The sequence below is a fragment of the Acomys russatus genome, unplaced genomic scaffold, assembly GCF_903995435.1.
Source record: "Acomys russatus unplaced genomic scaffold, mAcoRus1.1, whole genome shotgun sequence".
Lineage (NCBI taxonomy): Eukaryota > Metazoa > Chordata > Mammalia > Rodentia > Muridae > Acomys > Acomys russatus.
In genome coordinates this window covers 42,324-112,481 of record NW_026131796.1, presented here as the reverse complement: position 1 = coordinate 112,481, position 70,158 = coordinate 42,324, and the positions used below count along the sequence as shown (strand labels likewise).

Here is a 70,158-nt window from a genome sequence, read left to right as displayed (position 1 = left end):
AGCCAGCAGACAGCTTTCACACTCTCTGACAGACTGAACCTAGGTCCCATGTCTAGGGCTAGAGCAAGAAGAGGCAGGTCTGAAAAAGAATGGGCAAAAGCCTAAGACAGATAGCAGCTCCGCATTCTCTGGCATACTAATCCGAGGTCCCTTGGGCCCCTGTTGCCAAGTGGAGGATCTCTAAATCCCAACCAAAGGTAGATATTACCTTCATTATCTCAGACTGAACCTTGGGCTGCAGATCACCATCACCAGCCTCTGTTGGCCCAGTACTGAACCCAGGGTGTGAGACAAAGTCCCTTGGAGCTGAAACTAAGTCACCTGCCTGATGCACTAAAGGATACCCTGATCCCCACAGGTGAGGACTATAGCACTATAGATACTTACCAATGAACTACTCTCAATGGCCAGTAAAGGACACCAAAACTACATCATAACATCAGAATCAGCAAGACAGATAAAGGCCAGAATAAAAACACAAACAACAAAACAAAAAATAATATGACATCTCAAGAACTCAATTATACCAAATAATTAAACCCTGGGACAGCAAACACACCTGAAGTACAATAAATGACCTGAAATGCATAGTAATGAAGAAGATAATGAAGGAAACAAACAAAATCCATAAACAAATAAAGGAGGATGTGGACAAACAGGTTGATGACCTTAGAGAAGAACTGACTGAAGCCTAAAGAGTGGAAATAAAGAAATCACCAGAAGAAATTCAGGAAAATGTGAACAGTCAGATAAAGAAAATCACTAAAACATTTGAAGACCTGAAGATAAAAATGGGAAAAATGATAAAACACAGACAGAAGAAAGCTGGGAAGAAGAGAAATTATAGAAGAAAACAGGAATTTCAGAGGTAAGCTTCTCTAATAAAATTCAAAAAATGGAGAAAAGAATCTCAGGTGCAGAAGATACAACAGAAGAATTTAATGCAACCATCAAAGAAAGTGTTATGTCTAAAAAATTCCTGACACAAGACATCCAAAAAATCAAGGAAACCATAAAAAGATGAAATCTAAGGATAGGGGAGACCTGGTAGCACTCAGAGGAAGGACAGCAAGTAGCCAAGAAGAGACTTGATACCCTATGAGAATATATAGGGGGATGTAATCACCCTCAGGAACAGTCATAGGGGAGGGGAATAATGGGAAAATGGGGGGGGAGGAATGGGAGGATACAAGGGATGGGATAAACATTGAGATGTAACAAGAATAAATTAATAAAAAAAAATAAATTTTAAAAAAAAGAAATAGAGGAAAAAAGAAGAATCCCTGCTCCAGCCCAGAGAATATCTTCAGCAATTTGTAGAAGATTCCCAACTTAAAGAAAGAGATGCATATAAACATAAAAGAGGTCTACAGAACACCATATAGAACAGAGCAAAAATAAATTAATCCCATTACCTAATAATCAAAACACAAAATGTATAGAACAAAGAAAAAATATTATAAGAGCAAAAGAAAAAGGCCAAATTGCAAAACTATGAGAATTATACTAAGTTTCTCAGCAGAGACTATACAATCCCAGAGGGCCTGGGCAGAGGTCCTGCCAACCCTCAGAGACCACAGATGCCAGGCCTGATTACTATAACCAGTGAAACCTTCAATTACCGTTGAGGGAGAAGACAAGATGACAAAAACAAATTCAAACAGTACCGATCCACATATCTGTCCCTACAGAAGTTACTAGAAGGAGCACTCCAACACAAAATGACAAACTGCAACCAAGATAACACAGGAAATAGATAAACTCGCCGTAGCAAAACAACCACACAAACACTCTACCACAACCAACATCAAAATCATGGGACTTAACAGTCACTGGTCATTCATATCTCTCAACATTAATGGTCTCAATTCTATAATAAAAAGATATAAACTAACAGAATGGAAGCATAAACAAGATGCAACATTCTTCTGCATTCAAGAAACGCATCTCATCCACATTGATGAACATTACCTCAGGGTCAAAGGCTAGAGAAAGGTATTCTAAGCCAACAGACACAAGAAGAAAGCTGGTGTAGCCATTTTAATACATAATGAAATAGACTTTCAGTTGAAATTAATCAAAAGAGATGAGGAAATTTCATACTCATCAAGGAAAAATTCAACCACAATAACATCACCGTTCTGAGCATTTATAAGCACAATGCAAGGGCATCCACACTTCTTTTTCTTTTTCTTTTATTCTTTTTTTCCACATTTGTAAAATAAATATTAACAAAGCTTAAGTCACACATTGATATGAACACATCAATAGTGGGAGACTTCAACACCCCACTTTCATCAAAAGATAGGTCAATGAAACAGAAACTAAACTGAGAAATAATAAGGCTAACCAATGTCATGAATCAAATGGACCTAACAGATATCTACAGAATTTTCACCCAAACAAAAATTATACCTTCCTCTCAGCACCTCACAGAACCTTCTCCAAAACTGACCATATAGTAGGTCACAAAGTGAGCCTCAATAGGTACAAGAAGATTGAAATAATACCTTGTATCCTATCCAATAACCATGGTCTAAAGCTGGACTTCAAAAACAACAGAAATAGAAAAAAAAAACCCTATACACATGGAAACTGAAAATCTCTCTACTCAACAACTGGATCAGTGAAGAAATAAAGAAATTAAAGACTTCTTAAAATTCAAAAAAAATGAAGGTAAAACATATCCAAATTTGTGGGAAACATTGAAAACAATGCTAAGAAGAAAATTCATAACACTAAGAGACTTTATAAAGAGAGTAGAAACATTTAATATAGGCAATTTAAAAATATACCTGGAAACCCTAGAGAAAAAGAAGCAGAAACACCAAAGAGGAGTAGATGGCTGGAAATAATCAAACACGTGGCTGAAATCAATAAATTGGAAACAAACAGAAAAATCAAGAACCAACATAACCAAGAACTGGTTCTTTGAGAAATCAACAAGATAGATAAACCCTTTGTCAAATTAATTAAAGACAGAGAGGCACTATACAAATCAACAATATCAGAAATGAAAAGGAAGATAAAACAACAGACACTGAAGAAATACAAAGAATCATTATGTCCTACTTCAAAAGCTTATAGTCCACAAAATTTGAAAAACTGAGGGAAATGGGCATCTTCTTGATGGAAATTATCAATGTCTGAGTCAGTATGAGATAAAGAAATTGAAAAATCCTATTTCTCTTAGAGTAATAGGAACAGTCATCAAAAGTCTCCCAAACAAACCAAAAAACAAACAAACATATATGCCCAGGGCCAGATGGTTTCAGTGCAGAAATCTACCAGACCTTCAAAGAAGACCTAATACCAATACTCTTCAAACTAGTCCACAAAGTAGAAATGTATGGAACATTACCAAATTTATTCTATGATGACACAGTCATACTAAGACATAAATCTCAGAAAAACCCAACAGACAAAGAAAATTTCAGACCTATTTTTCTTAAGAATATTGACACAAAAATACTCAATAAATACTCGTAAACCAAATCCAAGAACACATCAAAGACATCACATGACCAAGTAGGCTTCATCTCAGGCATGCAGGATGGTTCAATATATGGAAATCCATCAATTTTATCCACCATAAAATGAAAGAAAAAACACATGATCATCTCCTTAGAAGCTAAGAAAGCATTTCTCAAAATCCAACACCCATTAAAGTGTAAAGACTTGGAACATCAGGGATACAAGGCATGTACAAAAACATAATAAAAGATACATACAACAAGCCAATAGCTAAAATAAAATAAAATGGAGAGAAACTCAAGGATATTCCACTAAAATCAGGGTCTAGACAAAGCTGCTCATTCTCTCAGTACTCTTCAAATAGTACTTGATGTTTTAGTAGAGCAATAAGACAACAAAAGGAGATCAAGTTTATCCACATTGGACAGGAGGATGTCAAATTATCACTGTTTGCAGATGATATGATAGTGTACCTAAGTGACACTCAAAATTCCACCAGACAAATCCTCTAGCTAATAAACACCTTCAGCAAAGTGGCTGGATACAAAATTAACTCAAGGATCGGGAGAATAAACACAGTAAAAATGACCATCTTACCAAAAGCAATTTACAGATTCATTGCAATCCCTATCAAAATATCTACACAATTTTAAAGACATTGAAAGAACAATTCTCAAATTCATGTGGAAAAACAAAAAAACCCAGAACAGCAAAAAACTTCTGTACAATAAAGTATCTCGCAGAGGAATCTCTTTACCTGATCTCAAGCTGTACTATATAGCAACAGTAATTAAAATATTATGGTCTTGGCATAACAATAGGCTGGTTGATCAATGGAATCGAGTTGACAAAGATCTAAAAATGAATCCACACACCTATGGTCACTTGATTTTTGCCAAAGAAAGCAAATCTATTCAATGGAAAAAGGGATAGTATCTTCACAAATGGTGCTGGTCTAACTGGATGTCTACATGAAGAAAAATGCAATTAGACCCATATATATAACCATGCACAAAACTCAAGTCCAGATGGAATAAAGACCTCAACATAAAACCAGATACAATAAATTGGTTAGAAGAAAAAGTGGGAAAGAGCCTTGAGCCCATTGGCACAGGAGACAACTTCCTGAACAGAAGCCCAATAGCACAGGACTTAGGTCAAGAATTTAATAAAGGTACCTTGTGAGGTTGAGAGCTTCTGGTAGGCAGAAGACGCTGTCAAGAGAAAAAAAGCAACAGCCTACAGATCAGGAAAAGTTCTTCACCAACACTAAATCTGACAAAAGTCTAATATACAAACATATAACGACCTCAAGAAACTAAATACACCAAACAATACTCAATTAAGTTATGGGTACAGAGCTAAACAGGAGAATTCTCAACAGATGAATATAGAATGCCTAAGAACACTTAAAGAAATGCTCAATTTCCTTAGTCATCAGAGAAATGAAACTCAAATGACTTACATCTATCACAATGCTAAGGTAAAAACTCAGGTGACAGCACATGTTGCTGAGCATGTGGAGAAAGGAGAATTCTTCTTCATTGCTTGTGGGATGCAAACTTGTACAACCACTTTGAAAATCAATCTGGCCAATCTGGTACTTTCTCAAAAAACTGGGAATAGAGCTACCTCAAGACCTATTTATTCCACTCCTCAGAATACACCCGAAAGATCCTCCACCACACAAGGACATTTGCTTAACCTTGTTCGTAGCAGCTTTCTTTGTAATAACCAGAATCTGGAAACAACCTGGATGTCCCTCAGTCGAAAACTGGATGAAGAAACTGTGGTACATTTACACTGTGGAATATTACTCAGCTATTAAAAACAAGGAAATCTTGAAATTTGCAGGCAAGTGGAGTGAACTTGAAATGATCATCCTGATTGAGTTTACCCAGACCCAGAAAGATACACATGGTATATACTCACTCATAACTGGACACTAGCCCAAGAGGGATGACCTCTGAGAGTCTTCATTCAGTAGGAGATTGGGATAGATGCTGAGAATTCCTATTGGGTCCCCAGGCAATAGAGGCATGGGAGAATGGGGAAATATTAGGACTCATAGGGTACAGAAAACCCTACAAGAAGACTATCAAGGATGGCAGATTGGAACCTAATGGGGTCTTCTCAAACTACTCTACCAACCAAGGAGAATGAACGTGATAAACATAGGCTCTCTATTCAGATTAAGTCAATGAACAGCACATTCTCCTCAGTTGTGTGGAGAGTGGGACTAACTCTGACATGAACTCTGGTGCCCCCTGTTTGAGCACTTCCACCTTGGTGAAGAGGCCTGGTGGCACACAGAGGAAGGGTAAGTAGGCTATCCAGATGAGACCTGATAGGCCATGTTCATATAGTAGATGAGGAGGTTCCTTCTGTCACATGCCTAGTGGAAGATTACATGGTGAAAGAGTGAGGGAGGAAGTAATGGGAAGATACAAGCGAGGGAATAACAATTGAGATGTAATCTGAATGAATTACTTAAATAAAATTAAATATATATTATCTCTTATATTTTAAATATATACAATGTTATTTTTAACTAAATGATAAAACAGATAGATATTTAAAATTCACTTGTATATAATTCATAAATGATGGAAAACCACAGATCAAAGATGAAACTAAACAAATAGAATTATTGGGTCCATACATTTGTTGGAACTATTTGAATTCAGAGAAAAGCACATGGTAGTCTATATGTAAATAATGGATTTGACTTCAACGTGGAAAAAATGATGATTTTATTAGCAGGATTTTGGAATGGAATAGAAGGTCATTATGCTAAGCTAAATATGCAGAATTAAGAAATTCTGAATTTTCATAGATTCTAGTTTCAACAGTGTGTGTCTTGAATCTATGTGTGTAGGAGTGTTTGTTGGTGTATGTGTGTGTATGTGTTTGTGTGACACAGACAAATTTACACAAAAAGTGAGGTCAGGCATTATTTGAGAAGTTCATAGGCCTACGGGAATTAGGGATGAAATATCTTGTGAATCTAGTGGGAAGAAAATATCAGTATATGCTTATACTGGCAATTCAGATTCTACACTGCAATGAAGAAAATATTACTCTGAAATTTGTATAGGAAGAGTTTACACATTAAAATCACAGTTGTTTCCCAATTATTCGCTTCCAAGATACTCAGCACAAGTATTCTTTACAGATATTACTTGAATGGAAATGAGTATAAAACAATACTCAAAAGCAAAAAAGAAGTACAAGATTTTTTTATCACATTTTATTGATATATGAGAACTGAGGTTCTAGGATGGAGATCATGTGTTATAACTCAAATATTTGACATAGTTTATTACTAATAATGTAGGTATTGGTTGAGGGATAAGTCTCATTTAATATTTGAAATGATACACAAAGGTAATGAGTTACTTTGGATATTGTTGACCATTTAAAAATCAACTAAAGTGTACATGAGCTGCTATTTTGTGAGGAGCTGGATGGTTTTTGGTACAACAGGACTCAATAAATTTCTGGATTTCACCTGATTATTGGTTCTCCAAAACTAGAAACATAAACTTTGCGTAGATATACTTTATTTGTCACCAGTGTGACATATTTTACTGTGTGTATGTTTTGAAGTTCTCAGATGTCCCAGACAAGTGGCTACCTCTGCATCATAAAGACTTGGTGGTACAAAGCTCACCGTGTACTCATGAGCCATTTTGTATGCCCCTTCTTAATCAATAATTTATATTTCACTGTGCATAATCTAAAAAAATCTACTGACATAATTTCTATTGTTGTACACATTAACAGATATATAAGATGGTACTGAAAGACAACTTTCACTAAACAGACTCTGCTCAGGGATTTTAATATCCATAAACCTGAATTATGTCATGGAACCAGAGACAGAACTATTATCAAATATATTTCTCAACTCATGTTTACCACATGGACTGTGGACCTCTGATGACAAGTCCCAGTGAAGAATCCTCCAGTAATGAGGAAGGGCCTAAGGGAAAAAAGGAATCATGAATGTGCAAGTAAACTTTCCATTGTCCAGAAAAATAAAAGAAGATAGGAACACATGGGTGCCCATTTGTTAGGCTGATATGCATGACACTTCACAATGCACAACACCAAGGCTTATAATAGGAAAAATATGTTCACTTTGATTTTGCTCTACTTACTTCTGAACACTCCACTTCTCATGTTGAGTTTCACTCCTCCCAGGTGCTTTTGGAGAATGAAGAATGAAGAAAAGGACAGAGAGTTAATGGAAGCGTGTTTTTTCTACCTTCATGCACTGCAATGGTCTGTGGAGAAAGACTATTTTAGCAACATTCTGGATATGCTGTAAGTGCTTTGTAAATTTTCGTGTAGATGTCATCACAAGTATTTCTGGAGAGGTCTGAAGATGAAAAACAGAACAATCCTTTGAATCTTGTGTTTTTCTTCCAATGTGCACAAAAAGAAACAACATTGAATTCTTTTATAAACTCAATGCTATTTTATTAATTTATTTAGCCCATAAAGTATTTTGTTTCTTCCAGTTAGCCTCCTGATTTCAAGGCCAGTAGTTGAGTGAACAAACCAATCTCTACCATAATCATAAATATTAGCCCTCTTGATGACAGCTTCCATTACACTGTACTCAGTGCTTTATTATCAAAAGATACCCCTAGTATTTCAGTAAGTTTCATCCTGAGAAGGTAAAATTAAATGGCCATAGAGTGTGTTTCTGTCATTGTGTAACTATAAGTTCCTGTGTGGGGGCACCTAATATTTGTTGTACACCTAAGTACAGAAAGCTTTCACATAGATGTTCATGTACTCTCTAAAATTAACTGAGTGTGGTCATTCTATGACTTTTGAACCTGCATCAAAAATGCAAGTAGGATTTCTGTCTAATGTGAACTTTAAACATGCCCTTATATCTCCATCTTAACTTGTATACACACACAATCATTGGCTTTTAAGTATTACAAAGCCCAGTTCTTTATTTTCTATTTAGCATAAGAAGGAATGCTTAGACTATCAATTTTGTGTTTGAAAATTGAGGGTATCTTTAACAGTGGTGCTCATTTACTTTCCTTGTCATCTGACTGGGTTACATTTGTAGCATGTGTAGGTAGTTGACAGTACTTGAGAACATGATTGGAGGAGTTTCCTAGTACATCATCTCTTCAATTTTTTAAAATGTATGTACGTTATGATGGGCAGACCTGGGCTCAGTTATGCTGAAACTATGGCACCAAACAAGAACAAAACATGAAGTAAACATTGAACCCCTACCCAGATCTAGCTAATGGACAGGACATTTCCCAGATGAGTGACGAGAGGGGACTGACCTACACATGAACTCTGGTGACCCATACTTGACTATGTCCCCTAGATGGGAAGGCTCAATGGCACTCAGGGGAAGAATAGCAGGCTACTAAGAATAGACTTCATACCCTATAATCACATAAAAGGGGAAGAGGTCCCCTTCAGTCACAGTCATGGGGATGGGAATAGGGTGAAAGTGGGAGTGAAGAATGGGAGGATACAAGACATAAGATAATAATTGAGATGTAATATGAAAGAATAAATAAATAATAATAATAAAAAGAAATAAAGAATTATGTGTCTTCCTTTTTATGTCTAAGTTGTTTATTTTCTGACACATATATCACATTTGCCAATTATGATTCTCCTTCAGTAATTTGACTAAGTATAATTGCATATTTTACTATGTGGTTACTGTGTACATTTTGGCATTATGGATTTCTGATAGTTGTTTTTAAGAACATCACTTCATACTACTAGGCTACTCTGACAGCTCAAGTAACTGGTGTTTCTAATGTTTAACATTCATAAGTTAGTGTTTGAGTCACAGAAATTCTAGTCACAAATTCCTATCATGTGATGCTGAAATTTTCGATGGAAATTTTCAGTGTAGTAATAAAGGGCATTCTAAAATGGGCTATTTTGTCGACAAAGATAACACAAAGTTACAATTTCTAAGTGTAAAAGTAATTATGTTTTAATCTGAGTGAATCGTTCAGAATGAAGGAGTATGTCTGATGTTTGTTGTTCAGCTGACATGAAATGACTAGGAAGAGACAGGAGAGATTATTTTTCCCATAAAGAGAAACAAAAATATCTTATATTCCAACTTAATTTTTGCTCTTTTTTATTAAAATGATATCAGAAAGATTTCCCATATGCTTTACTCTTTACATTGTATTTTACAAACATGTAATATTTTCACAAACAAATCTCACTGCAATTTCTAGTTCTTCCTTATTCTCAGTAAGCTGCTAGGGTTCTGCTGGTATAACTCGAAGTGTGGTCAAAATATGTTTTACCAGAAAAAAAGAATGCTTGGATTGTAAATTTTGTGTTTGAGAAGACAGTGTATCACTAGTGGTGACTCCTTGCTTCCTTGTCAAATGACTGAGTTACATTTGTGGCATATATAGTTGATAGTGCTTGAGTACAGAAATAGAGAAGTTTCCTAGTAGCTCATCTCTGCAGTTCTTTAAGAAATATGTGACTTCTTTTTATGTCTAAGCTGTTATTTCTCTTACACTTTTACCACAGTTACTACTTACATTTCTCTTTCAGTAACTTTACTAAGTATAATTACATATTTTAACATGTGGATACTCTACACATATGTACTTTGTGGATTTCTGACTGTTGTTCCAAGCACAGCAAGCCCTTTAGACTACTAGGCCACTCTGGTAGCTCAAGTAATTGATGCTGTTTATGTTTAGTATGCAAGAGTTAGTGTTTGTGTCACACAAGTTCAAATATCAACTTTCTAATGTGTTTTACTGAAATTTCTAATGGCAAATTTTCTGTGCTGTAATAAAGGGTATTCTTAAAGGAACTATTTGTATAGACAAAGCTAACTCAAAGGTACAATTTCTAAATGGAAATCTAATTATATTTAAATATTAGTGAATCATTTTGAGTGAAGGATTATATTTGATACTTATTGTTCAGATGATAGGAAATAACTAGCAAAAGACAGGAGTGATTTTTTTCCCATAAGAGAATAAAAAAACTCTCAAGTTAATTTTTGCTCATGTCATAAAAGAGCACTGTTTAGCTCCATACATCCAGATGCAAACAGGCATACATCAATTTTAACTAATATATTTGTTTATGTATTTTACCTACTGATCATTGCCTCCTCCCTCCTCTATTCCTGGTCCCATGCTCTTTCCTTCTACTCCATCTGCATTCTCTGTTATTCAAAGAAAGGAAGCCCCTGACCAAATCACCTCAACTCATCAATCACATCAGGACTGAGTGCGTATTCTTAACATGTGGCCTGAAAATGAAACCCTACCAAGGGAAAGAGAATTTTTAAAAAGGGCAACAGAGTCCATGTCAGAGACAGTCCCAGCTCATCTTACTAGGGGACCCACACTAAGCCTGATCTACACATCACCTACACATCTGTGTAGGGGTCCTAGGTCCAGTCTTTTGAGGATCCTTTGTTGGTGATTGAGTCTCCACAATGCCCCCCCCTGCGTCCTGATAAATTGACTGTTGATTTTCTTGTGTAGTTTATGTTAGTTCTTCAACCTCCTATACTTCTCCCTACTTTTCTACAGGACTCCGAACACTTTGTCTAATATTTGGGTTTGATTCTTAGCATCTGTTTTGATTCACTGATGTCTGGAACCCTCAGGGGACATTTACGCCAGGCTCCTGTCTGAAAGCACAGGAGAGTATCAATAATAGTGTCAGAGGTTGACTCTCTCCTGTGTTCTGAGTCTCAGTTTGGGCCAGGCATTCCTTGGACATTCCCTCAATCTCTGCTCTATTTTTATCCCTGCATATCTTGTAGGAAAGGTAGATTTCGAGTCATAGTTCTTGTGGGTTGGTTGGTATTCCCCTCCCTCCACTAGGAGTTCTGCCTAGTTAGAGGGTGTCCTCTCAAGTGAGTCACCACAATATTATCCCAGAACTGTCTTATTTACCCATCTTGTCAGATATCTCCACTCATACCTTATTCTTACTGTTCAGGCCCTGACCTGCTGCATCAGCTCTCCCCAGGTCTGATATCCACCCTCATTTCAATCTGAGCTCTCTCTCCTACCTTGTTCCATATCTTCAATTTCTTCTTCTGTCTATTTATTTTCCTTTCTTAGTTAGAACAAAGCATCCTCTCTGGGTTCCTCCTTCTTACTCATTTTCTTTGGGTCAGTAAATTCTAGTATTTTTATCCTGTACTATATGGCTAAGTAAATACATCCATGTGTGTTATTGTTAGTCTGGGTTATCACACTCAGCAGATATTTTCTAGTCTACTTGCCTGAAAAAAAAACATGATTGTCTTTGTTTTTATATCTGAGTAGTATTTCATAGTTTATTCTCCATTGTTTGAGTGAAATCATTTTTCTGGATTCTAGCTATAATGAATAAAGCTGTTATGAACATAATTGAGCAAGTGTCCTAGGGTTTATGTCCAGGTATGGTATAGCTATTTCTGGAGGTTAAGCTTGTACCAGTTTTCTGATAAAGTAACAGATTGATTTCCAAAGTCAGACATACATATATTTTAATATGCATCTCCTGTGTGTGAATTTATTTGAAAATAAACCAGTAAAAAGATGCTCTCCCTGAAAAATAAACTAAACAATAACAACAATATGAAGATGGATAGAGGAGAATATGATAAATATATTTTCAACTAATTATAACTTATTATTAGTACAGGTAGCAAATATTGCCACAGAAATACTCCTGTACACTCATCAGTCATTCTTTCACTACCTTAGCCAATTCAGTTAATTTCATATGGAAATACCAGGAACTCAGAGGCTCAACCCTCATGTGTAATTTTTATATTTCTCTATAATTAATAAATGAATACATGATCAGGTTTACAGCTTGGTCAAAACCTGTGGCCTTGTCTTTACCTTCTTAGAAAGTACTCAATAACCACAGATGGGCATGCTTTTCCATGGAATATGCATGTTTTGTATAGATGAACTCACATGAAATTTTAAGGGTGTTCCAAGATTCCACAATTTTATGTTTGTAAACCTTATTACACGGGATAATTGTTGCAAACATAGGGATAAATAAAATATCTTCAAGTACAGAATAGTCATAGTATGGATTGTAAATGACTATGTGTCTACTTATGTACATAGTAAATATTGTACCATTTTACAGAACACCATCTGAAAGGCAGTTTCCTCTGGTTTTGGCTTTTTCCTTGGATGAAATAAACAGAAACTTGGACCTTCTACCAAATATGTCTTTAGTATTTCAAGTACCATACTTTATAAGTGTGTCAGAATTAAAATATCTCATTCATGTTTCTCGACCAACTCATTTGTATCCTCCTAAGTATGACTGTTTCCAAGTAGTCAGTTGTATACTACTTCTTATAAGACCAAACTGGGAAGCATCTGTACTATAACACACATTCATGTACAGCTGTGAAGCTAAGCAGGTGAGAGTTTGTTGGGTTAAAATTTAATTAATTTGTGTCTCCATTGGTGGTTTTGATAAGATGTAAAGAAGGGTGTAAAGAGGAGACTGGTCTTACTGGCCTTATGTCAATCTGTGTAGTTCAATGTTATTATTCAGACACTTGATAGGGATCTGGAATTTCTTTGTGTGAAATGGGAATAAGAGAAGAAGTAACAGGTAAGGGGGATTTCTAGACCTTTTTACAGATAAAATGTGTTTACAAGTTCTTAAAAGTACATGCTACTTCATGCTGCTCCCTGTGTCATAGGTTCTTCATCTTACTTATAGGCCTTTCCATCTTTTCCTGAAAGACTGTGTACAATTTTCCTATATTTATCAGATGGCCCACAAGGATACATAACTCCCCATGGCCCTTGTCGTCTTGTTACTTTATTTAAACTGCAACTGAGTAGGGCTGGCCATCTCTGACAATGAACAGGGTACACAATTTCGCTCAGATTTGAAGAGATTGAAAAAAATACAGTCTGCTTTGCCTTTGTGAACATGATCCCAGTGAACATGGAGGTATACATGTCAAGAGCTGAAGTGTATTACAACCAAATCATGGCATCATGCAGAAATGTTGTCATCCTTTATGGTGACACAGACAGTACTCTTGCTGTGGCCTTTAGAATGTGGGAATCTCTAGGTATACAAAGAACATGGATCACCACCTCACAGTGGGATGTTCCTACAAATAAGAGAGATCTCACACCCGGCCCATTCCAAAGGACTCTTGCTTTTTCACAGCACCATGGTAAGATTTCAGGTTTTAAAAATTTTGTCCAGACATTGCACCCTCTCCAATACTCAGATAAATATTTGGCATGACTGAAGTGGATGAAGTTTAACTGTGAAGCCTCAGCATCTAACTGTAAGACAATGAAGAACTGCTCAACCAATTCCTCATTGGAATGGCTAATGGCACAGACTGTTGACATGGCCTTCAGTGATAGCAGTTATGACATATACAATGCTGCATATGTTTTGGCCCATGTCATTCATAAGATGCTTTTTCAACAGGTAGAAAATCAGCCAATTGACAATGAGAAAAAAACATGGTCATATCTGCTCGACGGTAGGGTTTCTTCTATTGGATTATCCATGATCTTATCAATGTCATAGTTTTTAAGAGTCTCTCAGATGATTAAATGAGTGAACTAGGAAATGTTTCCCCAAAACCTAGGTTTCTACATGTTTTTTATGTTGACACAATAAATCTAGAGGTATGTATCGATCTTTAATACAGAGTTATTGGAATGAAAGACACCATTTATCAGCGAAAATCAGTGATTCTGTAATAGAGCAACTGAATATGATCATACTTGTTCTAATATTGGAGAGATGATTAGTCTTTTCTCATTAATGGTCTCCATGATGAGGAGATGAGTGTTCATTAATACTGAAATTTGCGGTAATCTGTTCAGGGGATTGTTTTCTCAACTGATTCTCCCCAAATGTAGTCTCTGTTCACCTTCCTCAAAGTCTTATTAAAATTGCACAGAAATAGTTATGTGAATCAGTTTATTACACACACACACACACACACACTCATTTTTGAATATATGTTTCTCATTGTATTTGTGTTTCTATGTGTGTTTCTGTGTGTATATCTGTGTTTAGGTGTGTGTGCACAAATATGTGTCTCCTTGTGTGTGTGTGTCTGTGTGTGTGTTTGTTTCTTTCCATCTGACTATTTGTCTGTTTGTAGAAGTGAGCATAAATTGTCTGTGTTTCAATGCTCATGTGTATTTTTGTTTCTGTTTTTGTGTATGTTTCCATTTGTATTTGTCAATGCATGTGTCTGTCTGTTCTGTGTTTCCATATATTGGATTGCACATAGGTATATCTCTTGCTCTGTGTGTGTTTGTGTGTGTTTGTTTCTGTCTGTCTCTCCTTTGATATTGTGAGCATAAATGTGTTTTTGTGTCAATTTCTTTCTGTGTGAATGTTTTTTCTCATTATGTCTCCCTGAGTGTATTTGTCTGTGCATGTGTGTGTCTATGTATGTGTTTGGTACATTACTCTACTTGTGTGTCTGTTTGGGTGTATATGTCTGTCTGTGCCTGTATGCTCATATGTGTGTCTGGGCATGTATGTTAATGTATGTGTAAAAAAATATGGGGCTATACACAGTTGAGTGGAGAGTGTGATATGACTTTCTCACGTACTATGGTGCCTCACATCGGACCATGTCCCCAGGAGGGGGAGACCTGGTGGCACTCAGAGAAAGGACAGCAGGTAGCCAAGAAGAAACTTGATACCCTATGAGAATATATAGGGGGAGGTAATCCCCCTCAGGAACAGTCATAGGGGAGGGGAATAATGGGAAAATGGGGGGGGAGGAATGGGAGGATACAACGGATGGGATAAACATTGAGATGCAACAAGAATAAATTAATAAAAAAAATAAAAATAAAAATAATAAATAAAAAATATGGGGCTATATTATGTGTGTATCTCTATATAGATGAAGGTCTCTCTGTGTGCAGATGCATGTTTGTGTGTGTGTGTGTGTGTGGTGTGGTGTGTTTGTGAGTTGTACATGTATGTTTGATGTGTAAGTGCTTGTCTATGCTTGTGTTTCTTTTTTTTTTTTAGTGCTTATCTCTATTTTTTTTCTTTTGTTTTTAATTAATTTATTCTTGTTACATCTCAATGTTTACACCATACCTTGTATCCTCCCATTCCTCCCCCCCCATTTACCCATTATTCCCCTCCCCTATGACTGTTCCTGAGGGGGATTACCTCCCCCTATATATGCTCATAGGGTATCAAGTCTCTTCTTGGCTACCTGCTGTCCTTCCTCTGAGTGCCACCAGGTTTCCCCCTCCAGGGGACATGGTCAAATGTGAGGCACCAGAGTACGTGAGAAAGTCATATCACACTCTCCACTCAACTGTGGAGAATATTCTGACCATTGGCTAGATCTGGGAAGGGGTTTAAAGTTTACCTCCTGTATTGTCCTTGGCTGGTGCCTTAGTTTGAGCAGGACCCCTGGGCCCAAATCTATCATATTGTTCTACTTGTAGAATTCTAGGACCCTCTATATCCTTTTATTTTCCTATTCTCCCATGTGTCTCTCATTTAGAGTCCCAATAGGATGCCTTCCCATCTGTCCCAGTTTCCTGGTAAGTGAAGGCTTTCGTGGGACATGCCCCTTGGGCTAGCATACAAATATAAGTGAGTATATACCATTTGATTTTTTCTGCTTTTGGGTTAACTCATTCATTATGATCATTTCTAGCTCAATCCATTTATCCACAAATTTTGGGAATTCCTTGTTTTTAATAGCTGAGTAGTATTCCATAGTGTATATGTACCACAGTTTCTTTATCCACTCTTCTACCGAGGGACACTTAGGCTGCTTCCATGTTCTGGCTATTATGAATAAGGCTGCTCTGAACATGGTAGAACAAAGTTTCTTGTTGTGTGCTGGAGCATCTTCTGGGTATATTCCAAGGAGTGGAATAGCTGGGTCTTGAGGAAGCCCTATTCCCATTTTTCTGAGATAGCACCAGATAGATTTCCAAAGTGGCTGTACTAGTTTGCATTCCCACCAGCAATGAAGGAGTGTTCCTCTCTCCCCACATCCTCGCCAGCATGTGGTGTTGCTTGAGTTTTTGATCTTAGCCATTCTGATGGGTGTAAGATGGAATCTCAGAGTTGTTTTGATTTGCATTTCCCTGATGACTAAGAAGGTTGAGCATTTCTTTAAGTGTTTCTCAGCCATTTGATACTCCTCTGTTGGGAATTCTCTGTTTAGTTCCAAGCCCAATTTCTCAATTGGGTTATTCGGTTTGGCGGTATTTAATTTCTTGGGTTCTTTATATATTTTGGATATTAGACCTTTGTCAGATGTAAGGTTGGTGAAGATTTTTTCCCAGTCTGTAAGTTGTCGCTTTGTTCTCTTGACAGTGTCTCCTGCCTTACAGAAGCTTCTCAGCCATTTATTAATGGTTGACATTAAGGCCTGGGCCATTGGTGTTCTGTTCAGGAAGTTGTCTCCTGTGCCAATATGTTCCAGGCTCTTCCCCACTTTCTCCTCTAAGTAAATTAGTGTCTCTGGTTTTATTTTGAGGTCTTTAATCCACTTGGATTTGAGTTTTGTGCAAGGTTACAATTATGGGTCCAGCTTCATTTTTTTACACGTAGGCCTCCAGGTAGACCGGGACCAATTGTTGAAGATGCTATCCTTTTTCCATTGAATGGATTTGGCTTCTTGTCAAAAATCAAGTGACCGTCTGTGTCTGCATTCATATCTGTGTGTTCAATTCGATTCCACTGATCAACCAGCCTGTTGCTGTGCCAGTACCATGCTGGTTTAATTACTATTGCTTTATAGTACAGTTTGAGATCAGGTATGGAGATTCCTCCAGAGCACCTTTTATTGTGCAAGATTGTTTTAGCTATTCTGGGTTTTTTGTTTTTCCATATGAATTTCAGAATTGACCTTTCAATGTCTTTAAAAATTATGTAGGTATTTTGATAGGGATTGCATTGAATCTGTAGATTGCTTTTAGTAGGATGGCCATTTTTACTATGTTAATTCTCCCGATCCATGAGCAAGAAATATCGTTCCATCTTCTCCGGTCATCTTCAATCTGTTACTTCAGAGTTTTGAAATTTTTTTCAAACAAGTCCTTCACTTGCTTAGTTAGAGTAACTCCTAGATATTTTATATTGCTTGTGGCTAATGTCAAGGGTGTGGTTTTCCTAATTTCTTCCTCTGCAAGCTTGTCATTTGTGTATAGGAAGGCTACAAATTTTTTGAGTTAATTTTGTATCCAGCCAATTTGCTGAAGGTGTTTATCAGCTGTAGGAGTTCTCTGGTGGAATTTTGAGGGTTACTTATGTACACTATCATATCATCTGCAAATAGGGATAATTTGACTTCCTCCTTTCCCATTTTGATATCCTTGATCTCCTTTTGTTGTCTTATTGCTCTGGCTAGAACTTCGAGTACTATATTGAAGAGATATGGAGAGAGTGGGCAGCCTTGCCTTGTTCCCGATTTTAGAGGAATTTCCTTGAGTATCTCACCATTTACTTTGATTTTGGCTATTGGCTTGCTGTATATAGCCTTTATTATGTTGAGGAAAGTGCCTTGTATCCCCGATCGCTCTAAAACTTTAAACATGAATGGGTGTTGAATTTTATCAAATGCTTTCTCTGCATCCAAGGAGATGATCATGTGGTTTTTTATTTTCAGTTTGTTTATATGGTGGATTACATTGATGGATTTCCATATATTAAGCCATCCCTGCATGCCTGGAATGAAGCCTACTTGGTCATGATGAATGATATCTTTGATGTGTTCCTGTATTCGCTTTGTAAGTATTTTATTTAGTATTTTTGCATCTATGTTCATAAGAGAAATTGGTCTGAAATTCTCTCTTCGTTGAGTCTTTGTGAGGTTTAGGTATCAATGAGACTATGGTCTCATAGAATGAATTTGGTAATTTTCCATCCATTTCTATCTTTTGGAGTACCTTGAATAGTATCTGTATTAGCTTGCCCTTGAAGGTCTGGTAGAATTCTGCACTGAAACCATCTGGCCCTGGGCTTTTTTTGGTTGGGAGACCATCGATGATTGCTCCTGTTTCTGTAGGGGAAATGGGACTATTTAGCTTGTTTATCTGTTCTTCATTCAACTTTGGGAAGTGAAATTGATCAAGAAAATCGTCCATTTCCCCTAGATTTTCAAATTTTGTGTCGTATATGCCTTCAAAGTAGGATCTTATGATTCTTTGAATTTCTTCAGTGTCTATTGTTATGTCTCCCTTTACATTTCTGATTTTGTTGATTTCAATATTGTCTCTCTGTTTTTTAGTTAGTTTGGCTAATGGTCTGTCTATCTTGTTGATTTTCTCAAAGAACCAACTCTTGGTTTTGTTGATTCTTTGGACTGTTTTCTTAGTTTCTAATTTGTTAATTTCAGCCCTGAGTTTGATTATTTCCAGGCGTCTACTCCTCTTAGGTGTTTCTGCTTTTTTTCATCCAGGGCTTCCAGATGTGTTGTTAAGATGCTTATGTGCGATGTTTCCAATTTCTTTTTAAAGGCACTTAGTGCTATGAATTTTCCTCTTAGCACTGCTTTCAATGTATCCCACAAATTTGGGTATGTTGTTTCTTCATTTTCATTGAATTTCAGAAACCCCTTGATTTCTTTCTTTATTTCTTCCCTGACCCAGGTGTCATTTAGCAGAGTTGTTTAGTTTCCACGTACGTGTAGGCTTTTTGTTATTTCTGTTGTTCTTGAATTGCAGCCGAAGACCATGGTGATCTGATAGGATACAAGGTATTATTTCAATCCTCTTGTATCTATTGAGGCTTGCTTTGTGACCTACGATGTGATCAATTTTGGAGAACATTCCATGGGGTGCAGAGAAGAAGGTGTATTCTTTCTTGTTTGGGTGAAAGGTTCTATAGATATCTGTTAGATCCATTTGACGCATGGCATTGGTTAATGATGTTATTTTTCGGCTTAGTTTCTGTTTCAATGACTTATCCTTCAGTGAGAGTGGGGTGTTGAAGTCTCCCACTATTATTGTGTGGGGATCGATATGTCGTTTAAGCTTTTTTAGGAGATCTTTTACAAATGCGGGTGCCTTTGAATTGGGAGCATAGATGTTCAGAATTGTGATGTCATCTTGGTTGACTTTACCTTTGATGAGTATGAAGTTTCCTTCCTCATTTCTTTTGATTAATTTTGGTTGAAAGTCTATTTTGTTCGATACTAAAATGGCTACGCCTGCTTGCTTCTTGTGACCATTTGCTTGGAATATTTTCTTCCAACCTTTTACCCTGAGGTAATGCCTTTCATTATGAGTGAGATGTGTTTCTTGAATGCAGAAGAATGTTGGATCTTGTTTATGTACCCACTCAGTTAGTCTGTGTCTTTTTATTGGAGAATTGAGGCCAATGATGTTGAGAGATATTAATGACCAGTGACTGTTAAGAGTCTTAATTTTGATGTTGTTTCCAGTTCAGCATTTGTGTAGTTGTGTTTTTGCCATGGGATAGTTATCTATTTCCTGGGTAGTTTTGGTTGTAGCTTAACCTTTTGGGATGGAGTTTTCCTTCTAGTACCCTCTGTAAAGCTGGATTTGTGGATAGGTGCTGTTTGAATTTGTTTTTGTCATGGAATATTTTGTTTTCTCCATCAATGGTTATTGATAATTTTGCTGGGTAAAGTAGTCTGGCCTGGCATCTGTTGTCTCTTAGGGTTTGCAGGATCTCTGTCCAGGCCCTTCTGGCTTTTGTGATCTCTGCTGAGAGGTCGGGTGTAATTCTGGTAGGTTTACAATTAAATGTTATTTGGCCTTTACCCTTGCAGCTTTTAATATTATTTCTTTGTTCTGCATGTTTTGTGTTTTGATTATTATGTGGCGGGCAGTTTTTCTTTTCTGGTCAATTCTATTTGGTGTTCTGTAGGCCTCTTGTATGTTTATAGGCATTTCTTTCTTTAGTTTGGGGAAATTTTCTTCTATGATTTTGTTGAGAATAGTTTCAGGGCCCTGGAGTCTGATGTCTTCTCTTTCTTCAATGCCTATTATCCTCAGATTTCTTGTTTTCATGGTGTCCTTAATTTCTTGGATGTTTTGTGTCAGGAGTTTTCCAGATTTGGCATTTTCTTTAATGGTTGATTCAATATCTGTGATTGTATCTTCTAGACCTGAGATTCGTTCTTCCATCTCTTCGATTCTGTTAGAAAAGCTCACCTCTGTATTGCTTGCCTTCTTCTCTGAGGTCTCATGCTCTCGTTTTTCTTCTGTCTGTGTGTTTATCATTGAATCCATTTTAATTTTCAGATCTTGAACTGATTTTTTGATTTCTTTCATCTGATTTTTTGTATATTCCTGAGTTTCTTCCATTGCCTCTTTATAGGTCTTCAGAGCTTGAACCGTTTTATTTATTTCTTTCATCTGGTTGTTTCCATTTTCCTGCAATTTTTCCGGTTCCACTCTATGTGCTTCTTTTATGTCTCTCACCTGTTTGTCTGCGTCTTCCTGCATTTGATTACGAATTTTATTTGTTTCCTCCATTATCATCCTCATTACTAAGGATTTGAGGTCATTTTCTTGTATTTCCGTTGTATTTGAGTTCTCTGGGTTGTTTTCTTTGGGATAGCTGGAAAATGGAGACACCATGTTGTTTTGGGGTTTTTTGCGTGTGCTTTTTCATTGTCCTTTAGACATCTTGCCGTCTTTGTTTTTGTTGGGAGGCTTCCAGAGTTGGATGGAGGGTGTCTGACGATAGATTCACTTGTTTTCTCACGATTTCCCTAGGCTGGGAGCTCAAAGCTTCACTGGTTTGGATGCTAGGAGGTTAGCCCTGTTGTTCTGGTCTCTCACAGCCAGTGATCTTCAGTCCCCCTGTGCTGTGGATCCTGCAATTGTTCTGGGTCTCTGAATGAGCGTTGAGTCAGGCCACGGTATCCACAGCCTTCTGTGTTCCCTGCCAAGTCCAGCCAGGAGAACTGGGCCTGAACCACGGGCTGAACTCAGCTAGATTCTCAGGGTTTGAACCGTTTGCCAAGCTCAGCTAGGGATTCTGGGCCCAAAAATGCACACAGGGTCCAGCCAGAATTTTGGGCTGGTACTACCCACCAAGCTCAGCTAGGGCCTTTTGGCCCAAAGTGCGTGCTGTGGTCTGTTATTGACTCAGGGCCCGAACTGACCACCAACCTCACTCAGGAATTCTGGATTCAAACTGCACACTGTGTGAACCAGAGTCTTAGAGCTGGTGGAACCTAGCACTCTGTACAGCCTGCGCCACAGCAGCAGAACTGAGGCTGCTCTGAGTTAGCACCAGTGGTGGAACCAAGTGCTCCACCCAGACTGTGTCACCACAGGGGAGCTGCCGCTGAGCTGAGGTGGTACCTAGGATGGATCTGAGCATGCCACCAAGCCTGCGCAACAGCAGGAGAACTGCGGCTGCTCTGAGTTAGAGCCAATGGTGGAACCAAGTGCTCCGCCCAGACTGTGTCACTGCAGGGTAGCTGCCGCTGAGCTCAGGTGGCGCCTAGGTTGGAACTGAGTGCTCAGCCAAGCCTGCGCCACAGCAGGACAACTGCGGCTGCTCTGAGTTAGTGCCTGTGGGGGAACCAAGTGCTCCACCCAGACTGTGTCACCGCAGGGGAGCTGCCACTGAGCTGAGGTGCTGCCTAGTGTGGAACACTAAGTTCCACCACCTGTGCTAATTCAGCGGAGCCGCAGTTCTCCTGCTGTGACGCAGGCTGGGCGGAGTGCTCAGTTGCACCACCGGCACTAATTCAGCACAAGCTCAGTTCTCTTGCTGTGACGCAGGCTGGGCGGAGGACTCAGCTCCACCAGAGGCTCTAGCTCAGCCCAGACACAGTTCTCTTGCTGTAACACAGGCTGGGCGGAGCGCTCAGTTCCACCGGCTCTAAGACTCTGGTTGGACACAGTGTGCAATTTGAATCTAGACTTCCTGGCTGAGATTGGCAGACAGTTCAGGCCCTGAGTCAATAACTGACCACAACACGGACTTTGGGCCAAAAGCCCCTAGCTGAGCTTGGTGCGCAGTCCCAGCCCAAAAATTCTGGCTGGACCCTGTGTGCATTTTTGGGCCCAGAATCCCTAGCTGAGCTCGGCAGATGACTCAGGCACTGAGAATCTAGCTGTGTTCGGCCCCTGGTTCAGGCCCAGTGTTCCTGGCTGAACTTGGCAGGGGACACAGAAGGCTGTGGAGCTGAGGATCACTGGCGGTGAGAGTCCAATGACAGGCCTAACCTCCTAACATCCACACCAGTGAAGCATTAGAGCTCCCAGCCTAGGGAAATCGTGAGAAAACAAGTGAATCTTTTCATCAAACTCCCTACATCCAACTCTGGAATTTACCCAACAACAACAAAGACCCCAAGATGTCTAAAGAGCAGCGAAAAAGCATACACAAAAAAAAAACCAAAACAACATGGCATCTCCAGTTTGCAGCTATCCCAAAGAAAACAACTCAGAGAAATCAAATACAACAGAAATACAAGAAAATAACCTCAAATCCTTAGTAATGGGGATGATAATGGAGGAAACAAATAAAATTCGTAATCAAATGCAGGAAGACGCAGACAAAAAGGTGAGAGACATAAAAGAAGCACATAGAGTGGAAGTGGAAAATGGCAGAAAAATGCAAACAACCAGATGACAGAAATAAATAAAACGGTTCAAGCTCTGACGACCTATAAAGAGGCAAGGGAAGAAACTCAGGAATATACAAACAATCAGATGAAAGAAATCAAATAGTCAGTCCAAGATCTGAAAAATGAAAATGGATTCAATGATAAACGCACAGACAGAAGGAAAACGAGAGCCTGAGACCTCAGAGAAGAAGGCGAGCAACACAGAGGTAGATTTTTCTAACAGAATCCAAGAGATGGAAGAACGAATTTCAGGTCTAGAAGATACAATCACAGCTCTTGAAGCAACCATTAAAGAAAATGCCAAATCTGGAAAACTCCTGACACAAAACATTCAAGAGATTTAGTACACCTAGAAAAGAAGAAATTTGAGCATAATAGGCATTGAAGAAAGAGAAGCTATCAGACTCCAAGGCCCAGAAACTATTCTCAACAAAATCATAGAAGAAAATTTCCCCAATCTAAAAAAAGAGATGCCTATAAACATACAACAGGTCTACAAAACACCAAATAGAATTGACAAGAAAAGAAAAACTTCCCATCACATAATAATTAAAACACAAAACATGCAGAACAAAGAAAAATAGTAAAAGCTGCAAGGGAAAAGGGCCAAATAACATTTAATAGCAAACCTACCAGGATTACACCCAACTTCTCAGCAGAGACCATAAAAGCCAGAAGGGCCTGCAAACGCTAAGAAACCACAGATGCCAGGCCAGACTACTTTACCCAGCAAAACTCTCAATAACCATTGATGGAGAAAAAAAAATATTCCATGACAAAAATAAATTCAAACAGTACCTATCCACAAATCCAGCTTTACAGAAGGTACTAGAAGGAAAACCCCATCACAAAGGGTCAAGCTACAACCAAAACTACTGAGGAAATAGATAACTATACCATGGCAAAAACACAACTACACAAACGCTCAACTGGAAACAACATCAAAATTAAGGCTCTTAACAGTCACTGGTCATTACTATCTCTCAACTTCAATGGTCTCAATTCTCCAATAAAAAGACATAGACTAACTGAATGGGTGCATAAACAAGATCCAACATTCTTCTGCATTCAAGAAACACATCTCACCCATAATGATAGGCATTACCTCAGGGAAAAAAGGTGGGAAAAATATTCCAAGCAAATGGTCACAAGAAGCAAGCAGGCATAGCCATTTTAGTATCGAGCAATAGAGACTATCAACCAAAATTAATCAAAAGGGATGAGGAAGTGCACTTCATACTCATCAAAGGTAAAGTCAACCAGGATAACATCAAAATTCTGATCATCTATGCTCCCAATACAAAAGCACCACCATTTGTAAAAGATCTGCTAAAAAAGCTTAAAGCACACATCGATCTCCACACAATAATAGTGGGAAACTTCAACAACCCACTCTCACTGAAAGATAAGTCATTGAAACAGAAACTAAGCTGAGAAATAACATCATAAACCAATGCCATGCGTCAAATGGATCTAACAGATATCTATAGAACCTTTCACCCAAACAAGAAAAAATATACCTTCTTCTCTCCACTCCATGGAACCTTCACCAAAATTGAACACATCGTAGGTCACAAAACAAGCCTCAATAGATACAAGAGGATTGAAATAATACCTTGTATCCTATCAGATCACCATGCTCTTAGGCTGCAATTCAACAACAACAGAAATAACAAAGAGCCTACACGTACGTGGAAACTAAACAACTCTCTGCTAAATGACACCTGGGTCAGGGAAGAAATAAAGAAAGAAATCAAGGAGTTTCTAAAATTCAATGAAAATGAAGAAACAACATACCCAAATTTGTGGGATACATTGAAAGCAGTGCTAAGAGGAAAATTCATAGCACTAAGTGCCTTCAAAAAGAAATTGGAAACATCGCACATAAGCATTTTAACGACACAACGGGAAGCCCTAGGAAAAAAAGAAGCAGAAACACCCAAGAGGAAAACATGTGTGGAAATAATCAAACTCGGGGCTGAAATTAACAAATTAGAAACTAAGAAAACAGTCCAAAGAAACAACAAACCAAGAGCTGGTTCTTTGAGAAAATCAACAAGATAGACAGACCATTAGCCGAAGTAACTAAAAGGCAGAGAGACAGTATTGAAATCAACAAAATCAGAAATGTAAAGGGAGACATAACAACAGTCACTGAAGAATTACAAAGAATCATAAGATCCTACTTTGAAGGCATATACGACACAAAATTTGAAAATCTAGGAGAAATGGACGATTTTTTTGATCAAGTTCACTTGCCAAAGTTGAGTGAAGAACATATAAACAAGCCAAATAGTCCCATTTCCTCTACAGAAATAGAAGCAATAATCGATAGTCTCCCAACCAAAAAAAGCACAGGGCCAGATGGTTTCAGTGCAGAATTCTACCAGACCTTTAAAGGCGAGCTAATACCGATACTCTTCAAGCTACTACAAAAGATAGAAATGGATGGAAAATTACCAAATTCATTCTATGGAACCATAGTCTCGTTGATACCTAAACCTCAAAAAGACTCAACAAAGAAAGAGAATTTCAGACAAATTTCTCTTATGTACATCAATGCAAAAATACTAAATAAAATACTTGCAAAACGAATATAAGAACACATCAAAGATATCATTCATCATGACCAAGTAGGCTTCATTCCAGGCATGCAGGGTTGGTTTTATATATGGAAATCCATCAATGTAATCCACCATATGAACAAACTGAAAATAAAAAAACCACATGATCATCACTTTGGATGCAGAGAAAGCATTTGATAAAATCCAACAGCCATTCATGTTTAAAGTTTTAGAGAGATCGGGGATACAAGGCATTTTCCTCAACATAATAAAGGCTATATACAGCAAGCCAATAGCCAATATCAAAGTAAATGGTAAGATACTCAAGGAAATACCTCTAAAATCGGCAACAAGGCAAGGCTGCCCACTCTCTCCACATCTCTTCAATATAGTACTCAAAGTTCTAGCCAGAACAATAAGACAACAAAAGGAGATCAAGGATATCCAAATGGGAAAGAAGGAAGTCAAATTATCCCTATTTGCAGATGATATGATAGTGTACATAAGTGACCCTCAAAATTCCACAAGAGAACTCCTACAGCTGATAAACACCTTCAGCAAATTGGCTGGATACAAAATTAACTCAAAAAAGTCTGTAGCCTTCCTATACACAAATGACAAGCTTGCAGAGGAAGAAATTAGGAAAACCACAACCTTCACATTAGCCACAAACAATATTAAATATCCAGGAGTTACTCTAACTAAGCAAGTGAAGGACTTGTTTGAAAAAAATTTCAAAGCTCTGAGGAAGCGGATTGAAGATGACCTGAGAAGATGGAATGATCTTCCTTTCTAATGGATCAGGAGAATTAACATAGTAAAAATAGCCATCCTACCAAAAGCAATCTACAGATTCAATGCAATCCCTATTAAAATATCTAGACAATTTTTTAAAGACATTGAAAGGTCAATTTTGAACTTCATATGAAAAAACAAAAAACCCAGAATAGCTAAAACAATCTTGTGCAATAAAAGGTGCTCTGGAGGAATCTCCATACCTGATCTCAAACTGTACTGTAAAGCAAAAGTAATTAAAACAGCATGGTACTGTCACAACAACAGGCTGGTTGATCAGTGGAATCGAATTGAAGACCAGATATGAATCCACACACATATGGTCATTTGATTTTTGACAAAGAAGCCAAATCCATTCAATGGAAAAAGGATAGCTTCTTCAACAAATGGTGCTGGTCTAACTGGAGGTCTATGTGTATAAAAATGCAACTGGACCAATATTTGTCACCTTGCACAAAACTCAAATCCAAGTGGATTAAAGACCTCAACATAAAACCAGAGACACTAAGTCACTTAGAGGAAAAAGTGGGGAAGAGCCTGGAACATATTGGCACAGGAGACAACTTCCTGAACAGAACACCAACTGCCCAGGCCTTAATGTCAACCATTAATAAATGGGACCTCATGAGGCTGAGAGGCTTCTGTAAGGTAGGAGACACTCTCAAGAGAAAAAAAGCAACAGCCTACAGACTGGGAAAAGATCTTCACCAACCCTACATTTGACAAAGGTCTAATATCCAAAATATATAAAGAACTCAAGAAATTAAACACCACCAAAACAAATAACCCAATTGAGAAATGAGGCTTGGAACTAAACAGAAAGTTCTCAACAGAGGAATAGCAAACGGCTGAAAACATTTAAAGAAATGCTCAGCCTCCTTAGTGGTCAGGGAAATGCAAATCAAAACAACTCTGAGATTCCATCTTACACCCATCAGAATGGATAAGATCAAAAATTCAAGTGACACCACATGCTTGCAATGATGTGGAGAGAGAGGAACAATCCTTCATTGCTGGTGGGAATGCAAACTAGTACAGCCACTTTGGAAATCTATCTGGTGCTATCTCAAAAAATGGGAATAGGGCTTCCTCAAGACCCAGCTATTCCACTCCTTGGAATATACCCAGAAGATGCTCCAGCACCCAACAAGAAAATTTGCTCAACCATGTACATAGCAGCCTTATTCATAATAGCCCGAACATTGAAGCAGTCTAAGGGTCCATCTGTAGAAGAATGGATAAAAAAAAAACTGTGGTACATATACACTATGGAATACTACTCAGCTATTAAAAACAAGAAATTCCTGAAATTTGTGGATAAATGGATTGAGCTAGAAATTATCATAATGAGTGAGTTAACCCAGAAGCAGGAAGAATCAAATGCATACTAACCCAAGGGGCATGTCCAACGAAAGCCTTCACTTACCAGAAAACTGGTACAGAGGGGAGAACATTCTATTGGGACTCTAAATGAAAGAAGCATGGGAGAATAGCAAAGTAGATTGATCCAGCGGGTCCTAGAAACCTAGAAGTAGAACATTATGATAGGCAGATTTGGGCCCAGGGGTCCCGCTCAAACTAAGGCACCAGCCAAGGACAATATAGGCGGTAAACTTTAAGCCCTTACTCAGATCCAGCCAATGATCATAACATTCTCCACAGTTTAGTGGAGACTGGGATACGACTTTCTCACATACTCTGGTGCCTCACATTTGACCATGCCCCCTGGAGGGGGAGACCTGGTGGCACTCAGAGGAAGGACAGCAGGTTACAAAGAAGAGACTTGATACTCTATGAGCATATATAGGGGGAGGTAATCCCCCTCAGGAACAGCCATAGGGGAGGGGAATAATGGGAAAATGGGGGGAGGGAAGAATGGGAGGATATAAGGGATGGGATAAACATTGAGATGTATCAAGAATAAATTAATAAAAAAATTTAAAAAAGAACTCATGGTAATTACATAAATAAATGTAAAAAGAGTAATATTATTATAGGTGTGTATTCATGTTGTGAGTGTATGTGTACATAAGGGCAGATGAAGGTGAGAGACAACTAATACCTCTATAGGGAATTTGAAGGCAGTTGTGAAATACCTCACATGGGTTCTGGGAACTGGACTCAGGTTTTCTGCAAGAGCAGGACATTCTCTTTATAGTTCAGCTAACTTTCCAACACTTTAGACAAAGTAACTAGTAACAGTTGCCCATCAATAAATTGTTCTACATGAAAGAATTAAAAAACAGGACCAACTTATAACTCTGTGCAACTATCTAATTAATCATTTCAATTCCAATAAAATTTCCTACCATTGCCATTTCAGAAGAGGATATTATGAGTGAAGTAGTTTGTTGTACACAAAAAATCTGGGTCACTGGCCAGGTGTGGTGGCACATGCCTTTAATCTCAGCACTTGGGAGGGAGAGGCAGGTGGATCACTGTGAGTTCAAGGCCAGGCTGGTCTACAAAGTGAGTCCAGTACAGCCAAGGCTACACAGAGAAACCCTATCTTGAAAAAAAATCTAGATCACTTTTGAGTTTTGTTTTTATTTCTTCCATGCTGCTTATTGATATATAAATTTACCTCAGAGTATATTCACAGAGTTTGGTTCTCATAGAGTTTGAAATTAGGGAAGCAAGAAGATGCTGAATGCTTCCCATGAAGGTAAAATAAAGATGAAGGGCTTTGTAGTGATCAGTCTGTAGAGAGGTTTCTACCTTCAGTGATAGAATTAGTGCTTTTCATTATCAAGAGTCAGGAATTGTTTTTCTTTACTGCCATATGAGAACATAAATAAGGGCATAGTAATAAATCTTTCTTATTTTTTTACAGTTTTCAAGCCTTTATATTACTTTTATATACCGAGAAACTTTACTTCTTGTACTCACGTTCCTACTTCTCCCAAATGATTATCAAATTTATGAACACATCTGTTACACTTTTTTGGTCACATAAATATAAATACACACACACACACACACACACACACACACACACACACACACACACACACACACACTCCCAAACCTAATGATTTCTTTTACTGTTCCTTAGATATCATTATGCTCGGGATAGGATTTAGAAAAGCAGTTACTATTCTTCCCCAAGCAGAAGACAGTCTCTGTCTCTGATAAAGAAAGCATTAATTAAACAATCAGTGAACTCAGGCGGCACTGAGTGGATTGAAAAGGAGATTTTCAAAGACACTCAATCATGCTGTGGTTAATGAGTTTTGGTTTTGTGAATTTACCAGAATGAGTCATTTCATGACAGCATCCAGAATGATTTAAGAAGTCTAGTTTCTGAAAACCTTGTAAATGATATCAGCAACACTGTTAAATAGACAAAAGTTGCTTTGGTTTTCTTCTCTAAAAAGATAATAAGAATTAATAAATAGAAGCATTGTTGTATAGCAATGTTGTTCAATCATATTATCAGCAGTAAGATGGAGATATTGCAAAGCTTTGCCAACAAACTTATTGAAATATCTTGTAAATAAACTGCTGAAGCTATATTAACAAATATTTCCTTTCTGATTCAGACATGGACCATTGTGTGAAGTGTCCAGAGGACCAGTATGCCAACACAGAACAGAATCACTGCATCCACACAGCTGTGATCTTTCTGAGCTATGAAGACCCCTTGGGGATGACTATGGCCTTCATGGCCTTGTGCTTCTTTGCCTTCACAGCTTTGGTTCTTGGGAAATTTTTGAAGCACAATGACACAGCCATTGTGAAAGCCAATAACCGCACTCTCAGCTACACCTTACTCCTGTCACTCATGTTCTGTTTCCTCTGCTCCTTGCTCTTCATTGGCCATCCAAACTCAGCCACTTGCATTTTGCAGCAAATCACATTTGGAATTGTATTCACTGTGGCTGTTTCCACTGTGTTGCTCAAAGCAATCACAGTGCTTCTGGCTTTCAAACTCATAGCTTGTGGAAAAATAATGAGGTACATTCTGGTTTCAGGAACACTTAACTACATTATTCCTCTCTGTGCACTCATCCAAATTATTCTCTGTTCAATCTGGCTTGCAGCTTCTCCACCAACTGTGGATATTGATGCAGACTCTGAGAATGGCCACATCATCACTGTGTACAACAAGGGTTCAGTCATTGCATTTTACTGTGTAATTGGATATTTGGCATGTCTTGCCTTGGGAAGCTTCACTGAGGCTTTCTTGGTCAGGAACCTGCCTGACACATTCAATGAAGCCAAGTTCTTGACATTCAGCATGCTGTTGTTTTGTACTGTGTGGATTACTTTCCTCCTTGTCTACCATAGCACCAAGGGCAAGGTCATGGTGGCCTTGGAGATTTTTTCCTTCTTGGCTTCCAGTGTGGGGATGCTGGGGTGCATTTTTGTTCCAAAATGCTACATACTTTTATTAAGACCAGACAAAAATTCTCTTCAATAGATTGGGAGATAATCATATTCCTAAAGGCATATTTCATGAGTGCTTTTTGTTAATTTAATTTATTTATTCAAGTTTACATGCTGATTATAGACCTACTCCTTTATCTTCTTACAGTGCCACCCTTCCTCCCTCTCTCCATCCCTTCTTCTCTATGTCTCAGATTAATGGAGAACCACTTCCTATGCATGTCAGCTCTCCATGTTGTGTCAGGACTAATCATGTCCTCTTCTCGTGGCACCTAGAATGATAGTCCCACAAAGAGGAAATGATAAAAAATATGGCATCACAATTCATGTCAGTAACTACCCTGAAATTTCTTACTAGAGGATCCACAGGATGCCTGAGCTGCCTATCATCTACCTCTGTGTAGGGGGCATAGGTCCAGTTCATGCCTGGTCCTTGGTTTTTGCCTCAGTCCCAGCAAGCTACTAAGTGCCTTGGTTAGCTGGCTCTTTTGGTCTTTTTGTGGATCTTGTGTCACCTCCAGGTCTCTTTCTCCTTCCTCCCACTATTCCACAAGACTTCTTATTATCGCTCATTGTTTGGATGTGACTCTCAGCATTTGTTTTAAACCTGTGTTTAGCAGAGCCTCTCAGAGGATAACACAGTTAGGCTTCTGTCTACAAGAATAGCAGAGTATCATTAATAATCTAAGTGGTTAGCTCTGTCCATGGACTGTGTCTTGGTTTGTGCCAGGTAATCTGAATGGTAAATGAATTCTAACTGACAAATATAAAATTGTTACATAACCAACAAATATTGGGCTACAGTGCATGATCTGTCTCTTAGAATGATGCTCACTGTTTCCTCTAATGATATTGCTTAGCAGTATCATGGCTACTAGAGTTGTCTATGTTGTCTTTATAATCTTGCCCTGATCTACTTATTTCACAAATTATAAAAATTGGGGCACAGTGTAGAGTGTAAATGTTCTTTTCTTATTTAGAATAAAAAAACTTTCAAAATAAAATCAAACTTCTTTTAATATCTGGGTGAATGACATTGAAGCCAGTGGAATGGTGATTAAAAAATTTAGGAAGTTTGTGGGAGAGTGAATTCATGTTTGTTCATGAATTTAAAACAATTTTCCTTCTTACAGGGGGATGGTAAGGGAATCTTGATGTAATCCAAGGAAGTAGATTATTTAAACTTGGAAGAGTGATTGTTTGATAAACATAAAGAATACTAAACTATATGGATTTGTGTCTTATCTTTAGTATCTCATATCATGTCCTGCTTTTTAATAAGGCCTGATTCACTGCTCAACCCTGAAAATTATGTTATTAACCCTATGATAGAATAGTTCCAAAGTATAAGATGTCCTCTTCTGATTTATATGATTACCTGGACTCACCTGTGCACAAAACAAGACATGAAAACACACACACACACACACACACAAACATACACAAAGACACACATGCATACATATACTGACATATATATGTATATATATATGAAAATATATAATCTTTAAGAATATTATAGGAAGATATTTTAAATATTCTGCATAAGGATGCTGCTTTTCATGAAGATTAAAAATGGTGGTGCCAAACACTTCCGGATGGAGACTAGGGACCATTCTTGGATGTACAGACCACAAGACCTGAAGAGCCCTAGGTCAAATGGGTCCACAATGTCCAGACCACAGGTGTGTCTGACCTCATTCCTTCCATGTGGCCCAGGGAGGACAGGTTTCCAGTCCCCAGAATATGCACCTGTACCTACTCTGGTGATCCGCAGCCATGCTCTATAGCAGGGACTTGGTATCTGAGACTGAACTGTGGGTGGTAAAGTGCCGAACTCCAGACCTGCTTGCCCAGGTAAATCTCAGGAAAACAGGTTAACCTGACCTCAGACCTAGCCATAAGTCCACAAAAAGCCCCAGGTACTGGCGATCACACAGGCACAAAATTCAAAGCCCAAAGGAGCCAAGAGTGCATACCTCATCTGTACACTTACTCTCCCTCTCTGACTGATCTTTAGAACACACAATAGTATCAGAACCAGTGGGTGCAGGGGCACCTGAGTGTGTGGATATAGGATAGATCTGATCTCATATATCTCTGCCCATCTGCAGAGGGACGATGGGCCCACAGGGTGGCCCATGTGGCTGTGGACACGCACTTCAGCTACAGCTTCATAGCCACACATTCAAATTGAATCTTCTAAGGAGTCCTGGTCTGAATGGAGCAGGCAAAAGCCAAGCCAGCCATCCCATCAGACTGTTTATTCTCAATTGGGCAGAACTGATCTGGCCTGAACAGATGCCTAGCTAGCCAACACAGTTCAGCAGGGCCTCCCATGCTCTAGTGAGGATCTGAACCTAGCCACCTGCACCCCAACACAGGGATCCATTCCTGCAAGCTATGGGGGAGCCTGACCAGCTGCCATAAGATGGCAGGAGTGCCTGTGCACACCCAGGTAGGACTGAACCAGCATGAAGGGATCTGGTTGAAGCCCAGCTAACAACCACAACCCAGAGGGCAGTATATGCTCTCTCAAGCAGGAATCAAGTTAGGCAACATGGCCTGGATGGATCATGCAAAATCTTATCCAAACATTACAACCCAGCAGGGGTTCCAGTACTCTAAGGTACATTGAGCATTGGCTGCCAAAGACTCAGTGGCTGAGAGCAGAGTTTTCAAATCCCAGCCAAAGGCAGGATAATTAGCTTTATCTACACTACCTCTAACAGATCCTTAGGGTATAGAGCAACAGCACCAGTCTCTTCTGAACCAGTGGGGAATCCTCGGTGTGGAGTAACATACCCTGGAGCTGCAATCAGGTCGCCTGCCTGATCCAGAGAAGGACAAGAGAAACTACCTCCCAATGTCGGAGACATCAAGATGACTAAAGTCCAGTGTAAAAATATAAATAATGAAACCCAAAACAATATGGCATCTCCAGATAATAGCTATCTCTAAGAAATCAACCCTGACAACTCAAATACAAATGAAACAGAAGAAAATGACCACAAATACTTGGTAATGAAGATGATAATGGAGAAAATGAATAAAATACATAAACAGATACAGGAAGATGGAGCCAAAAAGATTGAAGACCTTAAAGAGGCCCATAGAGAGGCAGTGGAAAAAGTTCACGAAAATGAAAATAATCAGATGAAGGAAATCAAAAATATAGTTCAAGACCTGAAGATGATAATGGAAATGATCATAAAAGCACAGACAGAAGAAAGGCAGGAACAAGAGAACTTATATAAGAAAGCAAGCATCATAGAGGCAAGCTTCTCTAAGAGAATTCAAGAGATGGAGTAAAGAATCTTGGACTAGAAGATTCAATCATAGAACTTGAAGCAGGTATCAAAAAAAATCCATATCCTTTCATAAGGCCTCTAAATCAACTGAGAAAATATCATATGCATTCAAAAAGGCTTAAGCTTAAAACTCAGGTCCTACATGGTCTGATTCATATCATTTGCATATATAGCATAGCTTTCAGGTTAATAGGGGTTAAAATACCTGTCTTTATGTGAATGGGTGTACATCTGATTCTTGTGCCTTCTTTTGGGTGTTTTTTCTTCTGTTATTTTGCCTTGTCCATCTTTGAAGTGACATATTTTGTTTTGTGCTTTTATATTAATTTTGTTAAAAATAACTCTGTGAGAAAATATAAATAAAAGCCTTTGATAGGTTTAAATAGAGAGTACTACATACTTCTGTATTAAAAAGAATTTATTCATCTCATGCTTATGAGTGAACAGTTTAGAATAGGTAAGCAAATCCTCTAGAACTGAATTTATAAATGGTTATAGGCTCTATATGGATACTTGGAATAGAACCCTAGATCTCTGTAAGAAAAGTCTCTACGGGCGGATCCAAGATGGCGGCAAGCAGTGTGGACCGCGTTTGGAGGCTCCAGTGAACAACTCAGAGAATTGCACAGATTTCTGAGCCAGGAACACCGAGGTCCGAACATCACAGCAGCGGGAGTGCTCCACGGTTCGGAGGGACCAGGGTGCGGAGGACCTGCGTGCCCCTGCACACGGGAGGAGTGTGGTTTTTCTCTGATCGGAGCGGCAGCAGCAGAGGCAGCAGCACCAGCGGCACCAGCAGCGGCGGCTGAGGTTTGCAGCTCATAGCCTTCCGGTGGAGGCGATTGGTGTGGTGGCTGGTGGGAGTTGCTGTGGGAGAGGGGACTCGGGGCAGGATTTGGGTCGCGTGGAGCCTTTGGACCCAGACAGGACTCGGCAGACAGTTCGGCCCCAGAGTCCCGGGTACTGGCCCGGCCCAGCAAGCAATTCTGGCTGAGGCACTAACTCAGCTCCAGCCACAGCTCCCCTGCTGTGGCGCAGGGTTAGTTGAGCACGCTGCTCCACACTAGGCAGCACCTCAGCTCAGTGGCAGCTCCCCTGTGGTGACACAGTCTGGGCGGAGCACTTGGTTTCACCACAGGCGCTAACTCAGAGCAGCTGCAGTTCTCCTGCTGCAGTTCTCCTGCTGTGGCGCAGGCCTGGCCGAGCACTCAGCTCCACCCTAGGCGCCACCTCAGCTCAGTGGCAGCTCCCCAGCAGTGACACAGTCTGGGCAGAGCACTTGGTTCCACCATTGGCGCTAACTCAGAGCAGCCGCAGTTCTCCTGCTGTGGCGCAGGCTTGGTGACGTGCTCAGTTCCATCCTAGGCACCACCTCAGCTCAGCAGCAGCTCCCCTGCGGTGACACAGTCTGGGTGGAGCACTTGTTCCACCACTGGCGCTAACTCAAAGCAGCCGCAGTTCTCCTGCTGTGGCGCAGGCTGGACAGAGCTCTCGGTTCCACCAGCTCTAAGACTCTGGTTGGACACAGTGTGCAGTTTGAATCCAGAATTCCTGGCTGAGATTGGTGGTCAGTTCGGGCCCTGAGTCAATAACTGACCACAGCACTCACTTTGGGCCAAAAGGCCCTAGCTGAGCTTGGTGCGTAGTCCCAGCCCAAAAATTCTGGCTGGACCCTGTGTGTATTTTGGGCCCAGAATCCCTAGCTGAGCTTGGCAGACGGTTCAGGCCCTGAGAATCTAGCTGAGTTCTGCCAGTGGTTGGGTCCCAGTGCTCCTGGCTGGACTTGGCAGGGAACACAGAAGGCTGTGGATACCTTGGTCTGACCCAACGCTCATTCAGAGATCCAGATCAATTGCAGGATCCACGGAAGAGGGGGGCTGAGTATCACTGGCTGTGAGAGACCAGAACAAAAGGGCTAACCTCCTAACATCCACACCAGTGAAGCTTTGAGCTCCCAGCCTAGGGAAATCGTGAAGAAAACAAGTGAATCTATCATCAGACACCCTCCATTCAACTCGGGAAGCTACCCAACAAAAACAAAGACGGCAAGATGTCTAAAGGACAACGAAAAAGCATACGCAAAAAACCCCAAACCAACATGGTGTCTCCAGTTTCCAGCTATCCCAAAGAAAACAACCCAGAGAACTCAAATACAACGGAAATACAAAAATATGACCTCAAATCCTTAGTAATGAGGATGATAATGGAGGAAACAAATAAAATTCGTAATCAAATGCAGGAAGACGCAGACAAACAGGTGAGAGATATAAAAGAAGCACATAGAGTGGAACTGGAAAAATTGCAGGAAAATGCAAACAACCAGATGAAAGAAATAGATAAAACGGTTCAAGCTCTGAAGACCTATAAAGAGGCAATGGAAGAAACTCAGGAATATACAAAAAATCAGATGAAAGAAATAAAAAAATCAGTTCAAGATCTGAAAATGAAAATGGATTCAATGATAAACACACGGACAGAACAAAAACGAGAACGTGAGACCTCAGAGAAGAAGGCGAGCAACACAGAGGTGAGCTTTTCTAACAGAATCCAAGAGATGGAAGAACGAATCTCAGGTCTAGAAGATACAATCACAGATATTGAATCAACCATTAAAGAAAATGCCAAATCTGGAAAACTCCTGACACAAAACATCCAAGAAATTAAGGACACCATGAAAAGAAGAATTCTGAGGATAATAGGCATTGAAGAAAGAGAAGACATCAGACTCCAGGGCCCAGAAACTATTCTCAACAAAATCATAGAAGAAAATTTCCCCAATCTAAAGAAAGAAATGCCTATAAACATACAGGAGGCCTACAGAACACCAAATAGAATTGACCAGAAAAGAAAAACTGCCTGCCACATAATAATCAAAACACAAAACTTGCAGAACAAAGAAAAAATATTGAAAGCTGCAAGGGAAAACGGCCAAATAACATTTAATGGTAAACCTATCAGAATTACACCCGACTTCTCAGCAGAGACCATAAAAGCCAGAAGGGCCTGGACAGAGATCCTGCAAACCCTAAGAGACCACAGATGCCAAGCCAGACTACTTTACCCAGCAAAATTATCAATAACCATTGATGGAGAAAACAAAATATTCCATGACAAAAACAAATTCAAACAGTACCTATCCACAAACCCAGCTTTACAGAAGGTACTAGAAGGAAAACTCCATCCCAAAGGGTCAAGCTACAACCAAAACTACCCAGGAAATAGATAACTATCCCATGGCAAAAACACAACTACACAAACGCTCGACTGGAAACAAAATCAAAATTAAGACTCTTTACAGTCACTGGCCACTAATATCTCTCAACATCCATGGCCTCAATTCTCCAATAAAAAGACACAGACTAACTGAATGGGTACATAAACATGATCCAACATTCTTCTGCATCCAAGAAACACATCTCACCCATAATGAAAGGCATTACCTCAAGGTAAAAGGTTGGAAAAAAATTTTCCAAGCAAATGGTCACAAGAAGCAAGCAGGTATAGCCATTTTAGTATCGAATAAAATAGACTTTCAACCAAAATTAATCAAAGGAAATGAGGAAGGACACTTCATACTCATCAAAGGTAAAGTCACCCAAGATGACATCACAATTTTGAACATCTATGCTCCCAATACAAGGGCACCCACATTTGTAAAAGATCTCCTAAAAAAGCTTAAACCACACATCGATCCCCACACAATAATAGTGGGAGACTTCAACACCCCACTCTCACTGAAGGATAAGTCATTGAAACAGAAACTAAGCCGGGAAACAACATCATTAACCAATGCCATGGGTCAAATGGGTCTAACAGATATCTATAGAACCTTTCACCCAAACAAGAAAGAATACACCTTCTTCTCTGCACCCCATGGAACGTTCTCCAAATTGATCACATCGTAGGTCACAAAGCAAGCCTCAATAGATACAAGAGGATTGAAATAATACCTTGTATCCTATCAGATCACCATGTTCTTAGGCTGCAATTCAACAACAACAGAAATAACAAAAAGCCTACACGTACGTGGAAACTAAACAACTCTATGCTAAATGACACCTGGGTCAGGGAAGAAATAAAGAAAGAAATCAAGGAGTTTCTGAAATTCAATGAAAATGAAGAAACAACATACCCAAATTTGTGGGATACATTGAAAGCAGTGCTAAGAGGAAAATTCATAGCACTAAGTGCCTTTAAAAAGAAATTGGAAACATCGCACATAAGCATCTTAACAACACAACTGGAAGCCCTAGAAAAAAAAGAAGCAGAAACACCCAAGAGGAGTAGACGCCTGGAAATAATCAAACTCAGGGCTGAAATTAACAAGTTAGAAACTAAGAAAACAGTCCAAAGAATCAACAAAACCAAAAGCTGGTTCTTTGAGAAAATCAACAAGATAGACAGACCATTAGCCAAACTAACTAAAAGGCAGAGAGACAGTATTGAAATCAACAAAATCAGAAATGAAAAGGGAGACATAACAACAGACACTGAAGAAATTCAAAGAATCATAAGATCCTACTTTGAAGGCATATACGCCACAAAATTTGAAAATCTAAGGGAAATGGATGATTTTCTTGAACAATTTCACTTGCCAAAGTTGAATGAAGAACAGATAAACAAGCTAAATAGTCCCATTTCCCTACAGAAATAGAAGCAATCATCGATGGTCTCCCAACCGAAAAAATCCCAGGTCCAGATGGTTTCAGTGCAGAATTCTACCAGACCTTTAAAGGCGAGCTAATACCGATACTCTTTAAGCTACTCCAAAAGATAGAAATGGATGGAAAATTACCAAATTCATTCTATGAGGCCATAGTCTCATTGATACCTAAAGCTCACAAAGACTCAACAAAGAAAGAGAATTTCAGACCAATTTCTCTTATGAACATAGATGCAAAAATACTAAATAAAATACTTGCAAAACGAATACAGGAACACATCAAAGATATCATTCATCATGACCAAGTAGGCTTCATTCCAGGCATGCAGGGATGGTTTAATATACGGAAATCCATCAATGTAATCCACCATATAAACAAACTGAAAATAAAAAACCACATGATCATCTCCTTGGATGCAGAGAAAGCATTTGATAAAATTCAACACCCATTCATGTTTAAAGTTTTAGAGAGATCGGGGATACAAGGCACTTTCCTCAACATAATAAAGGCTATATACAGCAAGCCAATAGCCAAAATCAAAGTAAATGGTGAGATACTCAAGGAAATTCCTCTAAAATCGGGAACAAGGCAAGGCTGCCCACTCTCTCCATATCTCTTCAATATAGTACTCGAAGTTCTAGCCAGAGCAATAAGACAACAAAAGGAGATCAAAGGGTATCCAAATGGGAAAGGAGGAAGTCAAATTTTCCCTCTTTGCAGATGATATGATAGTGTACATAAGTGACCCTCAAAACTCCACCAGAGAACTCCTAAAGCTGATAAACACCTTCAGCAAATTGGCTGGATACAAAATTAACTCAAAAAAGTCTGTAGCCTTCCTATATACAAATGACAAGCTTGCAGAGGAAGAAATTAGGAAAACCACACCCTTCACATTAGCCACAAGCAATATAAAATATCTAGGAGTTACCCTAACTAAGCAAGTGAAGGACTTGTATGAAAAAAATTTCAAAACTCTGAAGAAAGAGATTGAAGATGACCTGAGAAGATGGCATGATCTTCCTTGCTCATGGATCGGGAGAATTAACATAGTAAAAATGGCCATCCTACCAAAAGCAATCTACAGATTCAATGCAATCCCTATCAAAATACCTACACAATTTTTTAAAGACATTGAAAGTTCAATTCTGAACTTCATATGGAAAAACAAAAAACCCAGAATAGCTAAAACAATCTTGTACAATAAAAGGTGCTCCGGAGGAATCTCCATACCTGATCTCAAACTGTACTATAAAGCAATAGTAATTAAAACAGCATGGGACTGGCACAGCAACAGGCTGGTTGATCAGTGGAATCGAATTGAAGACCAAGATATGAATCCACACACATATGGTCACTTGATTTTTGACAAAGGAGCCAAAGCCATTCAATGGAAAAAGGATAGCATCTTCAACAAATGGTGCTGGTCTAACTGGAGGTCTATGTGTAAGAAAATGAAACTGGACCCATATTTGTCACCTTGCACAAAACTCAAATCCAAGTGGATTAAAGACCTCAACATAAAACCAGAGACACTAAGCCACTTAGAGAAAAAGTGGGAAAGAGCCTGGAACATATTGGCACAGGAGACAACTTCCTGAACAGAACACCAACGGCCCAGGCCTTAATGTCAACCATTAATAAATGGGACCTCATGAGGCTGAGAAGCTTCTGTAAGGCAGGAGACACTGTCAAGAGAACAAAGCGACAGCCTACAGACTGGGAAAAAATCTTCACCAACCTACATCTGACAAGGTCTAATATCCAAAATATATAAAGAACTCAAGAAATTAAACACCACCAAACCGAATAACCCAATTGAGAAATGGGGCTTGGAACTAAACAGAGAATTCTCAACAGAGGAGTATCAAATGGCTGAGAAACACTTAAAGAAATGCTCAACCTCCTTAGTCATCAGGGAAATGCAAATCAAAACAACTCTGAGATTCCATCTTACACCCATCAGAATGGCTAAGATCAAAACTCAAGTGACACCACATGCTGGCGAGGATGTGGGGAGAGAGGAACACTCCTTCATTGCTGGTGGGAATGCAAACTAGTACAGCCACTTTGGAAATCTATCTGGTGCTATCTCAGAAAAATGGGAATAGGGCTTCCTCAAGACCCAGCTATCCCACTCCTTGGAATATACCCAGAAGATGCTCCAGCACACAACAAGAAAATTTGCTCAACCATGTTCATAGCAGCCTTATTCATAATAGCCAGAACATGGAAACAGCCTAAGTGTCCCTCAGTAGAAGAGTGGATAAAGAAACTGTGGTACATATACACTATGGAATACTACTCAGCTATTAAAAACAAGGAATTCCCGAAATTTGTGGATAAATGGATTGAGCTAGAAATGATCATAATGAGTGAGTTAACCCAGAAGCAGAAAGAATCAAATGGTATATACTCATTTATATCTGCATACTAGCCCAAGGGGCATGTCCCATGAAAGCCTTCACTTACCAGGAAACTGGGACAGAGGGGAAGGCATCCTATTGTGACTCTAAGTGAGAGACGCATGGGAGAATAGCAAAATAAAAGGATACAGAGGGTCCTAGAAATCTACAAGTAGAACAATATGATAGGCAGATTTGGGCCCAGGGGTCCCGCTCAAACTAAGGCACCAGCCAAGGAGAATACAGGAGGTAAACTTTAAACCCCTTCCCAGATCTAGCCAATGGTCAGAATATTCTCCACAGTTGAGTGGAGAGTGTGATATGACTTTCTCATGTACTCTGGTGCCTCACATTTGACCATGTCCCCTGGAGGGGGAGACCTGGTGGCACTTAGAGGAAGGACAGCAAGTAGCCAAGAAGAGACTTGATACCCTATGAGAATATACAGGGGGACGTAATCCCCCTCAGGAACAGTCATAGAGGAGGGGAATAATGGGAAAATGGGGGGGGAGGAATGGGAGGATACAAGGGATGGGATAAACATTGAGATGTAACAAGAATAAATTAATAATTTAAAAAATTAACTCTAAAAAATAAAATAAAATTATTTATTCAGTTTACCTCCATAGTCATGGCCTCCTCCTTTCTCTCCTCCCAGTCCCACGATGCCTTCCTTCTCCTTCCCTATTCCTCAAAAAAAATGGGACCCCTCCTACTGATACCAGCTCATCAAGATGCATCAAAACTGATATTGTGCTCTTTCTCTGTGGCCTGGCCAGGTAATTCTGACAGGGGGAAGTGATAAGAAACAGGCAACAGAGTCCATGTAAGAGCAATCCCCTGCTCACCTTACTACAGGACCCACATGAAGCCTTATTAACCCATTGGCTACATCTGTATAGAGGACCTGGGTCCAGTCCATGCATGATCTTTTGTTATTGCCAAATCTGAGTTATTCTTAAAGGAGTTTGCTTAAATATAATTTACATACTTTTCAATAATGGTTTGGGGGGACATATGACATGAAATAAGAAAAAGAAAAAATATTGATAGATTTTTCATTAGTGAAAATTCATGTAATTTTATGCTTCAACACAAAATATCAGATTTAAAATAATTCCTAAAGATACATGTTATGTATTCTCTACCTACCAAAATATTCATTTTCTTCCATACCAGTTAGGCCAAAAAACAGTCATCACAATATTCTTATAAAATAGTGTAATGGAAGATGATGTCCTTACAGACATGATCTTTTGTAGTTATAATATTAAGATAAATATGCTTATGCAGTTGTATTTAGAGTGTGAAAAAATTTCACTGCAGAAAGAACAGCACTTCCTTCAAAAATACACAAATATTCTATTAATCTTATATAAAATATATAGTAAAAAGCATTAAAACTGTATTTGGCCCTTAAAGAATGTGTGCCCTCAATGAAGCCCGTTCTCTTTTTTTTTTTTTTTTTTTTTTTTTTTTTTTTTTTTTTGGTTTTTCGAGACAGGGTTTCTCTGTGTAGCCTTGGCTGTCCTGGACTCACTTTGTAGACCAGGCTGGCCTCGAACTCACAGCGATCCGCCTGCCTCTGCCTCCCGAGTGCTGGGATTAAAGGCGTGCGCCACCACGCCCGGCTGAAGCCCGTTCTCTATAAAAATATATTTTGACAATGTATTGCATGGATCAAACATGGTAATTAATCTTTCATAGAAAATATAATGTTTCGCATAGTCATAAATTTATTTTGGTTTTATTTCTGTCTTGGTAATATGTTAAACCTTCCTATAAAACTCTCTATCTAGACCTTACTGGGAAGAGCCAGACATGTAAATCCTATGTAACTTTAAGTTTGTTCTTTCCAGGTATAGACTGTAAAAAACTGAAGAGAAACTCGTGTTAATGCACACTTATACCTGAGCTGTTCATATTGCAGAACAGATGCATAGACAAGTAACAGGACAACATCTATTATGAAGCAGATATGTCTCCTCTGACCATGTAAGCTGTAAAAGTCGGCTAGACCATAAGAGACAAGGCAGTAATTTTTATCAAAGTAAAAATTTATCCCTGAAGCTGAACAACTTTCCCATTAAACATTTCATTTAGAAGGCAAATTTTGGATTTTTCATACTAATAGAGCATTTGTCCATTTAAGGACAACTATCTTAAGATATTCTTAATGTCAAATGACATTTCACACTTAAATATTTTTCCTCAATGACCTCTTTTGAACTGATGACTTATTATATAACCAAATTTCAGCAAAGACACAGTTAATGCCTCTTTGGCAATATTGAATCCTCACCTATATGTTTATTTTAGAAATTTACATTATACATATATATGTATTTCTCTTTTCTTTATTTGTACTCAGAGTTGAGAGCAAGCTACGTTTGTTTGTTTCAAGGCCCTGAATATGTGAATAATTACATATATAGGAATTCCTGCCTGCCATTGGATACACCAGACTGATATTTTAACTATATATATATATATTGGCTAGATGGAAGAAACTCAAGCCGACTTGCCCAATATTGTTTAGTTGTTCACAGAGGTAAGAGTGCCCAGAACCACGTCATAAAGACCACCTTCAGCAATTAGTGTGCAAAGATGAACACATTCATATTAAAGAGCAAATATATATTGGAAACATTTGGAACAAGCACATAAGTATGATAAACTGTTTCAAATGAAAATTTCATTCAAAAAACACATTTAAAACGTCTAATAAGAGGACAAGATATTTTAAAAATAATCTGATACAATTCTGACATTCCTGCACCAAAATCTTCAAAGACAAACACAGACAACCCTTGTCATAAAGTCTCACACAAGGAAATAACTTTCAGTTGCATTATTTCTTCCTGCAGGAGTGCAATCAGTCTTCTCTATTTCCCCAAACACTATGCCACCCTTTTGCTATTTAATATTTCTTCAGAAGAGCTAACATTGAAAATATTCAAATTCTGAGGAGTCACAGACATGACAGAGAAGATAGGGAAATTCCAAAATCCTTATGAATGTACAAATTGGGTCAACCCCATGGAAGAAAGACAGTCCCTGACATGATTAATGATATTCTACTATGCTTTCAGATAGGAAGCTAACATGAATATCTTCTGAGAGGCTTCATCCAGTAGCTCATGCAAACAAATATAGAGACCCACAGCCAAATAATAGATGAAGCTTGGGGAGTCTTGGGGAAGAATGGCAGGAAAAAATGAGTGAGCCACAAGATCTACAGGGGAATATAACCTAAGCCTTCGGGGGTGCTCACAGAGACTAATCAACCAAATGAAGAGAATTCATGGGCTGGACCTAGGCAACCTACAAATGTATAGCAGATATGTAGTTTGGTCTTCATGTGGGCTCCTAGCAATTGGAGAGGGGGCAGTCTCTCACTCTGGTGCCTATATTCAGATCTCTTTCCCATAGCAGGTCTGTCTTGTCTGGCCTTATTTGGAGAAGAACTGTTTAGTTCTGCTGTGAGTTGATGTGCCAGAGTGTGTTGGTATTCTTCACTGTGTTCTGTAATAAAGTCTGCTCATCTTTATCATAAAGAAATGCAGATAAGGTGGGATACTGAAGATTATGACTTCAAAACAAGTTAGAGGAGTTGGATGGTTCAGTCAAAGAAAATATGAAATTAAAATGAAAGATTCATGGACAGAAATAGAAAAGATCCTCCTCAGTGAGCAGACCCAGATCCAAAAAATAATTATAAGTGGATATTATCAGTAAAGTAAAAATAATCTTAATACAATTCACAGACCCAGAGAAGATAAGTAACAAGGAAGTCTTAAAAGGGAAACACTAGCCTCTCACCATGAAGGAGAAATAGAATAGATATCATGGGTTGATAAGGAGAGGGATCTGGATGGGGAATGATGGGAACAGAAGGGCCTATGGTTCAGTTCAGGGAAGGGTGAAAAGAGAGAGTCATGGGAGAGGCAACTGGAATGCGGAAATGGGGTGAAGAGATTTCTGGAATGAGCTAGAAACCTAGTGTACTGGAAACTCCGAGGAATCTCTGAGGATGACACCAGCTAAGATTCCTAGCAATAGAGGATATAAAGCATCAACTGGCTATCTCCTGTAACCCAAGAAGACTTCCAATGGAGGGACGGGGCCTACTATTTGTCCTGGCTACAAGATGTGCTAGGGTAAAGGAAGCACAGAAATTTTGGGAGTGGCTAAGCAATGCCTAGTCCAGCTTGGGACCCATGCCATGAGAGTGAGCCCACCCCTGACACTGTCTGGAGAGTTGGGAGCCAGACGCTGGATAGCCTAGAGATTTATGATAGAGCCAAATACAAATGGAAAAAAAGTCAATGAAATTATTCTTAATGATATTCTGTTATACACATAGATCAGAGAGGATTCATCTAGAAATCGATGGAAACAGATGCAGAGATTCACAAGCAAATACTAGACAGAGCATGGGGGAATCCTGAGAAAGAGGGGCATGAAGCATTATAGGGCCACAAGGGTCATGGGCTCCACAAGAAAACCCACAGAATCCACTAAACTGGACTCAAAGGGGATCACAGAGACTGAACTGCCAACAAGGGAGCTGCAGTCTCCCTTTGTAGGCCCTCTACATGTTTCAGTTGTGTAACTTAGTCTCTTTGTAGGACTCCGAAGAGTGGGAGCAGTGGCTGTTGCCTGCCTTGGGACACTGTCCTCTTACTGAGTTGCCTTGTCTAGTCTTAATAGAAGTGGTTTCTAGTCTCACTACAACTTTGGGATGCACACCCTTTGTGAAGTGAAATGGAGGAGGTGTAGATGTGGGTGTGGAAGGAAAGTTGGAGAAGGACTTGGAAGAGAAGAGGAATCATGGTTGGTATGTAGAAAAGAAACAAATAAATTTTAGAAGATCTCTCTGCAAGTAGCATCATTTAAAGGTAGCAGTGAAGTCACAGCAGTTAATGTCCACATGCCTATATAGGAATGTGAAGACCTGAAATTAAGATGCTCATCAATCACTCTCTGCTTTAGCAAGCATAGACTCTCAATGTAACCTAAGCTCACCAATTCAGGTAGTCAAGCTGGCTAACTCTCTTCAAGACACTCTGTTCTGCCTCAGGAGTTTTGAGATTACAGGTGGGTTTTTGAGTGTGTTCTTCACATTAGAACCCAGTTCTCATATTAGGACAGAAGGGGATGATTTACTGACTCAACTTCCTCCTTATTCCCTCAGATTTAATAATTTAATGTTTTAAAAATTATAATTTAAATGAACTCTTGCAAGGGCAATGAAGAAAAAATGATCTTGATCCCGCAGTTGATGGACACACACACACACACACATGCACACAAGCAGACATGAATGCATACAAACACATACACACACATGTACACTCACAGACTCAGAGAGACAGACACACACACACATGCAGACACTAGCACTGGCACACACACACAGTCACAGAGAAAATGCTGAAAAAATATTTTTTCTAAGAATGGTTTGCCTTCATGTGTGTTAAGATTATGTTATTGTAGACCCTACAGAGGGCAGACAGGTTTGAATCTCATGAAACTTGAGTCACAGATGGTTATGAGCCACTATATGAGCAATGAGAATCAAAATCCAGGTGTCTGCAGAGAGAGCAACCAGTGCTCTTAACCACTGAGTCTCCTCTTGTAGGGAGATTTAAAGTGAAGCATTTGTGTCTGGTTTTAGTGAAATGCTTCAGCCTAGTCTTTGCTGTGCTGAAAAATTATTTAGAGACTGCTTGAACCTTGAAAAAATGTTGTCCTCCATGGAGAGTCTGCACTTGGTGGAATGTGAGAGCTTACAGCTGCACAAACCTAGATCCTAATACACTTGTGGTAAACGTGGAATTTTTTTCATTATTATTAACCATAATTAAATGGGACTGAGAGTTGTGTGGGTTGTCTGCTCTCTCAGGCAGCAAGGGCAAGGTAACCTTGGTAGTTGGAATCCTTCCCAGTCTCAATTGCTTTTGTCTAATGATTGATTAAAAGTAATCGGAGTGAACTAGTCAAGGTCAGCTTTTTCCTCCAAGGCTGAACCCCTCTGCTCCTTTGGAAAATTAAGATTTGTCATCTTGGTGTGCTATCCACTGCGCACCTATGAACAACATCAATTTTGTATTTCTCTACCCTCAAGGCACATTACATTCTCACACTCTACAACAACTCATTTTCAAGAAGGGTAGCTGAGCGTACAGCTGCCTGTTGAGACTTTCAAGCAGGAGAAAGCAAAATGTTCTGTGGTATTTTTAAATGATTTTATTTTGAGGTGCTAAGGGATTGAACCCATGGATCTACTTGGTCCCAATGCACAAGCCTTCAGATTTGGTATAGGATTTCCCTAATGTCCAAGTGCTGAGATTTCAGGTATGTAGAACCAAGGCTGGCTAGTAAAATTTTAAATAATGACATGAATCGATGGCTTCACCTTCTAATATTATATCTTTATAGAATTTACAAACTGCAACAGAAAATCATGTTTGAAAACAATGCAGAGTGTTCTTAGTCACTGCAACCCTGATTATTGTGAATGTGAACCAACAAAACTCAACAAATAGTGTATGAGTATTTACCAAGCATGAATTAAATGACATATATACATATGATCAAAAATAATACTTTAGGAGAGATCCAAGATGGTGGCGAGCAGTGTGGACCACGTTTGGAGGCTCTGGTGAACAATTCAGGGAATTGCACAGATTTCTGAACCAGGAACACCGAGGTCCGAACATCACAGCAGCGGGAGTGCTCCACGGTTCGGAAGGGCCAGGGTGCGGAGGACCTGCGTGCCCCTGCACACGGGAGGAGCATGGATTTTCTCTGATTGGAGCGGCAGCGGCAGAGGCAGCAGCACCAGCGGCACCAGCGGCGGTGGCTGAGGTTTGCAGCTCATAGCCTTCCGGTGGAGGTGATTGGTGTGGTGGCTGGTAGGAGTTGCTGCGGGAGAGGAAACTCGGGGCAGGATTTGGGTCGTGTGGAGCCTTCGGACCCAGACTGGACTCAGCGGACAGTTTGGCCCCAGAGTCCCGGATACTGGCCCAGCCCAGCAAGCAATTCTACCCGAGGCACTAACTCAGCTTCGGCCACAGCTCCCCTGCTGTGGCGCAGGCTTAGTGGAGCGCTCAGTTCCACCTAGGCACCACCTAAGCTCAGCGGCAGCTCCCCTGTGGTGACACAGTCTGGGCGGAGCACTTGCTTTCACTACCAGCACTAACTCAGAGCAGCCGAGGTTCTCCTGCTGTGGTGCAGGCTTGGTGGTGCACTCAGTTCCATCCTAGGCACCACCTCAGCTCAGTGACAGCTCCCCTACGGTGACACAGTCTGGGCGGAGCGCTCAGTTCCAACACCAGCGCTGACTCACTGCAGCCGCAGTTCTCCTGCTGTGACGCAGGCTGGACAGAGCACTCCGTTCCACCAGGGTTAAGACTCTGGTTGGACACAGTGTGCAGTTTGAATCCAGAATTCCTGGCTGAGATGGGTGGACAGTTCGGGCCCTGAGTCAATAACTGACAACAGCACGCACTTTGGGCAAAAGGCCCTAGCGGAGCTTGGTGCACAGTCCCATCCCAAAAATTCTGGCTGGACCCTGTGTGCATTTTGGGCCCAGAATCCCTAGCTGAGCTTGGCAGACGGTTCAGGCCCTGAGAATCTAGCTGAGTTCAGCCCGTGGTTCTGGCCCAGTGCTCCCGGCTGGACTTGGCAGGGAACACAGAAGGCTGTGGATACCTTGGCCTGACCCAACGCTCATTCAGAGACCCAGAAAAATTGCAGGATCCACAGCACAGGGGGGCTGAAGATCACTGGCTGTGAGAGACCAGAACAACAGGGCTAACCTCCTAACATCCACACCAGTGAAGCTTTGAACGCGCAGCCTAGGGAAATCGTGAGAAAACAAGTGAATCTATTGCTAGAAATCCGCCATCCAACTCTGGAAGCTACCCAACAAAAACAAAGACGGCAAGGTGTCTAAAGGACAACGAAAAAGCATACGCAAAAAACCCCAAAACAACATGGTGTCTCCAGTTTCCAGCTATCCCAAAGGAAACAACCTAGAGAACACAAATACAACGGAAATACAAGAAAATGACCTCAAATCCTTAGTAATGAAGATGATAATGGAGGAAACAAATAAAATTCGTAATCAAATGCAGGAAAACGCAGACAAACAGGTGAGAGACATAAAAGAAGCACATAGAGTGGAACTGGAAAATTGCAGGAAAATTGCAAACAACCAGATGAAAGAAAATAAATAAAACGGTTCAAGCTCTGGAGACCTCTAAAGAGGCAATGGAAGAAACTCAGGAATATAAAAAAATCAGATGAAAGAAATCAAAAAATCAGTTCAAGATCTGAAAATGAAAATGGATTCAATGACAAACACACAGACAGAAGAAAAACGAGAACGGGAGACCTCAGAGAAGAAGGCAAGCAACACAGAGGTGAGCTTTTCTAAAAGAATCCAAGAGATGGTAGAACAAATTTCAGGGCGAGAAGATACAAGGACGGATATTGAATCAACCATTAAAGAAAATGCCAAATCTGGAAAACTCCTGAAACAAAACATTCAAGAAATTAAAGACACCATGAAAAGAAGAAATCTGAGGATAATAGGCATTGACCAAAGAGAAGACATCAGACTCCAGGGCCCAGAAACTATTCTCAACAAAATCATAGAAGAAAATTTCCCCAATCTAAAGAAAGAAATGCCTATAAACATACAAGAGGCCTACAGAACACCAAATAGAATTGACCAGAAAAAAAATAAAAACTGCCCGCCACATAATAATCAAAACACAAAACATGCAGAACAAAGAAAAAATATTAAAAGCTGCAAGGGAAAAGGGCCAAATAACATTTAATGGTAAACCTATCAGAATTACACCCAAATTCACAGCAGAAACCATAAAAGCCAGAAGTGCTTGGACAGAGATCCTGCAAACCCTAAGACACCACAGATGCCAGGCCAGACTACTTTACCCAGCAAAATTATCAATAACCATTGACGGAGAAAACAAAATATTCCATGACAAAAACAAATTCAAACAGTACCTATCCACAAATCCAGCTTTACAGAAGGTACTAGAAGGAAAACTCCATCCCAAAGGGTCAGCTACACCAAAACTACCCAGGAAATAGATGACTATCCCATGGCAAAACACAACTACACAAACGCTCGACTGGAAACAACATCAAAATTAAGACTCTTAACAGTCACTGGTCATTAATATCTCTCAACATCAATGGCCTCAATTCTCCAATAAAAAGACACAGACTAACTGAATGGGTACATAAACAAGATCCAACATTCTTCTGCATTCAAGAAACACATCTCACCCATACTGATAGGCATTACCTCAGGGTACATTGTTGGAAAAAGATATTCCAAGCAAATGGTCACAGAAGCAAGCAGGCGTAGCCATTTTAATATTTAACAAAATAGACTTTCACCAAAATTAATCAAAAGGGATGAGGAAGGACACTTCATACTCATCAAAGGTAAAGTCACTCAAGATGACATCACAATTCTGAACATCTATGCTCCCCAATACAAGGCCACCCACATTTGTAAAAGATCTGCTAAAACGCTTAAACCACCACATCAATCCCCACACAATAATAGTGGGAGACTTCATACCCCCACTCTCCTGAAGGATAAGTCATTGAAACAGAACTAAGCTTAGAAATAACATCATTACCAATGCCATGGGTCAACTGGATCTAACAGATATCTATAGAACCTTTTGCACCCAAACAAGAAAAAATTACACTTTCTTCTCTGCACCCCATGGAACCTTCTCCAAAATCGATCACATCGTAGGTCACAAAGCAAGCCTCAATAGATACAAGAGGATTGAAATAATACCTGTATCCTATCAGATCACCATGCTCTTAGGCTGCAATTCAATACACAATAGAAATAACAAAAAGCCTACACTGTACGTGGAAACTAAACAACTCTCTGCTAAATGACACCTGGGTCAGGGAAGAAATAAAGAAAGAATCAAGGAGTTTCTGAAATTCAATGAAAATGAAGAAACAACATACCCAAATTTGTGGGATATATTGAAAGCAGTGCTAAGAGGAAAATTCATAGCACTAAGTGCCTTTAAAAAGAAATTGGAAACATCGCACATTAGCATCTTAACGACACAACTGGAAGCCCTAGGAAAAAAAAAGCAGAAATACCCAAGAGGAGTAGACGCCTGGAAATAATTCAACTCAGGATGAAATTAACAAATTAGAAACTAAGAAACGAGTCCAAAGAATCAACAAAACCAAAAGCTGTTTCTTTGAGAAAAATCAAACAGATAGACAGACCATTACCAAACTAACTAAAAGGCAGAGAGACAGTATTGAAATCACAAAATCAGAAATGAAAAGGGAGAACATAACAACAGACACTGACGAAATTCAAAGAATATAAGATCCTACTTTGAAGGCATATACGCACAAAAATTTGAAAATCTAAGGGAAATGGACGATTTTCTTGATCAATTTCACTTACCAAAGTTGAATTAAGAACAGATAAACAAGCTAAATAGTCCCATTCCCTACAGAAATAGAAGCAATCATCGATGGTCTCCCAACCAAAAAAAGCCCAGGGCCAGATGGTTTCAGTGGAGAATTCTACCAGACCTTCAAGGGCGAGCTAATACCGATACTGTTCAAGCTACTCCAAAAGATAGAAATGGATGGAAAATTACCAAATTCATTCTATGAGGCCATAGTCTCATTGATTTCTAAACCTCACAAAGACTCAAGAAAGAGAATTTCAGACCAATTTCTCTTATGAACATAGATGCAAAAATACTAAATAAAATACTTGCAAAACGAATACAGGAACACATCAAAGATATCATTCATCATGACCAAGTAGGCTTCATTCCAGGCATGCAGGGATGGTTTAATATACGGAAATCCATCAATGTAATCCACCATATAAACAAACTGAAATAAAAAAACCACTTGATCATCTCCTTGGATGCAGAGAAAGCATTTGATAAAATTCAACACCCATTCAGTTTTAAGTTTAGAGAGATCGGGATACAAGGCACTTTCCTCAACAAATAAAGGCTATATACAGCAAGACCAATAGCCAAAATCAAAGTAAATGGTGAGATACTCAAGGAAATTCCTCTAAAATTAGGGAACAAGGCAAGGCTGCCCACTCTCTCCATATCTCTCACAATAGTACTCAAAGTTCTAGCCAGAGCAATAAAACAACAAAAGGAGATCAAGGGATTCCAAATGGAAAGGAGGAAGACAAATTATCCGTATTTGCAGATGATATGATAGTGTACATAAGTGACCCTCAAAATTCCACCAGAGAAATCCTAAAGCTGATAAACACCTTCAGTAAATTGGCTGGATACAAAATTAACTCAAAAAAGTCTGTAGCCTTCCTATCACAAATGACAAGCTTGCAGAGGAAGAAATTAGGAAAAGCCACACCCTTCACATTAGCCACAAGCAATATAAAATATCTAGGAGTTACCCTAACTAAGCAAGTGAAGGACTTGTATTGAAAAAAATTTCAAAACTCTGAAGAAAGAGATTGAAGATGACATGAAGAAGATGGCATGATCCTTCCTTGCTCATGGATTCGGGAGAATTAACATAGTAAAAATGGCCATCCTACCAAAAGCAATCTACAGATTCATGCAATCCCTATCAAAATACCTACACAATTTTTTAAAGACATTGAAAGGTCAATTCTAAACTTCATGTGGAAAAACAAAAAACCCAGAATAGCTACAACAATCTTGTACAATAAAAGGTGCTCCAGAGGAATCACCATACCTGATCTCAAACTGTACTGTAAAGCAATAGTAATTAAAACAGCGTGGTACTGTCACTGCAACAGGCTGGTTGAGCAGTGGAATCGAATCGAAGACCCAGATATGAATCTACACACATATGATCACTTGATTTTTGACAAAGAAGCCAAATCCATTCAATGGAAAAAGGATAGCATCTTCAACAAATGGTGCTGGTCTAACTGGAGGTCTATGTGTAAAAAAAATGAACTGGACCCATATTTGTCACCTTGCACACAAACCTCAAATCCAGTGATTAAAAACCTCACATAAAACCAGAGACACTAAGCCAGTAGAGGAAAAAGTGGGGAAAAGCCTGGAACATATTGGCACAGGAGACAACTTCCTGAAAAGAACACCAACGGCCCAGGCCTTAATGTCAACCATAATAATGGAACTCATGAGGCTGAGAAGCTTCTGTAAGGCAGGAGACACTGTCAGAGAACAAAAGCGACAGCCTACAGGACTGGGAAAAAAAATCTTCACAATACCCTACATCGACAAAGGTCTAATATCCAAAATATATAAAGAACTCAAGAAATTAAACACCCACCACATCCGAAACCCAATTGAGAAATGGGGACTTGGAACTAAACAGAGAATTCTCAAAGAGGAGTATCAAATGGCTGAGAAACACTTAAGAAATGCTCACGCTCCTTAGTCATCAGGGAAATGCAAATCAAAACAACTCTGAGATTCCATCTTACACCCATCAGAATGGCTAAGATCAAAAACTCAAGCGACACTACATGCTGGTGAGGATGTGGGGATAGAGGAACACTCCTTCATTGCTGGTGGGAATGCAAACTAGTACAGCCACTTTGGAAATCTATCTGGTGCTATTTCAGAAAAATGGGAATAGGGCTTCCTCAAGACCCAGCTATTCCACTCCTCGGAATATACCCAGAAGATGCTCCAGCACACAACAAGAAAATTTGCTCAACCATGTTCATAGCAGCCTTATTCATAATAGCCAGAACATGGAAACAGCCTAAGTGTCCCTCAGTAGAAGAGTGGATAAAGAACTGTGGTACATATACACTATGGAATACTACTCAGCTATTAAAAACAAGGAATTCCCGAAATTTGTGGATAAATGGATTGAGCTAGAAATGATCATAATGAGTGAGTTAACCCAGAAGCAGAAAGAATCAAATGGTATATACTCACTTATATCTGCATTCCAGCCCAAGGGGCATGTCCCACAAAAGCCTTCACTTACCAGGAAACTGGGACTGAAGGGAGGGCATCCTATTGGGACTCTAAATGAGAGACGCATGGGAGAATAGCAAAATAAAAGGATACAGAGGGTCCTAGAAATCTACAAGTAGAACAATATGATAGGCAGATTTGGGCCCAGGGGTCCCGGTCAAACTAAGGCACCAGCCAAGGACAATACAGGAGGTAAACTTTAAACCCCTTCCCAGATTTAGCCAATGGTCAGAATATTCACCACAGTTGAGTGGAGAGTGTGATATGACTTTCTCACGTAGTCTGGTGCCTCACATTTGACCATGTCCCCTGGAGGGGGAGACCTGTTGGCACTCAGAGTAAGGACAGCAGGTAGACAAGAAGAGACTTGATACCCTATGAGAATATACAGGGGGAGGTAATCCCCCTCAGGAACAGTCATAGGGGAGGGGAATAATGGGAAAATGGGGGGCGGAGGGAGGAATGGGAGGATACAAGGGATGGGATAAACATTGAGATGTAACAAGAATAAATTAATTTAAAAAAAGAACATTAATAACTTATAACCAACTCCTGCTAAAAATAAACATCTGTAGACCAAGAGAGGAAACAGAAACCTACCCAACTCCCCTTAGCAGAAATAAGGCATTGTTTTCTTAACGTTTCTTCAGGTGAATTTAGAGAAAATAATAACATTTGAATGAGCCCAAATACAATTGTGGAAAATGGTTAAGCTGGCCATGGATACCATTTGTGCTCTATTTTCTAAATGAGGAGAAATACCAGACATAATAGGAATCCTGTGTGAGACAGTATGAAATGCTTGACTGATTGGGATCAGAATGTCTCTACAATGCTGTCCTGTTTGATGGGTAAGAGCAACTGAAAATCCTGGGCCTGGAACATGGAGGACTCAGGATGTCAGCATCCATCATGCTGAGAGTAATGAAACCTGTCAGGTCTGATCCAGAATCAGTGTCTGCTTCTTTTGTTCTGAAAACATAATTTCTCACAAGCATTATACAGTTCTAACATGATAATTGTTTGAAGTGTGTGGCATGCACAGAACAATTAAGATTGGTTCTCTGCTCGTTGTATGTATGAGCATGAGAAAGACATCTGTAAACCTTCCTTCATGCCATACTAAGAATGATCTCAAGTAATAAATCACAGAAATCTGTGAGCAACATGAAGCCTTGTTTATGCATAATCCTCAGTCAGTCTCAGAGTTATTCCCAAGTAATAGGATTAGCAATATAAATTACCTCCTTGTTCGGCAGCCATCTTCCTCATCACCTCCCTATCCCATCCCTTCCTTTATCCCTTTCCTTCTCTCCCCTAGTGCTTAGAAAGGGAAACACTCCCTTCCAAACATCTGTCCTCAGCTTATCCAGTGTTCTTTTCACTATCTGTAAAGTCTTCCTCTGGGGACTGGGAAAGCCACACTGCCATGAGGGGAAGTGAACAATAGAAGTCCCAAGTCCATGTTAGAAGTTATCCCTATCCCTCATATTGTGGGATGCACAGGGGGACTGTGCTGCCTATCTACTATATCTGAGCAAAAGCTCTAGGCTCACATCCTTCATGGATTTTGGTTGACACATCAGTCTCTGTATTATAATGTGGTTAAATGTAATTAAGTGGCTAACATCCACTTCTGATTGAGAATATGCCATGGATTTCTTCATGGGTCTGATTTACCTCACTCATGATGATTGTCTGTGGTTTCATCCATTTGCCTGAAAATTTAAAGATTTCACTAGACTTCAGGTTTTCAATATCAGAAGCAACCTTCCCCCATTTTCTTCCAACAGAGACAAAGTCTGCTCTGAGCTCAGGATACACAGAGTAAAATATTATTGTTGTATTCCCATAGGAAAAGAGACTCTTGTGCTGTCTTTTGGCCTATTTTATTCAGCTCAGGAATAATAGTTAAGAAAATTTCTGTATGAGGACTCAACCCATGTTGTCACAGCACTCCAGGCAGAAGGGACAACAACTGCATAGACTGGCTCAGACCGGCTGAGTGGAGCAGAAGCTCCTTTAGGATGGGCATGGAGATGTCATTATCAGAAATATTGACCTTGATGAGCTGGGATCATTGACTCAGGGCAGGCAAGAGGGAATGAAATTAGGGTCTCCCATGCCACACAGCTCCACGCCTAGAGTTTCCAGGATATCTGTGAGTCTCTCCAGGAGAGCTACAAGTGGATCAACTCATACAGCAGAGAGCACTGCAGCCCTCAGCCTTGGAGGTTTGAGCTCACAGAAGTCCAGGCACTGGGACAGGTGATTCAAATATGAATGTGAGAGCTCACTGTGAATGACAGATAAGTCTTCAGGAGGGCCTTCATGAACCTAAGGAGAGAACAAGAGATGAGATCTAGCAAATGGTGCTGTAGAGGGTTGTTGGTGGGACCGACATTTAGACAGATCACATTTGTCCTAAAGTCAGTCTATCCAAATGAACATCATGTCCAGGAAAGTGCGTTTTGTTGAGTGCACACACAATTCAACATCTTTCTAGTCTGAGGACTGTGGGTGTCACCGTCGGCCTCTTCTCCAGCCCAGTAGTGCAGCTCCTTGTCCGTTGTCAAGCAGAAAAGCACAGCATTTCCCACCTCAGAGTCACATGGTACAAGGGAAAAAAAACAACTTCCCTAAACATGATTTAGCAGCATCGTAAGTGAAGATCCCTGGGAAGCTTCCTGAAAGCTGTTCCTCAATAGAGCCATGTCCTTTTCCAGAGTCTTCACCTGCCCTTACCCTCATCCTCAGTGGTAATCATTTTCACTGAATAAAGTGCACTGCACTCAGCTCCTCTGCCCTGACTGCTGCAAGAATGTGGGTGGGGCCTGGACTCTGACTGTTATTTATTTTCAGCACAATGATCCTGAGAGTTATGGAAACAATGACAAGAAACCTAGAGAGCTACTCTCCCCCACACAGAGACCTCCCAGTGCCACATCTGTGACAGGCAGAGTTTGGAAAATCTTTATCCTGAGAAAGAACTTAGAGTAGAGTGATTGACAGGAACACATTCAGTGTTCCCACACAAACACTGAGTTATTTTGGGGGGTTTATATACTTAGTTTTTTAAGTTTTTAAGATGAAGCCTCTTGTATACCTAAGAGTGAGCAGGAATTCATCATGGTCCCAAGCCTTGGTTTGAAATCTCAGCAATCCTCCGGCTTCTAACTGCCATAGGGTGAGATCCTACGATTGACTGAGTTTTATTCCTATATAATAAACATAGTTCTGAGAGTGAGTCACTGAGTCTTTTAGGCCTGTTCCTCATCGTTAGTCTGAAATATAAATCTGAGAATGTCATTGTCAAGGTACCTTCAGTCTGGTCTCCACTATGAAAGTTTTGCTGAGCTTTTGAGCTGAGCTGGATTCTGAGCAGACCGCTTGGGCCTACTACACAGAAGACTGATGCAGTAGGATGGTGTGAACTCAGTTGACACTGTTTTCCCAGCATGCAGCAAGCACTGTGTTCCATTGCCAGCGCTGCCTTTCCCAGCGTGGTGGGCTCACCTGGAAGCCTAGAACTGAAGAGGAAGGTGGTGAGGGTCATGAAGGGATCAGCTCAGCTCACTGGCCACAGAAGGTATGAATGAACAAAGGTAGCTGATTTAGGGAATGGACACACATATGCTATAACAAGAGCCAGGAATAGGAGTATTGCAATAAGTTTGCCTTAGCCTGGGATAAATGATGAAGTTGAAGCTCTGTCCCAGCCAACCAACAACTGAGAACCGTGGCCCAGTGTCAAGAGCAGCTGGACATTGAATCCTGCAGAAGTAGTCAGTGCTGTGCCCCAAGCTGTCACTTCCCTCACATCAGCAGGAGAGCCTCTGGCAAGCACCTCCCATACAAGGTTCAGCTTTGTCTCACCTAGGTACAATCAGTGCCAGAAACTAAATATTTACAATGTAAAGAAAAATACACAAATTGAAAAACATTTTAGCATTGAAAAGCCTGGCAGAAGAAAGATACATTTTTTTCCTCCTCTGTTGTTCCTACTGTTTGTTTTGGTTTTTTTGGTTTTGACACAAGGTTCCATGTACTAAGGAATGAATCCCAGCTGACCTTGCATATCTTTCCATCTGTCTCTGAACGGTGATGTATTGCAGGTGTGTGCTCCTCTGCCCCATTTGTGGGATTCTGAGAACTATGTGGTCTTCATACATGAAAAGCACTCTACCAACTGTTGCACTCCCAGAGCTCTTTCTCAAGGGACTGGACCTGGGTACTGCCACATAAGGACTCTGTAATGAACTCACACTAGGAACAGAGAACAAGGAGTCATGTCTCTGGATCATTCTATGGACTTAACTAGCTATTTTGTCTATTAATGTGATATGCTTTTCAAGCATATAATTTTACTTTTTTTTGAGACCAGGTTTCTCTGTGTAGCCTTGGCTCTCCTGGCGCTCACTCTGTAAACCAGTTTTGCCTCAAACTCACAGAGATCTCACTACCCCTGCTTCCTGGGTGTTGTGATTAAAGGCCTGTATCATCAAGCCCAGCTCAGTCCTTCTTAATTTATCGTTGGTAGGCAGGTACAGGCCATTAATTTCAGCATTCAGTAGGCACAGGCAGAGAACTCTTTGTGAATCCAAGGACAGCCTGGTCTAGGAAGGGAGATGCAGGACAGCCAAGGATGCACAGAAAGACCATATTTGGAAGCAAAATAAAACAAACAAACAAATAATAAGGGAAGGTGGGGAGAAAGAGAAAGAAAAAATAAACAGAAGGACCACACGCAAATTCCTTCTACAAATCCTGCATCAAGGTAATAGCAAAACCAGGTAAAAAAAATTTATAAATATCAGAAAATGATATTTCAAGATTTTAGATGAATATGGATGCAAAACTCTTTATTATAATACTTGAAGCAGAACGCAGGCATGTACAAAGATTGTCCACTGTGAAAGGTTGGCTTTATCATTGAAATGCAGGGGTGACTCAATATGTGGAGACCAATAAACTTAAAAACAATGCACAACTCACAATGGACTTAATGACAAAAGTCACATAATCATATCAACAGAAACAGAAATAAACTTTTTTGTTTCATTTTCGTTTTTTTCAGTACAGGGTTTCTGTTGCACTCCTGGCTGTCTTGGACTTGCTTTGTGATTCTGTCTAGGCTTGGCCTTATAGAGATCTACCTGCCTCTGGCTCCCTAGTCCTGGGAATAAAGGCTTTAGCTACCAGACTTGGCTCAGAAATAATCATTTAACAAGCCCCAGATTCCTAGAAAAATTAAGGGACAGGGAACATATTTCAACAAAATAAAAGCTGTATAAGTGAAACCCTATATCACCTTAAATGGGGAGAAAATTGAAGCAATTCCAGTGAAGTCAGGAAAGAGACAGAGATGTCCACTACCATCACTTCTTTTCGATATTGTGCCTGACATATTAGCTAAATCAATGGGACAAAGACGGCCGAATAAAAAAATAAGTTAAATTATCCTTAATTGCACATGTTTTAGTGATTTATTTTTATTTCATTTTATGTATATGAACGTTTGTCTATATTTGTGTAGTCTAAGATAGCATTCTAAAGTATATAGCTTATTGCCTTTGCCCTTGGCTGCATCCCAGAACATGAAAGTAATGTGTCCTGATGGAGATATCACACACTTTGGACACAGGACTGTGAGGAATCAAGCTGGAACTGACCTATAGAATGTATGCCCGAATGTGCTATGCTAGTTGCTATGGAGAAAAACAACAAAAATCCCTACCTTGTTGAGAAACCTATGAACCACTGTAGCAGGACAAGATGTGTCAAGATAGACCCAAGGGTGCAAAAGGACGCTCATATCTCAGGGCTTACCTACAGCTACCTAATTGAATTTGTCTAGAAACATATGCAAACACCTATGGCTGTCAATTTTTCTAAGCCAGTATAAGTTCTAATTGCATTCAAAGTACCCACCCTTGTATCCAAGGTAAGTGTAGCTCTCACCCCAAAACAAAATGGGTTTTAATTTCTGTGTTCATTTGTGTAGCTTCATCAGAAATACACACTCATCAAAAATGTAAAAGTAACAATGGGAGGCCCAACCCAAATTAGTACATCTAGAAATGAACCCCTATATGTAATGCTAAGGGAACATGGAGGAAGATGGGACAGAAAAATTGTAAGATCCAGAGAACCCCAATTTCCAACCGGTGATCATGATATATATATCAGACAGCTGTACCCAACTGTAACAACAACAGGATCACCTAGACAAGATCTGCACAAAGAAAACACCAGCTGACATTCCAAAGGAGGTGGGAAAAATCTCACAAGGCCCCAGCCAGGACAAAGTACTATAGGACTTTTTGCGTTGTTGCTGTCTAGATTCTTTAATTCTTTATATATTTTGAAAATTATCCCTCTGTTAGATGTAGACTTGAAAAAAAACTATTTTCCCACTCTGTAGGCCATCGGTGTGTCTTGTTGATGGCGTCTTTTGCCTGGCAGAAGCTTTTCAGACTCATTCATTCCCATTCATTAATTGTCAGTCTTAGTGCCTGCACCATTGCTGTTCTGCTTAGGAGTTGTCTCCTGTACCAATGTGTTCAAGCCCAGTCGCCACTTTCTCCTCTGAAGGTTCAGTGAATCTGGTTTTATATTGAGATCTTTGGTCCATTTGGATTTCCATAATGTGTTGTAATAAATAAAGGTGGCACAAAAATTGTGAGAGAGGCTAAGCAATGACTGCTCCAGTTTGAGACCCATGTCACAAGAAGAAGCTGACACTGCCTGGAGAACCAGCAACCAGAGGCTAGATGACCCAGAGACCTAGGATAGAGCTAAGAATGATCAGGGTTTTTCCCTGCCATGGGCTCTATTGCCTGAGCTTTGATCACTTCCCCCTTGTGGGGTGCATTACCAGGCCACAGAGGAAGAGGATGTAGAATTCCTGGTGAGACTTGGCAGGTTGGGGTCAGTTGATATATGAGAAGGACTCATCCTCTCTGAGGACTTGGGGAGGAGCACAGGAGGCAGCTAAGTGTGAGAAAGGGTAGTATCAGAAGGAGACAATGGAGGGGCTATGATTGGGATGTAAATGGAATACACTTTTAAAAATAGATTTAACAAAAAGAAAAGAAAAAAGAAGATAAGTATTTGTAATGGATACTAAATTTGTAATTAAAAATTCAGACATTCAAAAAAGATTAAATGGCTGATAAAAAAGAATTATTCATCTCCTGGGACCAGCTCCCTCATAGGTTATCCAGTCCCAAGTGGTATTCCCTAAATTTTTGTATGTAAGCAACACTGAAGGGAGACAACATGATGCTTCAACAGCTGTTTGTGTGTGTGATTGTTTGTGTGTGTGTGTGTGTGTGTGTGTGTGTGTGTGTGTGTAATAGTAATTACTATAGAGGAGATCATGAGATGAGAGGAAATTGAGAAAAAATAAAAGAGTTATTGGAGGAGGGAGAGGATGGGGTGGAAATGATGTAAAAAAAAAACCTTATGAAATTATAAGAGAAATTTGTTTTTTTCTTTTTTCATATGAACTGAATGGGCCAACAGTTTGATGAGCACATAGAAGCACATGCTACAAAGCGTGCTGATCTATGTTTGGTCACCAGCACATATACTTTGTAAGAAGAGAACATATGCCCCTATGTTATTTGACTTTTGTGTGTTTGTGTTTGGAGACAGGGTCTCATTATATAGTGCCGGCTGTACTGGAAGTTGCACTGTACACCAGGCTGGCCTCCAACTCACAGGGATTTGTCTGGCTCTGCCTCCCAAGAATTGGGACTAAAAACATACACCAACTTCCTGTCATTGCTTGATTTCTAATTACTAGTTTGTAGCCTATTTGCCATGGCGCACCTGTGGAGGTCAGAGGAAACCATGTTGGTGTCTGTTCTCCACCTGCATTCTAGAAATCAAATTGGGGTCTTCAAGCTTTTAACTGTGGAACCTTTTGGGGGTCAGGGAGTACTAAAAGGCCCTTTGATGCACTGAGGTTTGTACTGTTTTTTTTCCTTCAACAAAGGCAAATTCTAAATGTATGTGCCATGCTGGCCTGAACCTCACAAAACTCCTCTTGCCTTAGAATAAGGAGAGCTAAAAACACATGTTGGAATTGCACAGGTGTTTTAACAAGGCTGCCTGACTACCCACCCACCCCCATAGAGTCACATGTTGCAAGATATATGATCCCAATGTCATCACTGAGATTGAATATTATTTTTAAAAACCTGCCTTTGGTCCTCTTGTAATCCCTGAGTTTGTGAACTGTGAAAACATGCCTTTTGTTTGGTAGGTTTGAGGACTAACACATACCTTTCATCCAAACTTTGCAAGTGAATGTTTGTAATCTTGACGAATTTGGAAAATTGATTTATGTTCATCATACTATAGGTACATATTCAGGATTTCAGTGGGCAACTGCTTCAATTCCTAGAAAGGCTAATTCTGTAATTACACATTTATTAGAAGTTATGGCTGTTATTAGGAAACCTTTACAATTAGAATAGACAATGCCCCAGCATATGTCTCTAGTAAAATGAAGCAGGTTTTTTTGTATAATACAACAAAAATATATTACAGATATAACCACATAATCTTACAGGACAAGCAGTTATAGAAAGATCTAATCTTAACTCAAGAGATATGCTTAATAAACAGAAAGGAGTAATAAATACCCCCAAACATAGATTATGTAATGTGTTATTAGCATTAAAATTTTAAGATGCAAATAAAAAAGAAACAACAGCTGCAGAAAGACATTGGATAATAGAAAAAATGCTGAATTAAATCAGCCTTTGTATTTTAAAGATGTGCTGATCTCAGACTGGAAACTAGGATATGTGTTACTTTTGGGAAGAAGTTTTACCTTCTTTTCCACAAAAGAAAAGCCATGGATACCATCAAATTGATAAAGATTAGCTTTGAACAAGAAGGATCACCTAAAGATAGGTAAAACAGGTCATCAGACAGCTTGGTCATTCAATTCAGACTAACATACAAGACTAAAGTTTTCTTCTTAAATAAAAAGGATAGTTTTATTGTTTGGTAATGAAAACACAGTTAAGAGATTTGACATATTAAGGCCGATGAAGAGTCGTACACCTGTAATCCCAGCATTTTGGTTGCATAGGTAGGATGGTTTGTAATCCTACAGTTACAGTGAGTTTTGTTTGGTGGTTCACAGTTTAATCCCAGCATTTGGGAAGCATCTGTCTTTAATCCTAGCATTAATTTTTTAAATCCTGTGTATGCCAGGTGAGGTGGTGCATGCCTTTAATCCCAGCACTTGGGAGGCAGAGGTAGGCAGATCGCTGTGAGTTTGAGGCCAGCCTGGTCTACAAAGCAAGTCCAGTACAGTCAAGATAACATAGAGAAACCCTGTCTCAAAAAATAAAAAATAAAATGAAATTCTGTGTACAAACTGGTCTTATATTAAATGTGTGTGTTAGGGATGAAGTACTCTAAATAAAAGACGTATTTTTACAGTTCACAATCTCAGGAATCATGGTGCAATCAAAGGCAGTTTCATACAGTTCACAGCCACAGGGACCACACTGGGATCAAATATCATGCAACTCTCTCATTGTAGATGTCTTAGAAACCTCTCTGTAGACCAGCTGGGGCAGGACCTCACAGAGATAAACCTCCAGACTACTGGGATTAAAGGCATGCACTCTTGTGCATGGCTAAGGAAATTTATTGTTACTTTGTGTATCAGGCTGGCCTGAAATGCAGAGATTCTATCTGTCCTGTAACTTGCATAGTAGACCACGCTGTCCTTGAACTCCCAGAAATGCACCTGCCTTTGTATCCCATGGGCTGGGATTAAAGTCCAGTGCTACTATGCCCAGCCGAATCTTGACTTTCTAGTTCGGGGTTCTTGTTTTCATATGTGAAGGTCTGAGTCAATCAACCTACAGCAGGAAAAAAATCAATCTTTAATAATATTGAATGGGTAGAGACTCATTGAACCAATCAGACAGGAGCTTGAAAAAGGTAGGTGGGGCTACATAGGGAGGGGCAAGAAAGAAGGTGCATAAAAGGCTCAAAATAGGTTCAGTAGAACACTAGAGTCCTTGAGCCTGGAGTTGCAACTTGGTCCCGTTGGAAAAAGGAGCTCTGTCACCGGTGTTCATAGCAGGTAAGTCATTCACCTCTATAATGAGACTTCTTGCATTCTGTAGTCTTATCTCCATCAAGCTATAGTCACATTTCCAAATCTACAATTTTAGATTTAATATAATTTGATTTTAATGAGAAATTGTCATTATATGGGATTTACATGTTAATTTCTTTGTTATCATGAGTTTTGAGAGACAGGGTCTCAACTAGGCAAGGCTGGCCTTGAACTCGAGATTCATCCAGCTCTGTCCAGATTTCTAGGGTTATTCTGGAACTTTAATTAGCATCTTCTTTTTGTTTGTTTGTTTGTTTGTTTGTTTGTTTTTGGGACAGTGTTTCTTTGTGTAGCCTTGGCTGTCCTGGACTTGCTTTGTAGACAAGCTGGTCTCAAATTTGCAGCAATCTGCTGCCTCTGCCTCCAAAGTGCTAGGATTAAAGGTGTGTGCCATCACCCCCAGCCTAGGACCTTCTTTCTAATTCAATCCCTTTGTATCATCTTAAATTATATTTCATAGAGTATTGTTTTGCAGTTGTATGAATGGAACATTTTTCTTAATTTTAGCCTACAGAGAGTTCTGGGGATGACTTAATGCATAGAAACTCCAGGTCCTGACTGATGGAAACTAAGGCAGTAGGAATGTGATTGCTTCAGCCTTGTCTATTTGACAATGAATGTCTAACATACATACAGACACACACACAAACACACATACATATGAGTGTGTGCAAACTAGGAGCCAGGCAACATACAATAGCCACACTTGGAAACTTGAATTCATGTACTGATCACAAAAGATCACAATCCAGGGTAGAGTTGGCTGCATGAAGAATTCTTTTTTTTTTAAATATATTTAATTAGCCTAGAGCACAGTACTCAGCAATATTTACCCTATCCTAAAACTCCAAGCTAGTACAGTTTCTTATTCAGATTTTCTACATTATACTTGCTTTTTACTCATCTCCTAGTGTTCATTTCTCCTAGTGTTTCCCAGTCCTCTCCACATGGATCCCTTCTGTCCTTCCTGTCTTTCTCCTCCCATCACTGGACCAGGATGTCCCACCCTATTCTCTGTCTTGCTCAGCATTGGCTAGTTGGCTTTTATTGGCAACACAGAGAACAAATGGTGGCATGTTTACACAAACTTGACACAGAAGATACTTAGAATAAACAACATACAATGCAATGTCTGGATTGAAACCAGATAGTGGGGTAGAGAAAGTATGAAGAATTCTTATCTCTACATAAAATTTAAGAAAATGAAATGGATGATGTGAGAAAGAGCCTGAATGTTAGAACATATATGTAGTAGGAACAAACTCCATGAAGGAGACTTCAATGAAGAAATTTAAAAGATTTAAAATCTTTCTTTTGTTTTGTTGTTGTTGTTTGCATTTTTTTTGCTTCATTTTGGGGTCCTTGTTTCAATTTTTAGGGTTTTTTGTTTTTGTTTTTGTTTTTAAGGGGAGGGATTGCTCTGCTTTGACTTGGATGTGCTGGACTCACTTTGTAGACTAGGCTGGCCAGTGTTGCTAGCTTCTGAGTGAGTTCTCCAGCCATTGTTTTTTGTTGTTGTTATTTTGTTTTGTTTTGTTTTTTGGTTTCTCTTGTAGTTCTGGCTGTCCTGGACTCCCTTTATAGACCAGGCTGGCCATGAACTCACATGAATCTGCCTGCCTCTGCTTCCTGAGTGCTGGGATTAAAGGCATATACCACCACGCCTGGCTGGATATTCTTCCAAAGGACTTTTGTTCAATTTCCAAATACTACATGGAGGCTAATAACCAACTATAATGAGATTTGGTGTCCTTTTTTTGGCATGTAGGCCCACATACAGGCAGAATACTGTACAAATCACACACCCACTCACTTACCCAATCTCTAAGAGAGAGAGAGACTTCTCTGTGTTGCCTTGGCAATCCTGGATTCATGTTGTCAACCAGGCTGGCACAGTGAACCACCTCTTCTGCCTCCCAGAGTGCTGGGATTACAGGAATGTGCCAACATGCCAGACTGACATGTAAAATCTCTCTCTGTTTCTGTCTCTCTGTCTCTTTCTCTCTCTGTCTCTCTGTCACTCTCTGTCTCTCTGTCTCTGTCTCTGTCTCTCTGTCTCTGTCTCTCTGTCTCTCTCATTCCTGTGATGTGTGATAAATAGGAATTTTCAGAACTTAGCCTGAAACTATGTCTCCTCAAGTCTTCAGCAGGTCCATCTGATGAAAAACTGTCTATCAGGATGACATTATCAACCCTCCCACACTCATGCAGCTGGCCACACAGGGGCTTCTGAGGAAAGATGCTTTGGAAATCTCTGCTCTGGAGAACCTGTCCATTGAGCTCTTCCCATCACTGTTCAAGGAAGCCTTCAATGGCAGACATACAAATATATTGAAGACAATGGTGGAAGCCTGGCCTTTTCCCTGCCTCCTTTTGGGAGTACTGATGAAGACCCCTGAAGTGGAGACCTTGAAAGATGTGCTGGGTAGCATATACATTCTGCTGATGCAGAAGGCTCATCTCAGGTAAGCAAGGTCCAAAGAGGCTAGAAGGGAATTCACTGGACTAGTGGTAAGACACAGGTGAAGTCAGGGGGAATGGGGTAAAACTGTACAGAGGATTCTGAGGTCATTGACTTGGAGGTTTGTGGAACTACTACTCAAGTTGTGAGCTGATATAAATGACAGTCAGTAATGGAGGGCATCTCAGAGGGGATGTAGGCATAGTAGGAGGAGCCTTTCCCCATTTCTCCTACAGACACCAGATGTGGAAGAGACAAGCCCCCAATTGAATGGAAGCAGGACATATGTCCATGTAGCTCAGGAAAGGAGTCCTTGCCTGGCAGGCGTAAGATGCTATGTTGGAGCTGACATTATAAAAGTGGGGTACAAGCTGCCTCCAAGTTGGTTCCTGGTTTACATTATAAAACTTTCTCTTATCTCTTCACAGTAGGTACAAGCTTCAAGTGCTTGACTTAAGGAATGTGTACCAGGATTTCTGGGATTATGGGCTGGAGAGGATGGAATTGGCTCAGCAGATACTGTGAGGGAGAAGCAAGTAGCAAATCGCATTCATAGATATGCCCAGAGGTGGCTTTTGAAGGTGTTCACTGACCTCCACCTCTACTTCCAGCTAGAAGAACACCAAATGTACTTATTGCAGTGGGCCCAGCAGAGAAAGGGCTCTGTGCAGTTGTGCTGTCTGGAGATGAAAATATGTGCCTTTCCTGTGAAAATTGTCAGGGATGTCTTGGATATTTCCAAACCATACTACATAGAGGAATTGGAACTTTTTACAAGCCAGGACCTGTCCTTCCTAGGTCACATTGCACCTTGCCTTGGCCAGATGAGAAATATCCACAAAATCTGTCTAAGTCACATCTACTTATACACGGGCAGAGCTGAAAATACAGTGGCAGACATAGTAGAGAAGTGCCTCTCCAAGTTCCATGCTCAGTTCTCCAAACTCAACTGCCTCCAGCATCTCTATGTGAATGGCAACTACTTTTCCATGGACCACATGAAACAGTTTTTCAGGTAAGAAGTGATTGTGAACCCTTTCTGTTATGACAGCAAACTTTCCCTCTACTTTGCTCATTAGTGGGTACCTGTGGCACGCCAGCCACAGTGGGGTTTACATCTAGAGACTCATGACAGTATGTCAGTGTGCATTGTTTCCTTCTGAACTGAGGTCATTCGTTCAGTTCCATTCATTTAGCAGAGTTTGAGTTGTGGTAGGAAATGAGTAGAAAGCTGCATTGCATGTATGTCAACTACACCGGTGGGATAGATGCAGTGAGTGACGTTTAGGTACTCTTCTTTGGGATCGTCTCTAAGGCTAAGGCTGTGGAAGGAAACAAGACAAATTAGAGGGCCCTGAGCTGGGGAGGACCCACACCTGTGTTTCCTAGTGGAGTTCTTTACAAAGATGTCTCTGAACAGAACCCAGTTTGTTCCTCTATTGATGTCTCTGTCAGCCTCTAATTCTGCCTGGAGGGAAAGATGATTTTTATACAAGTTGGAATTTAGTAGTTGGGAATTGGTGACATTGGGGTACAGTTTCATCAGTTTCAAGGGTGGAGCACTGAAATCAGGGATAGAGGTTGTTTGAGATAACAAGGAAATGATGAACACAGTTGGACACAAGCCAAGATGTTGCCAGAAACTTTATGTGATGTTCCTTTATTGGTATGTCCTCCCGGCATGATGTGGCAAGATCTAGTTCTTGGTCTGACAGGGAGGATGGGGAGTTGCATATCTGTGTTCTGCGACCATCCCACCTGATAGTGCTATGCCTCAGGAGATAGTGATATGAGTAGACACCTTCATTCTGTACCTCGGTGATGACATTCAGTTTAAGTGTAGATTGACTTTGCATATGTGGTTCCCTCATTCAGTATCAACCTTAGTAATGTCCTCCAACAACATGAGCCAGAAATAATTCATTAATCTTTCTATAGATACCTGAAGACCCCATTGGAATCCTTGTCTGTTACTCACTGTCATCTCTCACAGTCAGATTTGAAACACTTGTCATGGAGTCAGAGTCTTTGTCAATTGAAACACATGCACCTCAGTGGGATAGTGTTACTCATGTCCCATCCCACAGGTCTCAAATTCCTCCTGGATAATGTAGCAGACACTGCCGACCCTGGAGTCAGAGCACTGCAGCCTGGAGGGCTCTCACCTCAGTTTTTTCCTGCCTCCTGTGAGCCAATGCTCCCAGCTCACCAGGGTCATTTTCTATGACAATAACTTCTCCATGGCTGCACTGAAGGACCTTCTTGCACTGCATGGCCAATCTAAACATGCTGACTGTAGAGCAATACCCTGCTCCCCTAGAATGCTATGATGACTTGGGTTATATCCTTGTGGACAAATTGCCCAATTGTGTTCTGTGTTCCAGGAAATAATTGTGGCCAAAAGGCAGCCGAAGACATCACATTTGCTACAGTCATGTGCTCTGAATGCTTTCAGCCCTGTGTCTATGACATGAAGACGAGACTTGTTCATGTTGGCAGTAAATAGGACATGGTTGTTTCTGGATGCTGAGACATCAAAGTGAAGGGAATGGATGTTCATCAAGGAGTCCCAGGACAGGTGGCTTTAGATCCAGTTTCGTGCATTGGAATCAAAATGGTGTTTAATATATTCAGTACATGGGAGCTGGCATGATATGAAGAGCAGTGGAAACCAGGTCCCTTGGATTCAGAAAGATAATTCTGCATTTCTAAATGTGTCTTTATCAGAGCAGGGGCACCACTGGCTTCTCCATGTTGTAATATAAGGTCAGTGTAAGAATCTAAATGCTTTCCTCTGGTGTGCTACTCAGTTACTGACTTCACTTTTACATTTACAATCAGGATATTTTGCCACCTCAAGAAGTATGATCAAGGAAATTATGGTCTAAGGCCTTTCAATATCAGAATGCATTGAAATCCATTTATGATATTGTCTTCTCTGTTGGCTGCTTGGTGTTTTTCATTAACAGAGTTGTCAAACTGAACTGAACAATGTAGACCTGCTCTCCTGTGAAGACTAGTTTAGAGAATGGCAGGGGATTTCTTTTCAGGGTACTCAGATAGAAGGTGCTGTAAACATTTTTAAGATGGATGAAGCAAAAGCCCTTCCCTAGAGAATTGTGTGACCTGAGACCCATTTGTCAGTAGTTCAGTTGTGAGCTCTGTCTTTAGTTAAGGGAGTACCAAAGCTAGTAATTTTATTCCCTTTGTCACTGTATCAGGTAGCAAGAAAATAATTTTAATTAGTCTCTATTTTCATTGTACATTATTAAAAACAAATTTCCAGGTTCTCACATGTC

At 39.8% G+C, this 70,158-nt stretch overlaps 1 pseudogene; it reads left to right on the top strand.

Moving 5' to 3' along the window:
- Positions 1-13,218: 13,218 nt before the first annotated feature.
- On the top strand, positions 13,219-30,874 carry LOC127186492 (vomeronasal type-2 receptor 116-like; annotated as a pseudogene).
- The last annotated feature ends 39,284 nt before the right edge of the window (positions 30,875-70,158 follow it).